We start from the raw sequence: 71,816 nt of genomic DNA, 5'->3' as shown, positions 1-71,816 counted from the left end.
CCGTTCAACTGCTCTTCCAAGTCCTTTGCTGTCTCTGACAGAATTACAATGTCATCGGCGAACCTCAAAGTTTTTACTTCTTCTCCATGAATTTTAATACCTACTCCGAATTTTTCTTTTGTTTCCTTTACTGCTTGCTCAATATACAGATTGAATAACATCGGGGAGAGGCTACAACCCTGTCTCACTCCTTTCCCAACCACTGCTTCCCTTTCATGCCCCTCGACTCTTATAACTGCCATCTGGTTCCTGTACAAATTGTAAATAGCCTTTCGCTCCCTGTATTTTACCCCTGCCACCTTCAGAATTTGAAAGAGAGTATTCCAGTTAACATTGTCAAAAGCTTTCTCTAAGTCTACAAATGCTAGAAACGTAGGTTTGCCTTTTCTTAATCTTTCTTCTAAGATAAGTCGTAAGGTTAGTATTGCCTCACGTGTTCCAACATTTCTACGGAATCCAAACTGATCTTCCCCGAGGTCCGCTTCTACCAGTTTTTCCATTCGTCTGTAAGGAATTCGCGTTGGTATTTTGCAGCTGTGACTTATTAAACTGATAGTTTGGTAATTTTCACATCTGTCAACACCTGCTTTCTTTGGGATTGGAATTATTATATTCTTCTTGAAGTCTGAGGGTATTTCGCCTGTCTCATACATCGTGCTCACCAGATGGTAGAGTTTTGTCATGACTGGCTCTCCCAAGGCCATCAGTAGTTCTAATGGAATGTTGTCCACTCCCAGGGCCTTGTTTCGACTCAGGTCTTTCAGTGCTCTGTCAAACTCTTCACGCAGTATCTTATCTCTCATTTCGTCTTCATCTACATCCTCTTCCATTTCCATAATATTGCCCTCAAGTACATTGCCCTTGTATAAACCCTCTATATACTCCTTCCACCTTTCTGCTTTCCCTTCTTTGCTTAGAACTGGGTTGCCATCTGAGCTCTTGATATTCATACAAGTGGTCGAACATTAAAATTTTAATAAAGATTACTACTGCTTCTGCAATACGTGAAATAAATACGGTTTACGTCCAATTAGCTCTTATGCCTTCTTCCACAGTTACCTACCCAGTTATGGGTTTCACGGCTACCACAACAAGCCACATCCCAGCATTATGGAAATTAACATCCTCTTTGTACATAATACTGTACATGCATAAATTCTCAAAATAATAGAAAATTTGCGATAATACTATTCCAGTTATATCTCCCCCCCCAATAACTGCGAGATCATACATAAGATAGGAAAGGTATAAAGGTTGCAGATTAAGAAAAAGAACTATATCCACAGCCTACGCAAGTATCCCATGTACATGACAAAGAATGGCAGATTCTCTAGGAATCCAAACTAACCCTCTGTATGTAGCGCTTCATGTGTATTATGTTTATGAGTGCAAGCTCTTTCTCCGATTCGGCATAGGTCAACTTATAGTCAATGCCACGCTCAGTGTTTATTTGCAAGCAGTTATCTTTGGTCTTTATCGAAGCAAGGTCTACTGCTTCAAGGCTGACAGGCTTACTTCTTCGTGATCCTCACTTCTTTCCTCACCGTCTATCTTCTTCGCCCTTTCCTTAGCTAACATCATCTTTTTTTGCAAGAACATTCCTCTAATCACTTGAAAGTCTACTTTCTCCATTTATTGTGTAACATAATTTCACAGTGGGGAAATCCTGTGGTTCGTGGCAAAAGTTATTGATAATTTCTTCAAAAGACAGGAATGCAACTGACCCATTCTCAATGCTTCGTGTAATAGCACGTCCTATTCATTATTACCTCCAACACATTTTCCCGCAGAAAGTACCTATGTCTTAAATAATGTCTCTCCGACTATTCTGTAAATGCACTGCCTGACAAAAGAGGTGAAGCATCCAAATGGAGAGGAGGAAACGAAATGATTCACGGAGTGAGAGTATATATGATGTTAAAATCGAGTCAAATTTACCACCAACTTGGGGCATGAGGGGTGCCAAAAGTCGTTGTATCCTCTCCTGAGGGAAGTTGGCTCGCAATTGCTGTTAACTGTTCCTTGACATCCTGGCTCGTTGCACTGGCACAGAACCAACATGTGAGCTAGCCCCACACTCGTTCTGTCAGGGATAGATATGGGAACCTTGTTGGCCACGGCAGTACCTCATGACGCAGACAATTCACACAGTCAAGTCCCATGTGTGGACAAACATTGTCCTGTTGATAAACGCCACCACAATATTGTCGATGGGAGATAATACATGAGAACACAGGATCGCTGATGTATCGTTGTGCCGTCAGAGTTCCCTCAGTCACCACCAGCCATGACCTGAAGTCATGGCAGATGGCTCTCCACACTTTGGCGCCAAGTGTAACATCGCTCTCCAAAGCACTGGAAGAATAAGACCTCTCCCCATGTAAGAGCCATACTCACTGACAATAGTCATCCGGGGTAGTTCAGAGCCGCGATTCATCGCTAGACACGATGCATCGCCACCCTTCGGCAGTCCGTGCTTCCGATCATGGCACGCTTCCAAATGCGGCCGTGTGTGCTGTACTGCTGACAGCAGCCTACGCGTGGGAAGGTAATTCCCTAGTCTGGCTGCTGCTGTTCTCTGACCACTGGTTTGGAATGACACAGAGTGTTGCTGGTTGTCCTTTACTATCCGTGACAACCAAACTGACCCTTGGCGCGGTGGCTGATGGGAGCGACTGTAAATGGAAAATACCCTACTGTACATTAAAATTGCTACACCAAGAAGAAGTGCAGATGATAAACGGATATTCATTGGACAAATATATTATGCTAGAAGTGACATGTGATTACATTTTCACGCAATTTGGGTGCATAGATCCTGAGAAATCGGTACCCAGAACAACCATCTCTGGCTGTAATAACGGCCTTGATACGCCTGGGCATTAGTCAAACAGAGCTTGGATGGCGTGTATATGAACAGCTGCCCATGCAGCTTCAACACGCTACCACAGCTCATCAAGAGTAGTGACTGGCGTATTGTGACGAGCCAGTTGCTCGGCCACCATTAACCAGACGTTTTCAATTGGTGAGAGATGTGGAGAATGTGCTGGTCAGGGCAGCAGTCGAGCAGTTTCTGTATCCAGAAAGACCAGTACAGGACCTGCAACACGCGGTCGTGCTTTATCCTGCTGAAATGTAGGGTTTCGCAGGGATCGAATGAAGGGTAGAGCCACTAATCGTAACACATCTGAAATGTTACGTCCAGTGTTGAAAGTGCCGTCAATGCGAACGAGAGATGTCCGAGACGTTGTAACCAATGCCACCCCATACCATCACGCCGGGTGATACGCCAGTATGGCGATGACGAATACACGCTCCCAATGTGCGTTCACCGCGTTGTCGCCAAACACGGATGCGACCACCACGATGCTGTAAACAGAACCTGGATTCATCCGAAAAAATGACGTTTTGCCATTCGTGCACCCAGGTTCGTCGTTGAGTACACCATCGCAAGCGCTTCTGTCTGTGATGCAGCGTCAAGGGTAACCGCAGCCATGGTCTCCGAGCTGATAGTCCACGCCGCTTCAAACGGCGCCGAGCTGTTCGTGCAGATGGTCGTTGTATTTCAAACGTCCCCATCTGTTGACTCAGGGATCGAGACGTGGCTGCACGATCCTTTACAGCCGTGCGGATAAGATGCCTGTCATCTCGACTGCTAGTGATACGAGGCCGTTGGGATCCAGCACGGCGTTCCGTATTACGCTCTTGAACCACCGATTCCATATTCTGCTAACAATCATTGGCAATGTCGCGTCGCGATACGATAAACCGCAATCGCAATAGGCTACAATTCGACCTCTATCAAAGTCGTAAACGTGGTGGTACGCATTTCTCCTCCTTACACCTGGCATCACAACAACGTTTCACCAGGCAACGCCGGTCAACTGGTGTTTGTGTATGAGAAATCGGTTGGAAACTTTCCTCATGTCACCACGTTATAGGTGTCGACACCGGCGCCAACCTTGTGTGAATGTTCTGAAAAGCTAATCATTTGCATATCACAGCATCTTCTTATTGTCGGTTAAATTTCGCGTCTGTAGCACGTCATCTTCGTGGTGTAGCAATTTTTATGGCCAGTAGTGTACCTTTACAGTCGCTCCCATCAGCCACCACGCCAAGGGTCAACTTGGTTTGTTTGGGCTGCACTCGTTCTCGGATAGCAGGCGCAGATGTAAAGGAGATACAGTACAACGATCCTTCTTTGCAGTGATCACAGGTGGTCGACCAGAACCTCGAAGACGAGTATACCATCCGTCACTTTACCATGTAGTCTAGCATCAGGCCACTACCAAATCCAAATGCGCCACAAATCTGGATATTGTACTATTCGACGAGTGCGTCACGTGAAGACCCCACAATAAGGCCACTTTCAAACTCTGCCAGGCGCTGATAACGCTGTCTCATACGATACGCGCCATCTCCGCGTCCTTCGCAGAGACCATTCAAAATATGACGCTGTTTACGTACCTTATATACCTTACCAGCCTGGTGACAATACGAGACACGAACAACACTAAAACACTCTGGTGGCAGTTCTATCTGTCACAGAGAATTTCATCTTGACATTGCCGCGCGGAATAGCCGCGCGGTTTGTGGCGCCATGACACGGATTGCGCTGCCCCTCCCGCCGGAGGTTCGAGTCCTCCCTCCGGCATGTGTGTGTGTTGTTCTTAGCCTAAGTTGGTTTAAGTAGTGTGTAAGTCTAGGGACCGATGGCCTCAGCAGTTTGGTCCCTTAGGAATTCACACACATTTGAACATCTCAATAGTCTGCGACTTGTCACGAATTCCTTTCCTGCGCCAACCTCTTCATCTCAGAGTTGCTCTTGCACCCTACGTTCTCAATTATTTGCTGGATGTATTCCAATCTCTGTCTTCTTCTACAGTTTTTACCCTCTAACAGCTCTCTCTAGTACCATGGAAGTTATTCACTGGTGTATTAACAGATGTCCTATCATCCTGTCCCTTCTTCTTGTCAGTGTTTTCCATACATCCCTTTCACTGCCGATTCTGTGGGGAATCCTCTTATTCCTTATCTCACCACCCCACCTAATTTCTAACCAACATTCGTCTGTAGCACAATGTCTCAAATGCTTGGATTCTCTTCTTTTCCAGTTTTCCCACAATCCATGTTTCACTATCATGCAATGCTGAGCCCCAGAAGTACGCCCATAGAAATTTCTTCCTCAAATTTATCCTAGCTGACTTTTCTTGGCGAGGTATGCCTTTTCTGCCAATAGTAGTCTGGTTCGTGATCCGAAATTCTGATGTTAAGTTTTTCGCTGTTCTCGACTCTGCTATTTCTCATAAATTTGAGTCTTGACTCTTGTAAGTATTGTATATTATCTGAAAGATAACGTCTACTGAAATTTTTCTTCAGTCTTCAGCTTCCATTATCAACCGCAACCTCAGAATTTTGTCTCTAGGCCTTTACCTTTCCTAAGTCCATAATGATCATTCTCTAACAGATCATCAAAGAAGCAATGATGGAAAATAAAAGAAAGGTTCAAGAGTGGGATCAAAATTCAAGATGAAAGGATATCAATGATAAGATTCGCCGAAGAAGCTGCTATCCTGAGTGAAACTGAAGAAGAATTACAGGATCTGCTCAATGGAATGCCTGTTGAGTACAGAATATGGACTGAGAGTAAATCGACCTGGAAAGAACGTTGGACAATGTAAAATGGTGCAAGATGTTCGAAATTATGACAAAAATAAGGGCAAGCTATAGGGAGAGACTTGCGAAATATTTTTTACTCTATATCCAGAGATCATATTTATACGTAAAACAGTTTTGTTTCCACAGGAAGTTGATGTAACTAAATAAAATACATATAGTCTCCACCACGCAAAATATTTAAGAAGTAATGTACTAGTACTTTTTTAAATTTTATTAAGTCATAGAGCACGATAAACTCATAGTGGTGTTCTTCGAACGAGCTGTGTGACACATTGAATTGTGCTGCTGATAGATGTCCTCGTGCTGAGGAAAAGCAAAGTGCTTGAGGCGGTGGGCACGATAGATGCATTCCTGTGTTGACCAATTGTACCTTCCAGAATTACGAGATCAGTCAGAGAGTGCCACGAGGACATTCCCCAGACCGTAACGCTCCCTTCTCCGGCCTGGACCATCCCAACGATTGTTGCAGGGTCATATACGGCAACAGCCATCTGCTAAATGGAACATAAAACGTTGCATGGGGGCTTAATTATTTATTATGAATGCAAATTCTTTTTAAATTTTTGATTTAGTAGCTGTATGTCCGATTACGAAGTCTCATAAACGGTTGGCCCTGACTAGTATTTGCACGCAATCTGACTGCATAGAATAACAACAAAGAATGACAGAAAATTTTCGTTAACACAATTAATTAATTAAGTCCCCAGCAACTATAAAACCTACGAAACCAAAACACAAGTGTATTTGTTCTGTGTGTGGGAGTGTGATTCAGTGTACACATCTGGCACGGTTCTTCTTCAATAAGACAAGAAATTTTAAATACCATTTATACTGAAGTAATTAAAAAAATAGAAATACTATAATTGCGTAAGGAAACCAGAATTACACTCTAATACAAGAACACAAGCCAGATGCTTTGTTGATTGAACCTGTAATGACGCATTATTTAAGACACTGAAATAATAAAAAAAAACAGGGAATATTTTACCTTCATATATATTGACGAAAAGCACCCTGATCATTACAATATCTCCATTAGAGCAACATCTGCTGTCTATCCCATCAAACAACTGCATAAAACATGGAGCAACCACTCTCCACTACGACTTCTCGACAAGAACTTTTCTCTACGACATCTCAGCAAGCACTGACTACTACGAGTTCTCGACAAGCACTGCCAGTGGAGGCGGCTGAATAATACTCTCTGGCGCAATCTCTGGCGTTAAGGCTCAGTGTAGCCACCTTTCATATGCCCCCCCTCCAAGGGCCAGAATTTGATGGTATTTTTGCCAGCATTGGTGGTGAAAATACCACCAAATTCGTCCACAAAAATACAGACAAAATTAAAAGATAATATTAATACGTAAATATCACATAATTAGATAAAATTTTGGCTTTGCACTGACCTTTCAATATCCTAATATAAAAAATACAGTAAGCAATACAAATTCTTTCTTACATGTGACTTTACATAATACATAGTTTACACAATACACAAAAAAATCAGTTTATACAAATGTTCACATAAAATGCTTTCAATGATTAAAAACAAACAAAAACAAGTAGTTGATAGTTCCAGCAGTAGCACCCAGCAATGGTCAACAGGTGCAAATACCAACAAGTGACATCATTTTAGTAGAAGCAGTTCCATCAGTGGCACCCAGTAATGTTGAACAGGTGCAGACACCAACAAGTGACATTATTTCAGTAGAAACAGTTCCATCAGTGGCACCCAGCAATGTTGAACAGGTGCAGACACCAAAAAGTGACATCTTTCAGCAGAAGCAGTTCCATTAGTGGCACCCAGCATTGTTGAACAGGTGCAGACACCAACAAGTGACATTATCTCAGTAGAAGCAGTCCATCAGTGGCACCCAGCAATGTTGAACAGGTGCAGAAACCAACAAGCGACATCATTCAGCGGAAACAGTTCCATTAGTGGCACCCACCAATGTTGAGTAGGTGCAGACACCAACAAGTGATATCATTTCAGTAGAAGCAGTTCCATTAGTGGCACCCAGCAATGTTGAACAGGTGCAGACAGCAACAAGTGACATTATCTCAGTAGAAGCAGTTCCAACAGTGGCACCCAGCAATGTTGAACAGGTGCAGACAGCAACAAGTGACATTATTTCAGTAGAATCAGTCCATCAGTGGCACCCAGCAATGTTGAGCAGGTGCAGACAGCAACAAGTGACATCATTTCAGTAGGAGCAGTTCCAATAGTGGCACCCAGCAATGTTGAGCAGGTGCAGACAGCAACAAGTGACATTATGTCAGTAGAAAAAGTTTCATCAGTGGCACCCAGCAATGTTGAGCAGGTGCAGACAGCAAGAAGTAACATCATTTCAGTAGAAGCAGTTCCATTAGTGGCACCCAGCAATGTTGAACAGGTGCAGACACCAACAAGTGACATCATTTCAATAGAAACAGTTCAATCAGTTGCACCCAGCAATGTTGAACAGGTGCAGACACCAACGAGTGACATCATTTCAATAGAAGCAGTTCCATCAGTTGCACCCAGCAATGTTGAACAGGTGCAGACACCAACAAGTGACATCATTTCAATAGAAACAGTTCCATCTGTGGCACCCAGTAATGTTGAACAGGTGCAGACAGCAACAAGTGACATTATTTCAGTAGAAGCAGTTCATCAGTGGCACCTAGCAATGAAGAGCAGGTCCAGACAGCAGTCCATAATATTCACTATCACTAATCACACTGTTCATCAGAGTTTATAAGCAGAAATTAAACATGTCCTAGTGGCACCAATCATGTAGAAAAAGTGCAAGTAACAGTCCATAATATTCACTATCCTAATCACACAGTTCAGCAGCAAAAATTAATCATTTCTAAGTTGCACCCATTATGTTGAAAAAGTGCAGGTAACAGTCCATAATATTCACTATTACTAATCACACAGTTCATCAGCAGAAATTAAACATTTCTAAGTGTCACACATCAATGTTGAACAGGTGCAGGTGTGAACAACAGTTTGAATGCACACACAATTGCTTTTAATCAGTTTATACAAATGTTCACATAAAATGCTTTCAATGATTAAACAAAAAAAAAAAACAAGTAGTTGATAGTTCCAGCAGTAGCACCCAGCAATGGTCAACAGGTGCAAATACCAACAAGTGACATCATTTTAGTAGACGCAGTTCCATCAGTGGCACCCTGTAATGTTGAACAGATCCAGACACCAACAAGTGACATTATTTCAGTAGAAACAGTTCCATCAGTGGCACCCAGCAATGTTGAACAGGTCCAGAAACCAACAAGTGACATCATTCAGCGGAAACAGTTCCATTAGTGGCACCCACCAATGTTGTGTAGGTGCAGACACCAACAAGTGATATCATTACAGTAGAAGCAGTTCCATTAGTGGCACCCAGCAATGTTGAACAGGTGCAGACAGCAACAAGTGACATTATCTCAGTAGAAGCAGTTCCAACAGTGGCACCCAGCAATGTTGAACAGGTGCAGACAGCAAAAAGTGACATTATTTCTGTAGAATCAGTCCATCAGTGGCACCCAGCAATGTTGAGCAGGTGCAGACAGCAACAAGTGACATCATTTCAGTAGAAGCAGTTCCAATAGTGACACCCAGCAATGTTGAGCAGGTGCAGACAGCAACAAGTGACATTATGTCAGTAGAAACAGTTTCATCAGTGGCACCCAGCAATGTTGAGCAGGTGCAGATAGCAAGAAGTAACATCATTTCAGTAGAAGCAGTTCCATTAGTGGCACCCAGCAATGTTGAACAGGTGCAGACACCAACAAGTGACATCATTTCAATAGAAGCAGTTCCATCAGTTGCACCCAGCAATGTTGAACAGGTGCAGACACCAACAAGTGACATTATTTCAGTAGAAACAGTTCCATCAGTGGCACCCAGCAATGTTGAACAGGTGCAGACACCAACAAGTGACATCTTTCAGCAGAAGCAGTTCCATTAGTGGCACCCAGCATTGTTGAACAGGTGCAGACACCAACAAGTGACATTATTTCAGTAGAAGCAGTCCATCAGTGGCACCCAACAATGTTGAGCAGGTGCAGACAGCAACAAGTGACATTATTTCAGTAGAAGCAGTTCATCAGTGGCACCTAGCAATGAAGAGCAGGTCCAGACAGCAGTCCATAATATTCACTATCACTAATCACACTGTTCATCAGAGTTTATAAGCAGAAATTAAACATGTCCTAGTGGCACCAATCATGTAGAAAAAGTGCAAGTAACAGTCCATAATATTCACTATCCTAATCACACAGTTCTTCAGCAAAAATTAATCATTTCTAAGTGGCACCCATTATGTTGAAAAAGTGCAGGTAACAGTCCATAATATTCACTATCACTAATCACACAGTTCATCAGCAGAAATTAAACATTTCTAAGTGTCACACATCAATGTTGAACAGGTGCAGGTGTGATCAACAGTTTGAATGCACACACAATTGCTTTTACAGAATTATTATCATTACTCTTACACTAAACATTCAAATTATAAGAAACACACAAATGATATCAGATAATTGTCATATTAACTATTACAAATGTACAAATATCAGTAAACCTATAATATTTATGTGTGTCAGTGCAAGCCACTACAAACAAGTAAGATAATATTTAGGAGATAGGTCGGTACCAATTTGGGATTGGGAAAGGAAAACACACAAAACACACTCACTCATTTTTCGTCCACATTAAGTACTACTGTGTAATTGAATAGTGTTAACTGTGTAAATGCAATTCTGTCAAAATTTGATGTTCATCATGTGTATCAAGTAGTAGTGGCAGCAATGTATAACAGTCAATAATAGTTAGTCAACGTCATAGTCAACATGTCAAGACCAATGTTTGCCAAGCCAGATCAAAATGTACGGTTGCTGAACAACTGTCAGTGAGCCAAGATATGCAATTACTTCCTCTCTCAAAAAAAAACATTATGTACTGCTTATTGATTTAACAAAGTGTGTGTAGACATTCTTCCTTCCACTTTAGTGTTCTAGTCTGCTATCTTCATCCTCCTTGTTCCATAAAACCAACAAAAAAAATATGCTCCTCACTTACTTTACCTCTTATCCACCAAAACTCCAATAATCATTAGCATCACATAATCTTAATACTTCAATAATACCTCTTACGTCGATACATATAAACCTTATCATCAATATCATTTACCTTGCCTCTTGTCCACCAAAACTCCAATAATCATCAACTTCACATAATCTCAATACCTCAATAATACCTCTTCAGTACGTCGATACATATAAACCTTATCGCCAATATCATTTCACTTCCATAACAACTCTTTCCTCTAGTCAGTCTCCTCGAACAAGTACAGATAAAATCCTAGTGCAAACTTCAGTTCATCATCCCATACAATCCGAAGACACAATGTCCACACACAACCTCTGTGTAGTCCACCTGAGCCAAATCTTCTACTCATTATGAATTATAAAATACATTTTGGTTACCTTGTCCATCATTAAACAAAAGAAATGCATACATGACCTCTAACAGCCTTTAGTTCAAATAACTCTCAGTAATTAAGTACGATTACGGAGTGTGAATGATCATAATATTTCACAGTGTGTACACCACTTCAAGAATCATGGCAGAAGCAAACATGTGGAGTATTTTTGTGTCAAGTGTCACTTGCTATTTCAATTGCTCACGAAGAATGCAGTGTAATAACTGTCAATGGTCTAACCCTAGTGTTGGTGTGTCATGTCGTTAGCTTCCTTCCTATTAGCATAAATTTATACAGCTTTCATCAAACCTCAGCTCATGTGACTTCTATGAAGTTTCTTGTACTAATGTCGTTCGTCGAATTATAGCAGTTCATTTTCTTATCTTAAAATATAAAGCACTGAGCGTAAGCAAAACATGCAATAGCGAGTAAATATACCAGTGGAGAACAGAATGTCAACAAGTGGATGCAGCACAATTCCTATAATGAGGCTCTGCCAAGCAAACAATCTATAATTAATACCATAGTGTGACCTAAGCTCCATGTTCGTACAATGTATATCAGCATTTCTATATACAGCAAATTAAAGAATAGTTATGACAACAAACAGAAATGTATAAATATGCAATCCATACGCACAGCAGCAAACATATATCTTAAATAATAAACAGATCATTAGCATCATATCAGCATAAGCAAATAAATGTTCATATGTAATCTTAATAAGTAAACATAAAGGCGCAAGCAGATAAATCACAAAGTGTAACCTACATACATAATCACAGTCAGCACAATTAATCAGGTGACAATTATAATTTAAATAAATAAGCACACCAGGCAAATAATAAAAAAATATGACATCAGTGAAAAAGCAGTGTAGCCAAGCGATGCATAATATATACAAATAACAACCCTGTTCATTAATCAATCATTGTCAAAATCAGTTAATGTACGCAAGCACGTCGCTTCACAAGTAAATTCATAGAACATGAAATTTAGCACAAAGTATGAATCACGTAATCGCGAGCAGCAAATTACGTCTAAAGTACGTACCTAAGTGGAAATATGTTACCTGAAAAATAAACTCAATGAACAGTTACCTTTTTAGTTTATTACTTTTTTCTTCGAAATAACATTCTTCCTGAAATTTTCTCGATAGCAAGTCCTCTTAACGTCGGACAGACACAGAATTTAACTGAAGTTCTTAAATATTTTATATAACCGTATCCTGAAAAATACTGAACGTTAATAACATAATTCATCAAGTCACTATAGCTTTATACTGAATTTAATCGGAGAAATTAGACTGTGTATTTGTTTACGGCTGTCAGTGCATTCGCACTGAGCGCTCGATCAGCTGTAGGCGCGTGACGTAGGAAGTAATTGTTTGCGGTCAACGACTGCCTTGTGCGGCGCGCAGACTTGACTGTTGCTTTGAGAATGTGCCGCCGCCAAAACACAGCGCGGTATCCTTGTATTCTCTGCATGTTTACATGTAGCTGTTAGTTTCTCAAAAGTATGCCATTCCACAAAAATTTTAACGTTAGATATATGATGTATTCCCTTAGAGCGTCGAGATTTAAGAGTTTCTACTTTGAAGTGTTATCATGAATAATTTTGCGAACTCTATATGGACCGTTATAAAGCAGAAAAAATTTGCGACACAAGCCTTTTCCTTTGTGAGACAAACGATGAGACCTAATTAACACCTCTTGACCAACTGACAAGATTTTTAAACGACCAGGACGCTTAGCTGATTTCACTCTTCTAGCAGCCGCAGATGCAATATTTTGCAGAGCCAGGTTCAAAACTTCAGAATGCCGCAGTTTCCGTGTAGGCGGAAAAGGAACGATTTCAGAAATGCGATTTGTCGGTGCTTTGTTTTTTAATATCAGTATTGGCAGTAAAGAAGTTGAATCATTAGGGAGTTCATTCAGAATGTTTTGAAAAATATGAAGATACTGATCCCAAGTTCTGTGATTCTGATGACAATAAAGACGACACAATTTATTGATTTCCTTCATCCATCTCTCTGAAGCGTTAGATTGAGGGTGAAAAAGTGAAATGAAAATTGGTTTAATCTTACGAAACCGTAGAGTGCGAAGCCATATTTTAGAGCGAAACTGTGATCCATTATCTGATATAACCTTATCAACATGACCCAATTCTTTAAGAAAATGTTTGATGAAAGCATTAGATACTGAACGAGCTGTTGCTTTGCGTAAAGGTGTAAGACACACATATTTTGATGTCAGTTCCACTGCTACGAAAATGTACGCAAAACCATTAGTAAACGAACCACTGGACTGAGCAAATCGACTGCAGCCATCTCCTTTAATTTCGCTGGATTGATAGGAAACAACGGTGCTCTGTGAGAAATAGTTGGCGGCTTAGCCTTTTGACATAATTTGCATTTGGCAAGAACAGATCGGCAATAGTTTTCTGTACTACAACGTCGTTATCTTCTATCTCTCGAAATAAGTGTGCACCTAGGCCTTTGTATGATGAGTCCGTCGCCAAACAGAAATCTTTAGATAAATCCGGATGTGAAAGAAGTGGAGCAGCAACTAAAGCATTACGAAGTTGTTCAAATTCTGATTGAGCTTCCTCATTCCAACACCAATTAGAATTCTTTCCAGATAGTTCACATAAACGAGGTGTGGCCAAATCGTCCAATCTAACAAAGCGTCTAAGAAAATTACAGACACCAAGGAAACTACGAACATCACGTTTTGTGGAAGGAACAGCATAATTACGAATAGCGTCTAGTTTTTCTGGATCAGGAAGAATACCTTCTGTAGAAATAATGTGACCGAGAAATTTCACCTGAGAACGACCAAATTCAGATTTTTCCAAGTTCACTGTAATGCCAACTCTCGCAAAGATACGTAATAATGAATCCAAAATTTTGTTGTGCTCACTCCAAGAATGTTTAGCAATAAGAATATCGTCAACATATGAAGTAATATTGTCACGAAGATAAACAGGTAAAATTTAGTTTAAACTACGAATGAATGCTGCTGAAGATACAGTAAGTCCAAACGGTAATTTCCGAAATCACTTTTGTGTAAAATAGTCATACCCTTAAGAAACTCAGCTACTCTCTTCGGCCACGAGACCTAGAACGCCAGTGCCCATGTTGATGTAGTATTCTTTGGCTTTAGAAAGGAGTCTTATAGAGTTCCACACTCATTTACCGAAAAAAATACGAGCTCACCGAATATGGGACAGATTTGCGATTAGGTTCAGTACTTCCTTGCAGACAGAACTCAACACTCTATCTTATCATAAAAAAATTTGATGGATGTAAAGGCAATTTCAGGAATACTCCAAAGAATGTGTGGTAGGATCATTCCTGTTGACAGTTTACATAAAAGATCTTCTGAGCAACGATCTGCAGAGGATGGATGACTGGTGCATGGACTGCCAGTTGAACCAGGACATAGACAAATGTAAGGTATTATGAATGAAATCCACTGTAAAAACTTCCTGACACATTAATACTGTGTGCCGGACCGAGACTCGAACTCGGAACCTTTGTCTGGCAAATGCTCTACCATCTGAACTACTGAAGCACGACTCACGCCATGTCCTCACTGCTTTACTTCTGCCAGTACTCGTCTCCTACCTTCCAAACTTTACGGGAGCTCTCCTGCGAACCTTGCAGAACATGGCTAAGCCATGTTCCGCAACATCCTTTCTTTCAGGAGCGCTAGTTCTGCAAGATTCGCAGGAGAGCTTCTGTAAAGTTTGGGAGGTAGGAGACGAGTACTGGCAGAAGTAAAGCTGTGAGGACCGGGCGTGAGTCGTGCTTGGGTAGCTCAGATAGTAGAGCACTTGCCCGCAAAGGCACAGGTCCCGAATTCGAGTCTCGGTCCGGCTCACAGTTTTAATCTGCCAGGAAGTTTAATATCAGCGCTCACTCCGCTGCAGAATGAAAATCTCATTCTGGAAAAATCCACTATAGTTCGATTATACAGGGCTATCACAAATGATTGTAGCGATTTCATAAATTCACTGTAGCTCCATTCATTGACATATGGTCACGACACACTACAGATACGTAGAAAAACTCATAAAGTTTTGTTCGGCTGAAGCCGCACTTCAGGTTTCTGCCGCCAGAGCGCTCGAGAGCGCAGTGAGACAAAATGGCGACAGGAGCCGAGAAAGCGTATGTCGTGCTTGAAATGCACTCACATCAGTCAGTCATAACAGTGCAACAACACTTCAGGACGAAGTTCAACAAAGATCCACCAACTGCTAACTCCATTCGGCGATGGTATGCGCAGTTTAAAGCTTCGGGATGCCTCACGGTTTAAAGTTTACGGCCCCTTTTTCTTCTGCGAAAAAAACGTTACAGGACACGTGTATCTGGACATGCTGGAAAATTGGCGCATGCCACAACTGGAGACCGACAGCGCCGACTTCATCTTTCAACAGGATGGTGCTCCACTGCACTTCCATCGTGATGTTCGGCATTTCTTAAACAGAAGATTGGAAAACCGATGGATCGGTCGTGGTGGAGATCATGATCAGCAATTCATGTCATGGCCTCCACGCTGTCCCGACTTAACCCCGTGCGATTTCTTTCTGTGGGGTTATGTGAAAGATTCAGTGTTTAAACCTCCTCTACCAAGAGACGTGCCAGAACTGCGAGCTCGCATCAACGATGCTTTCGAACTCATTGATGGGGACATGCTGCGCCGAGTGTGGGAGGAACTTGATTATCGGCTTGATGTCTGCCGAATCACTAAAGGGGCACATATCGAACATTTGTGAATGCCTAAAAAAACTTTTTGAGTTTTTGTATGTGCGTGCAAAGCATTGTGAAAATATCTCAAATAATAAAGTTATTGTAGAGCTGTGAAATAGCTTCAATCATTTGTAATAACCCTGTACTATTGAAAATATGTCACAGGGATTGCTGTAAAACATCTAGCAGCAAGCAGCTAGCGAGATCTAATGCGTAATCAGCACACAAAACAAATTATGGGAAAGGAAGACGTGAGCCTGTGATTTATTGGAAGAATCTAAAGGAAATGTAACTCATCCATAAAAGTAGTGGCATATTCTACCGATTATTGAATGTTGTTCATCAGCCTGGGATCATTTCCAGGTTGGATTAATCGAAGAAATAGAGAAGATCCAATGAAGAGCGACACCTTTCACCACACGATTATTTAGTCATAACAAGAACGTTATGGATATGCTCAACAAATTCCAGTGGCAGGTGCTAAAATAGAAGCTTTGTACATCGAGGTGAGGTTTTCTATTGAAATTCTTAGAGAGTAAGTTGCAGGAAGAGTGAGGTGACATACTATTTCCTTCTACATACATCTTATGAAATTATCGCAACGAGAAAAGCAATGAAATTAGAGCTGATGTAGTCGGTTACTGTCAATAATCCGGAATGAGATTTTTCACTCTGCAGCGGAGTGTGCGCTGATATGAAATTTCCTGGCAGATTAAAACTGTGTGCTGGACCGAGACTCGAACTCTGGACCCGAGTTCGAGTCTCGGTCCGGCACACAGTTTTAATCTGCCTGGAAGTTTCATACTGTCAACAATATTTCCCAAGCGCTAATCGCAAATAGAGCACGTGCTGTGTCCAGGCCTTGTGCCTACTGAGCCAGCAACTAACAGGTTATGCTGGCACAGACGTCACAGGGGATGCTTTTAAGACGAGAGCCAATGTATGGCTGTGCTCTGTCTGGCCACCAGGCAGCAACCCAAATGCAGCCAGAGGTCACTGGCCCCACAGACCTTCTTTCCTCTGCCAGCCACATGACCAAAAGTAGGACTTGCAGTATCCTGGTGCCCGGGTAGTATTTAGGACAGCACCTGGGCTGTGCTCCACCAGTTCACTCTGAGTGAGTTTCCTGGGCCAGACTGCAATTGAGAAAGCATTCCCACAAACAGAATCTGCTCTGTAGCCGCTGCCACGATGGCGCCATCGTCCACACCGACCTCGCCTCTAGGAACTGCCAGGTATGGACCTACACATTCATGGTCTCCACATCGAAGAAACATGCTCTCTGACGTGACATACAATTGGACTTAGTACTATTTATCACTGCTTTTCATCAACAATGCACCAGATTTAAACTTTCATGCAACCCTTTGGGACTTTCGCTCATCCTCTTGGGACTTCAACTTTTTCTTGTCGTCTTACGACTATAACTTTTGCAGATCCCTTCTGGACTTTGGCACGCTTAGTCCATGGACAGTGAATTTTGAAGCTTTCAATTTACCCTGACATTTTCAAGTCTTCAGATTTTATTAATGTTCTTTCAATGTTGAATAAGTGACTTGTTTTCAATTATTAGTTCAAAACTACACTACCGGCCATAAAATTGCTACACCAAGAAGAACTGGAGATGATAAATGGGTATTCATTGGACAAATATATTATACTAGAACTGACATGTGATTACATTTTCACGCAATTTGGGTGCATAGATCCTGAAAAATCAGTACCCAGAACAACCACCTCTGGCCGTAATAACGGCCTTGATACGCCTGGGCATTGAGTCAGACAGAGCTTGGATGGCGTGTACAGGTACAGCTGCCCATGCAGCTTCAACACGATACCACAGTTCCTCGAGAGTAGTGACTAGCGTATTGTGACGAGCCAATTGCTCTGCCACCATTGACCAGACGTTTCAAATTGGTGAGAGATCTGGAGAATGTGCTGGCCAGGGCAGCAGTCGAACATTTTCTGTATCCAGAAAGGCCCGTACAGGACCTGCAACATGCTGTGATGCATTATCCTGCTGAAATGTAGGGTTTCGCAGGGATCGAATGAAGGGTAGAGTCACGGGTCGTAACACATCTGAAATGTAACGTCCACTGTTCAAAGTGCCGTCATTGCGAACAAGAGGTGACAGAGACGTGTAACCAATGGCACCCAATACCATTACGCCAGGTGATACGCCAGTATGGCGATGACGAATACACGCTTTCAATGTGCGTTCACCGCCATGTCACCAAACACGGATGCGACCATCATGACGCTGTAAACAGAACATGGATTCACCCAAAAAAATGTCGTTTCGCCATTCGTGCACCCAGGTTCGTCTTAGAGTACACCATTGCAGGCGCTCCTGTCTGTGATGCAGCGTCAAGGGTAACCGCAGCCATGGTCTCCGAGATGATAGTCCATACTTCTGCAAACAACGTCGAACTGTTGGTGCAGATGGTTGTTGTCTTGCAAACGTCCCCATCTGTTGACTCAGGGATCGAGACGTGGCTGCACGATCCGTTACAGCCACGCGGATAAGATGCCTGTCATCTCGACTGCTAGTGATACGAGGCCGTTGGGATCCAGCACGGCGTGCCGTATTATCCTCTTGAACCCACCGATTCCATATTCTGCTAACAGTCATTGGATGTCGACCAACGCGAGCAGCAATGTCGCGATACGATAAACCGCAATCGCGATAGGCTACAATCTGACCTTTATCGAAGTCAGAAACGTGATGATATGCATTTCTCCACCGTTCACGAGGCATCAAAACAACGTTTCACCGGGCAACGCCGGTTGAGCTGCTGTTTGTGTATGAGAAATCGGTTGGAAACCTTCCTCATGACAGCACGTTGTAGGTGCCGCCACCGGCGCCAACTTTGTGAGAATGCTCTGAAAAGCAAAACATTTGCATATCACAGCATCTTCTTCCTGTCGGTTAAATTTCGCGTCTGTAGCACGTCATCTTCGTGGTTTAGCAATTTTAATGGCCAGTAATGTAACTCCCCTCAGAGAATATTGTTTCTATGTGTTACAACAAACTTAATATTCATTTTGTATCTGGGTATATTTCCGGCACCGCCTTCGACGGACACTTCAACAGGGAAAAGAGGTGTGAGAGTATAGTGGCATCAGAAGTAACATCCACTTAACAGTGAAAAGTTGTTCATCGAGTATAAATGTAGATCTAAATGAACATAAACGATGACTAGTTCTTTTCATTCCAATAACTGAGTAAAACATCTCTAAAGTCTTTAAAAACAATCTATTGGGCGAACTGTTCCTGATGAATCAAACTTGTAAAAATTCTTACACTTAATTAGAGAACTTTCCACAGGTACACACTTACCTGTACATGAACCAGACTCCAAAAGACTGCCACACTATATTCCGATAAATTTCTTTCAGCCCTTCGGCATGTTTGGCTTCTAGACCTTCATGCTCAGCAATACATCGCACCTGCACCTGAAATAATCCGTCTTCTAGGGATGATTTAACTTTCGCGCACTGCTCCTCTAGCTTTTATTGTCTGCTACTACAGTCGTCGCTAGCCTTTTGTTACAGTGAATCGCCATCACTTGAATCCAAACATACAGTCTTCTTACAGTTTCTCTACCTTTTGTTCTAGCTTACAACCTCAAGAAATAACACTTCTATTATATTCCTTAGTGAGTGAGAATTTGTTTTAGTTAAGATCATTTTTAAGATCAGTAAACATGGGGTACACACTTCGAAACAATTGGTTCATACTTCAGAATAACTGCTCTGAGTCTTATTGTAATGCTAGAAAACATTCGGTGCAAAGTTTCCAAGACTGACTGCAACATAATGTTATTACGTACTCGCACTGCCTACTCTAAGTACCTAGACATCTGACAATGTTTGTGCATCAGTTTTCAATTACAGCTGAACACTAATCTCAAATACAGACCCACACTTCCCTTTAAAATTATCGATTATTGTACAGTCCGCCAGAAAAATGAATACACCCTTTGTCAGGTTCTGTCGAGAGATCGATATTGTTGTTCGATTTGAGTCATGAGTGTGTCGTAGTACGGTCTTTGGCTCAACAGATGTTAGTAGTACTTTCATCTCGGTATTCAGAAAACACAATGGTTCGGGCACACTTGACATTCGAGTAACGAAAATGTATTGTGAAGTGGTTTTCCAAGTTTGATAATGCCGTTGAAGTGCAACGTCAATGGAGACAGGAGTTTGAAACAGAACTACCAACCTGCTTAACAATTAAACGTATCACTGTCAAGTTTTAATTGCATAGGACGATTTGCGATATCCACAAAGGAAGATCAGCAAGACAGCATTCAGCTACAAGTCCTGCTTCGTTGGCTCTCGTGTTGGAAACGTTTGTTAATTTTCCACAGAAGTCTGCTACGCAATGTGCATATGAAGTGGAGGTTAGCAGTACTAGTCCAGAAAGAGATTTTCACTCTGCAGCGGAGTGTGCGGTGATATGAAACTTCCTGGCAGTTTAAAACTGTGTGCCGGACCGAGACTCGAACTCGGGAACTTTGCTTTTCACGGGCAAGTGCTCTACCAACTGAGCTAACCAAGCACGACTCACGCCCCGTCCTCACAGCTTCATTTCTGCCAGTACCTCGTCTCCTACCTTCCAAACTTTACAGAAGCTCTCCTGCGAACCTTGCAGAACTAATACTCCTGAAAGAAAGAATATTGCGGAGACATGGTTTAGCCAGAGCCTGGCAAAAGTGAAGCTGTGAGGATGGGGCGTGAGTCGTGCCTGGGTAGCTCAGTTGGTAGAGCACTTGCCTGAGAAAGGCAAAGGTCCCGAGTTCGAGTCTTGGTGCGGCACACAGTTTTAATCTGCCAGGAAGTTTCATAGCAGTACCAATGTACAAAGAATTCTGAAATCTGCAAAGTGGAAAGTTTACATTCCACGATTACTGCACGCGATTAATGATGACGATCCTGATCGCCGAATGCAATATTGCGAAGGGCATCAGCAAATGGTGATTAGTGAGGAACAATTTGTGACGAAGAAGAGCGGAGTGACAAGGCACAATTTAAACTTAATGGAACCGTGAAACGGCATAACAGTTTGTACTGGGCACCGGAAAATCCGCATGTTCATGTGGATAAAACAGTCTATCTACCAGGGGTTCACGTGTGGTGTGGACTATCATCTAGAGGCTTAGCAGGACCCTTTTTCTTTTATGCTACTGACACTGGAAAAGGGTACCTGGAAATGTTATGCACCTCAATTTTGCCGGGTATAAGTGCGCTTTATGGAGCTGATGAAGTGGTCTTCTACCAACAGGTCGGGGCGCCACCACACTGCCACCTAGCTGTACGAGCTTTCCTAGATGACAATTTTCCGGGGCATTGGATTGGACAAAGAGGGTCCATTGAGTTCCCTTCACGGCCGCCAGATCTAACACCTATGGACTTGTGGAAAACTGTGAAAGATAACGTCTATTGACACAAGCAACGCATGCAGGAGGAACTTCGTCAGGGGATTACAGCGACATGTGCAGCGGTTTCCACAGTAAAATTGACTGACGTAGTTGCGGCGACCGCTCATCGTTCTGTTATTGCGTATAGCCGCCAGCGTTGAACATTTTGAACATTTAAAGTAGCCATGTGCTAAACTAAAGGTTATACAACATGTGCGATCAATTATTATATGTAAAATAAACACATAAGTAATACTTTTCCTTTCTTACAGTGGGTATACATTTTTCTGGCGGACTCGATATTTTGGGATTTTCCGCAAAGCTCGATAGCAACTCGTTTTTCGAATCATCGTTATATCACAATTCGGCAGATTTTTTTTTGATCGGAGTAAACCATTTGATTAACAATTACATAAAAAGTCTTAGTTTTTACCTTAGACCTTATTTCGGGCGCGATTTTACATCATCCTTACCCGTATCTTCCACGCCATACTCTGACAGCTTACATACGACTGCAGTGCTATGTACTCTGGCCAGAGAGTTTCGCTTTCTGTTCTGAAGTTGCTAGACTTCTGCGATGCCGCTACTCTTCTCTAAAAATCTTGCGTACAAGTACATTAATACCGTGCTTCCAAAAATTAGGTCACTACTCTGAAACTCCAAACAAACAAAAGCCATTATTACTTTATTTTGCAGGGCGCATGTACTAAAATTATGACATTGCAGGATTTGTCTTTGTTCTTGATGGCAGAAGTATTTGTTCATTAACACACGGACATATAAGAATTTCAAATTCTTAGCAGAAATATTGGCAACTGTCATCGGTTGATGGCTAAACGTTCGTCCGCTTATGACACTTCCATTTTACCCTTAAAAAATACTTTCTCAAATGCGACTGTGTTTCACGTACAGAATACGGTTTCAGACTCTTGCTACAATTCATAATAAAGAAACTAACATTCCAGTCATTCTGCATTTTCACTTTTCTCCCCCACTCGAGATACAACGTGAATTCTATTGTAGTTGCTTCCAACGTTACGAATTTCCAGAACATAGGAAAAAAACACGAACCTCATTCTACCAAAATCACGAAGTTAACAATATATAATTATCACAGATAATTCTGTACAAGGAGTAAACAGCTAATTTACGCAACGGAGAGCTCATCTGAATAAAATTACTTCTATGGTACGTAGACTACAATAAATTGTTGTTCCTTCTCCATTGTTAATGAAATCTAAAAAGGCGCTTACATTAAATATTTATGAATAATTAAAATTTTCCCATACCAAGCGTTATGGTCTTCGAACTTTACCTTGAAGAGATGTAATCAGCTTGAAATTATCCTTTCCATTTGTCGTTGGATCTGATCAAATTTCGGGGAATTTTAGATTCGTGATCAAAATCATTTCAACCTGGATTACAGAACATTGTGATTTTAGTGTGACCGAACGATCTTGCACAATGATTTATCAAAATAGGTGTAATCTCGTGCATCTGTACGACCACTCCAATTTAAGTAGATCGCAGTTTTTCCACATATCATCAAATTAATGACCACAGTTCCGTCATCTATTTCTGAGTTTACAGCTACGTCTACATAACTACTCTGCAGTTCACAGTTAGGTGTCTAGCAGAGGATTCATCGAATCACCTTCAAACTATCTCTCTGCCGTTCCACTCTCGAACAGTGTCCGGGAAAAACGAATACTTAAAACTTTCCAAGCGAGCTCTGATTTCTCTTACTTCATTACAATGATCATTTCTCCCTATGTAGGCGAGCACCAACTTACCTGGGGACTGAAATTTCATGAGAAGATCATGCCGCAACGAAAAACGCCTTTGTTTTAATGATTTCCAGATCAACTCGCCTGTTATATCCGTGACACTGTCTCTCCTATTTCGCGATAACGCAAAACGAGCTACCATTCTTTGAACACTTTCAGCGTACACCGCCAATTTAATCTGTTGCGGATTCCACACCGTGTAGCAGAAGGGGATTGACAAGTGTGATGTAGGTAGTCTCTTTAGCAGACCTGTTGCATCTTCTAAATGTTGTGCCAATAAAGCGCAGTCATTAGTTCACTTAACCCACAACATTATCTATGTCATCATTCTAGTTCAAGTTAGTAGTATGTGTAATCCCTTAGATCTCATAACTAATGAGGAGGTTGTTGTTGTTGTGGTCTTCAGTCCTGAGACTGGCTTGATGCAGCTCTCCATGCTGCTCTATCCTGTGCAAGCTTCTTCATCTCCCAGTACCTACTGCAGCCTACATCCTTCTGAATCTGCTTAGTGTATTCATCTCTTGGTCTTCCTCTACGATTTTTACCCTCCACTCTGCCCTCCAATACTAAATTGGTGATCCCTCGATGTCTCAGAACATGTCCTACCAAACGATCCCTTCTTCTAGTCAAATTGTGCCACAAACTCCTCTTCTCCCCAATTCTATTCAATACCTCCTCATTAGTTATGTGATCTACCCATCTAATCTTCAGCATTCTTCTGTAGCACCACATTTCGAAAGCTTCTACTCTCTTCTTGTCTAAACTATTTATCGTCCATGTTTCACTTCCATACATGGCTACACTCCATACAAATACTTTCAGAAATGACTTCCTGACACTTAAATCTATACTCGATGCTAATAAATTTTTCTTCTTCATTCCTTGACATTGCCAGTCTACATTTTATATCCTCTCTACTCCGACCATCATCAGTTATTTTGCTCCTCAAATAGCAAAACTCCTTTAATACTTCAAGTGTCTCATTTCCTAATCTAATTCCCTCAGCATCACCCGACTTAATTCGAGGTATTAAATAGAATTGGGGAGAAGAGGAGTTTGTGGCACAACTTAACTCAAAGAAGGGATCGGTTGGTAGGACATGTTCTGAGGCATCAAGAGATCACAAATTTAGCATTGGAGGGCAGCGTGGAGGGTAAAAATCGTAGAGGGAGACCAAGAGATGAATACACTAAGCAGATTCAGAAGGATGTAGACTGCAGCACGTACTGGGAAACAAAGCAGCTTGCACAGGATAGAGTAGCATGGAGAGCTGCATCAAACCAGTCTCAGGACTGAAGAACACAACAACAACAATATTTGATTCTCGATAAAGGACGAATGTATTCTCATATCTGAAAGAGTTTTGATTATTATCTACGACTTTGATTGCGCCAAAAGAGGAAAATCCCAGCCTGTTTTGTTTCAGTGGCGTTATCTGTTGTGTCAGCACATATGCGGCACACAGCTGGGGAACGAATTAGCGCGGCTAACAGATGGCACAGGTGCTTCGTCATCGTTCTCTCCACCTGCACGACTTGCAGTAATGGACGCGGTGTACAACTAGAGTACCGTCTGCAAAACCTACTTTTCGATTGCGCAAGACCATGTAACATAGTTTCCAATAAGCTAGTATCTTGTCAGTTCGACATAATATAGAGGTGCAGAGGAATTTTAACACCCTCGAAACAAATATTACATATACCGAGTTCATTTGTTTGAGTTGTTTCTAAAATAATGTTACTTTGCACTTGTAACATTAAACCTGTGGAAGTGTTTCGATGCACTACTATGTCTGAAATTGCTGTGCTGTTCGGCTGATGTTTCGTAATGTCCGCTAAAGCTTCCTAACCGTTTATCGCAAATTCGTGGTTGGATCCTTTGTAAACGGCCGACCTCCTTTCCTACTCTCCACCAATATGCGCACTAAAGTGCTCTTGTCACCTAACGACCTCGCCGTCTGCCGGACGTTAAAATATAATCACGTTTCTTCTTTAAGTCATGTTCTGATTGCAGATGTTCATCGGGAAATGAGAATGGGTACTATCTTAGCGAGATCTTGACTACCCGACACCAACAAGCTACGTGTATCAACAGCTGGACCTAGTGTCAAAGGCACAAGGAGAGTTCTGCCGCCTCCTACCCATAATAGGGCAAGAGAAACCAAACTACATCTACATGATTACTCTGCAGTTCACTGTTAAGTTCCTGTCAGAGGGTTCACCGAACCACGTTCAAGCTATTTTTCTACCGTTCCACTCTTGAACGGCGTGTGGGAAAAACGAACATTTAAATCTTTCCGTATGAGCTCTGATTTTTCTTATTTGATTATGATAATCATTTCTGCCTATTTAGATGGGTACCAACAAAACATTTTCAAACTCTGAGGAGAGAGTTGGAAACTGAAATTTCGTGGGAGGATCCTGCCACAACGAAAAACGCCTTTGTTTTAATGATTGCTATTTCGATTCGCGTATCATACCCGTGGCACTCTCTCCCCTGTTTCGCGACAGTACGAAACGAGCTGCCATTCTTTGAACTTTTTCGATGTGCTCCGTCCCTGCTACCCGATGCGGATCCCACGCTGCTCGGCAATACTCCAGAAGACAAGCGTCGTGTTAAGCAGTCTCTTTGGTAGACCTGCTGCATTTCGTAAGTGTTCTGCCAATAATTTGCAGTCTTTGGTTTGCTTTCCCCATAACGTTATCTACGTGATCGTTTCAATTTAAGTTATTTGTAACTGTACTCGCTAAGTATTTAGTTCAATTTACAGCCTTTAGATTTAAGTGATTTATAGTGTAACCGGAATTTAACAGATTTCTTTAGCACTCACGTGGATGATTTCATGTTTTCATTATTTGGAGTCAGTAGCCAGTTTCCGCGCTAGCATACATCTTGTTTAAATCATTTTGCAATTAGTTTGGACCATTTGATGGGTTGACAAGACTGCAAATGACAGCATCATCTGCAAACAATCTAAGAGGGCTGCTCAGACTGTCTCCTAAATAGTGTATGTAGATCAGGAACAGCAGACAGCCTATAACACTTCTTTGGAAAACGACAGGTATCACTTCTGTTTTACTGGATGATTTTTCGTCATATACCACGAATTGTAACCTTTCTGACTGCAAATCACAAATCCTGTCGCGTAACTGAGACGATACTCCATAGGTATGCGGTCTGACAAGAAGTTTTTTCTGAGAAACGGTGTTAAAAGCCCTCTGGAAATCTAAAAATACGAAGTCAATTTGACACCCCATGTCGATAGCACTCATTACATCGTGAGAATAAAGAGCTAGTTGTGTTTCACGTGAACGATGTTTACTGAATCCGTTCTGACTAGCCGGCCGCGGTGGTCGAGCGGTTCTAGGCGCTTCAGTCCGGAACCGCGCGACTGCTACGGTCGCAGGTTCGAATCCTGCCTCGGGCATGGATTTGTGTGCTGTCCTTAGGTTAGTTCGGTTTAAGTAGTTCTAAGTTCTAGGGGACAGATGACCTCAGATGTTAAGTCCCATAGTGCTCGGAGCCATTTGAACCATTCGTTCCATTTGTCAATAAACCTCGTTCTTCGAGGTAAGTAATAATGTTCGAACACGGCATATGTTCCAAAATCCTACTGCAAATCAACGTTGGTGATATGGATCTGCAATTCAATGGATTACTTCCTTTTTTGGGTATTGGTGGGACTTGTGCAACTTACCAGTCTGTGGATACGGAACTTCCAACGAGCGAGCGGTCGTGAGTGATTGCTAAGTATGGAGCTCTTGTGTCAGCGTACTCTGAAAGGAACCTGATTCGTGTACAATTTGGTTAGCATGCTTTGCGTTCATTAAGTGACTTGAGCAACTTCGCTACACCGACGACATCTACTAAGTTACTCATGTTGGCAGTTGTAGGATGTTTGACATTAGAGCGGATTATTACAACCATGGATACTCGCGGTCAGCAACACCCGCTGATCACCGTTATCCAGAAATTATGGTTCGTAGCAGCAGACTGCAGTACAACTGCGCACTGCCTGTTTTAGGAAACGGGATGGGCTGTGCGATGTGTCCATGGTTGATACTATAGCAATGTGTAGTAGCCTAATAACCTGTTATCAGTGTTATTCTACGTGTAACTAATGTTCATAGTGCGTTTTAGCGGCAGAACGCATGCCTTGTACCTTAATTCATATACAGGTTTAGAGTGCAGTATTACGGTAATTCGCCTCCATCTCTTCTGTGGCATCCGCCGAGAGGTCGGATATAGACTTGTCTTCTGTGGGCTCGTGTCTATTTATAGTTTATGTTTTGGGTATTACCAGGATAATACGCCAAATACGTGTGCTAAACCCTCAGTAGCAAACGTATTGCAACCCTGGGCAAGCCACTGTGGGGGCTGTCGTATGAATTCCATATTATCATACATACACTGGTTAAATGCTCAGCATTCAGGAAGAGTAAGCACATTGCAGAAAATACCGTTCTTGTGCAACACAACTAGTTCTTTATTCTCATGAATTAATGGGTGCTATCGACAGGGGATCTCAAATTGATAGCATATTTTTAGATAGGTTTTTGACACCGTGCCTCAGAAGAGAATTCTAATCCAATTGCGTACCTATGGAGTACCGTCTCATTTGTGCGAGTGGCTTCGTGATTTTCTGTGAGAATGGTCACGTTTCGCAGTAATCGGTGGTAAGTGATACAGTAAAACATAAGCAATATCTGGCATTCCCCAAGCTAGTGTTATAGGTCCTTTGTTGTTCCTTATCTACATAAACGATTTAAGAGACAATGTGAGTAGCGCTCTTAGATTGTGTGCACATGAAGTACTCATTTACCGTCCAGTAAAGTCATCAGAAGATCAAAACCAATTGTAAAGTGCTTTAGAGAAGGAATTTGTATGGTGTGAAAAGTGGCAATTGACACTAAATAATGAAAAGTGTGAGGTCACCCTCACGAGTACCTGCTAAAAGGAATTCGTTACTTTTCGGTTACACGATAAACGACACAAATCTGAAGGCCGTGAATTCAAGTAAATACTTAGGGAGTACAATTACGAATAACTTAAGCTACAACGATCACATAGACCATGTTGTGGGGAAGGCGAACCAAAGACTGTGATTTACTGATACATCATTTAGAAGGTGCAATAGAAGCCTGCATCACACTTGTCCGTTCTGTGCTAGAGTACTGCTGTGCGGTGTGGACATCGAAAAAATTCGAAGGGCAGCTCGTTTTTTACTGTCGCGAAATAGGGGAGAGTGTGTTATGGGTAAGATACACGAACCAGTGGTGGCAATCATTAAAACGAAGGCATTACTTGTTCCGGCGAGATTTTTTTCACGAAATTTAAATTACCAACTTTCTCCTCCGAATGCAAAAACATCTTGTTGACGCCCACCTACATAAGGAGATTATCGCAATGAAACAAGAGGAATCAGAGCTCTCACGGCAAGATTTTCGTTTTCTTTTTGCCCACGCGCTGTTCGAGACTGGAACGGCAGAGAAATAGTGTGAAAGTGGTTCGATGTACCCTCTGCCAGGTGCTTAGTTGCCAGTTACATGGTAGTCACGTGAATATAGACGTATATTACTATGAGAACCATTTCCAATGAAATCGGTTTTAATCTGTAGATCAACTTACTAGGAGCTGCGAGAAAGCCTCGTTTCTTCTTGTTCGCCTACGGTAGCCGTTAAAAACTGGTTTTAGGATTGAAAAACCCGTCAAATACTAAATCCGTTATAATAATAAATGAGAAGCACCAGTTTGCTTTTGTTCTACAATATTTCTTTTATTGCTAACCGGTTCTCGGCTTACAAGGCCATCTTCAGACATTTACTTGCAAGCCGAAAACCGGTTAGCAATAAAAGTAATATTGTAGAACAAAAGCAAACTGGTGCTTTTCATTTATTATTATAATGTTGTTATACCAAGAACCGACGGAAGATTCTGTTAATATGACTAAATCCGTTCTATAATCGTGTTCTTAGTGGCAAAGAATCTCAAAGCTAAAGATACCAATTGCGAAATTTGTACTGTATACTTACGGAATCTCGTCGTCAACGTCTTCCTTAACAAGGCACAGCCTACTGCCTTTACCCAACTGTTTTTCTATTCCGCTTGTAGTTCAGGATCTAGGTGAATTCCACGACTTGTCATTCTCATGAGGTGTTGTCTCCAATTTTCATGATACTTTTGAATCTTTTTAGTGCTGAAAATATATAATTCTATTCAGATGTCTTCATTTATACATAACTATGTCTCTTCACGTGCAGCCCTTCGTCCTCCCGAGGCGGAATTCTATTGTATTTTTTCTTAATTTTTTGGTAACGCCGTTTTCGCTTCCGTAGGATAAGACAGGAGCCGCCATCACTTCATAAATTTCTTGGTGATCTCTTATTGTAGTTTATGGCTCATACTCTGCTAATTGTACCACTGGGAACTTGAAATCTGTTATTTTCAATATTGGAGTCAAAATCAAAACGTAAGTTGCAGCCCATGTAAGAGAGTCGAGAGACTTGTTCTGAAACTGAATTATCTAAAACAGTTTTTGATCTGACTGTATATTTCCCTTGCATTGCCAATACCTTGGTTTTATTACCATAAATTTTAAATTGCTTGCATATTTCTTTCAGCTGGTATACTGATCATTGTACGTGTTTCTCATTGTTGTGAATGATAACGAAAACATCAGCAAACAGAAGAACATTTGTGATCTTAATTCCCTTGTTTGTATTACATTTTCATTTACAAAGAGTGAAGTCACTGTAAATATCAGAATGAATAGCAGATGTCACGTCCTTTTCTTACACCTTCGTTAATGTCTATTTCTTCTAATACATACCTACCTATGTTTGTTACAAAGCGTGTATTTTTAAAGACTTTTCACTACCTCTGTTAGGTGATAAAGGTTATCCACATTCAGGGGCAATCTTCCTTTGGATATCATGACTGACGTGGTCGAAAGTCTGCTCAAGTCCAAAATGGCCATATGTGTTTCTCAATTAACATCACTGTGTTTTTCTAAAATCTTCTTAATTACAAAATGAATGTACGATACGATATAAATCAATTTCGTTTCCCAGAAATAACAGCTTCTGTAATATTTTTCTTGTGGTCATTAACTATCGTTGAGTATAGCTAGTAGCCAGAGTTCAGAAGAATGACGCCACGATAGTTTCAGTAGATATGTTGTGCATCATTGCTGTCCTTTGTGTAGGAGTGATAACACGGATGTTCACGGCGCTGACAGAAGATGAAGGTGGGCTGTGCTATTTGCCATGACGATTTTCTGGAAGTTTTGGCCCTAAATGTGAATGAAGCATGGTCTCAGTATTTCTGCAGGGCAAAAGGAGGTCCAACAAGGCACTGAAACGTATCCTGTGGCTTTTGTCACCTCACTGCAAATCCCGCTGACTTTAGTGTAATTATTGTCTGTGAATAAAAGTATAATTTCTGATCGTCTCATTGCGTATTTCTTTCATTTACCTTCCGTACTGTACTGTAGCAACACTTTGTGAAGAGTTGCCCCAGAATTTGGCGAGAGTACATTTGTAGAGAGAACTAGCTATTAATTTACACAACAAACGGATGTTAAATTGCAAGACAGTGGTGGAATTTGCATCTCATCGCCTCTCAGACCCACAGTGATTCAGCACCGTGAGTCTGACGACCTTCCATCTGGGACCCAATACAGATAGCGATGACAACGCGCCACGGCCTCGCGGCGCGGCCGCGTTATATAAGCGGCGTGCAGCGACCGCGCTTGCAGTAGGACACCGGCAGCCATGGTGAAGGCGCGCAAGATCGTGATCGCCCGCGTGTTCCAGGGAGAGCCGCGGCTCCAAGACTTCCGCATCGAGGAGGAGGACCTGCCGGCCCTCCGCGATGGCCAGATACTCGCCGAGGCAGTCTACATCAGCGTCGATCCCTACCAGAGGGCGTACAAGAACATGCACCAAGTCGGCGCCACCATGATCGGTTCACAGGTGAAGTTGCTGTCATATGCCTCCGTTGCTAACCAATTCTAATTAACTCGCACTAATTACTGTCCTGACAGAAGAACACCATTGCGAATGACAAAATTATTACAGGTACGCCATACTGAAGAACACAAGTCCACACATACACGCTCACAAATAACATCACTGACTTTCCATTGGCACCCCCTGTTTCTGTTCACCACCGATGCAAAAATAAAATAAAAACAATTTGCTGTGCTGAAGTCAATGAATCAATTTTCTTTTGGGTCATGACAGATGATAAAACTTTGCAAAAAATGTCGTACATGAACGAGTTCAATTTTTTGAAAGATAAAAGCCTTTTCAGGCATTTTGACAGATACTCGTATTTCACTTTTATCTTTTTTTTTTATTACTTGATTTAAGTTTGGAAATTTGTGGTAAGTTCCTATGCGACCAAATTACTGAGGCCATCGGTCCCTAGGCTTACAAACTACTTAATCTAACTTAAACTAACCTACGCTAAGGACAAACACAAACACCCATGCCCGAGGAAGAACTCGAACCTCCGACGGGGGCAGCGGCGCGAACCGTGGCAAGACGCTCCTGACCACGCGGCAGATTTAAGTTGCTAACAGGCGATGATGGACGAGAATAATATTATCACATGCTTATTTCTAATATGTAACAAAGGTGGTTCATGGTGTGGGTTCCTGTAGTCATGTTCTAGTTCATGAACCACGGGCAACGTATGAGTGGCCAAGTAAGTGGTCCCGACAGTCGGGATACCAGTTACTTTGGAATAAGGCTGGGCATCTCGGACATATTCTGAGTCGTGGTCACCTTTGTGCTCATACGGCAAAGACTACGAAATCCCTGGTTAGTCCCTCAGCCGTTAGGGGTAAAACTCAATGGGACTCGGGGCAAGTAAGGCTAGCAACCTGCTTCCATGGTACTTTAAATATGATGCTGGCAACAATCAGAGCAAAATGCCTCGGACCTTTGGAGGTGACGGAGTCCCACCTCTAACTGACAAACCAGGGACTCCTAAGATACGACTTGGCAAACAAATAGTAATGAGATGGGGAGCTATTAATATCAATGGGGGCTACTCTGGGAAGAAGGTAGAGCTGGCAGAGGCTACCCATCTAATCTTCAGCATTCTTCTGTAGCACCACATTTCGAAATCTTCTATTCTCTTCTTGTCTAAACTATTTATCGTCCATGTTTCACTTCCATTGTGGAGGGATACAGGTTGTGAATTCGCAAAACCGTAACAAAACACTACTAAATATACCAGTTATTGCAATTAACAGAAATCACTGTTGCCAGGAAGTCACAGTTTACGCTGTCTCTAAAGGTATGTGTGCTAATCTCTGGCCACAGGTGGCCCGCATCGTGGAGAGCCGTGCTGCGGACTTCCCAGTGGGGCGGTACGTGGTCGGCTACTGGGGGTGGCGCGACCGCACCGTGGCCGACGTGGGGCCGGATGCGCCCTACTTCATGTCGCCGGTCATGCTGGTGCCAGACCTGGGGGAGCTGCCCCTCTCCCTCTCTCTGGGTGTGCTGGGCATGCCTGGAATCACGGCCTACTTTGGACTGCTGGAGATCTGCAAGCCTAAGGAGGGAGAGGTCGCCGTAGTCAGTGGGGCAGCAGGTGCTGTGGGGTCCATAGTCGGGCAGATAGCGCGCCTCAAGGGGTGCAAAGTAATTGGTTTCGCGGGATCAGACGCTAAGGTAAGACACCGCTTCCATTTGCGATTCCTGCACCTATGACGCTGTGGTGTGCGTACTGTAAGACCTTCAGTACACACACCATCAGATTATTTGAGATGTCGCTCTAACGAAGTAGTTGAGTGTCAGCAATATGTCTCGTGGTCTTATCGTGGCGTGTTTATCTTCTGACGTTAGGTCGGACGATAGAAATGCCACTTGCACGCTTAGAGTAGCAGATTCACGGTGACCAACCTAAAACAGAACTTGATTAATTTTCACACACATTTATTAAAACAGTAACAAACATAAAAATTACTTAACTTGGTTCTGGATGCCATTTACAATTGACAATCTGAAGTTCCTTTGGTATTGGTACGTTAGTCTTATTCTCACATATATCTCTGATACTTGACAAAAGTGTGTATACATTTATCTTCATGGCTATGTACAGGAATATGGTAATCTTATTAGGCGCAGACTGAAACTTGACTATAGACTGGTACAGACAAATGTAGACTGGTACAGACTAATGCAGACTGGTACAGATTAGTGCAGACAAATGCAGACTGACTAATTGGAGGTCTGTAGACTCGTTATAATACCACGCGCATTCATGTATCACTGCGGGAGTGTGATCCGCGAGTAGCAAAAGTTCTACTTTAGCAGCAATCTCATTGGCTGCGTTACATATTAATACACGGATCTGCGGAAGCAGAATTTGGTCCGTCTCTATGGCAGCGCCATCTCGTAGTGCGGAGATGGACGAGCGCTGCGCCTGCGCTGTTGTGCTTAGCAGGGCGCGCTCTAGTGGGAAAGTTGTGTATGCGCTGACTACGTGGAACTATGTACACAACAGACGCAGGTGAGGTCAGTGCAGCATAATCTCATCACATCAGTGACACTTGTTCGTAAGTACTGCTGAGTTTTCCTCAAAATCCTTACATTCTTCAGACATAGGAACGCTGCCCAGAAAGTAATGCATCCCATTTTTATCTCAGCTGAAAACAATGCTACGAATGGGAAACTTTACGTATGTATTATTTGAAGTCTCCTGAGTGAGCGCGCCAAGTATCTGTCACTTCCGACAGATAGCGTAGCAGCAGGACAGTTTCAAAGTGGCGTCTGAGGGTGACACACGTTACAAGCAACGTGCCGCCATTGAATTTCTCACTGTAGAGGAGAAACAGTGGGGAATACTCACAAACATTTGTGCAAAGTCTATGCAGCATCTGCTGTCGACAGGAGTACAGTTAGTAGCTGGGCACGGAGGGTGAGGTCATCAGAAGGTGGTTCGGTGGAGCTCGACGATTTGCAGCGGTCGGGGAGACCATCCACGGCTGTCACACCTGACATGTTGCAGCGAGCTGATGTTGTCATTCACGAGGACAAATGGACAAATGGTTCAAATGGCTCTGACCACTATGGGACTCAACATCTGAGGTCATCAGTCCCCTAGAACCTAGAACTACTTAAACCTAACTAACCTAAGGACACCACACACATCCATGCCCGAGGCAGGATTCGAACCTGCGACCGTAGCAGTCGCGTGGTTCCAGACTGAAGCGCCTAGAACCGCTCGGCGACACCGGCCGGCTTCACGAGGACAGACGCATTACGACTCGGTAGTTGGCGCTGCATCTGTCAATCAGCAAAGGGAGTGTGGATGCAATTATCCGCATTTTTGGATATTTAAAAGCGTGTGCAAGATAGGTCATGCGGTGTCTAACGGTGGATCACAAATCGCACGGAAAAAAACATTTTGTCTTGATTTGCTGCAACGTTTTGAAGCTGAGGGGGAGGCCTTCTTGTCCCAGATTGTGACAGGTGATGAAACCTGGGTTCACCATCTTGAGCCCAAAACAAAACGACAGTCGATGGAATGGCGCCGTTCTCTTTCCCCGCAGAAGAAAAAATTCGAAGCACCTGCTTCCGCCAGTAAGATCATGATCATCGTGTTCTGGGGCTGTTAAGGTGTGATTCTCATTGATATGATACCAAGAGGCGGTACCATTAATTCAGGAGCATATGTCAACACATTAACAAAACTGAAGACGCGCTTCCGGCGACTTAGGCGCCACAACAATCCAGCAAATGTTTTGCTGCAACACGATAACGCTCGGCCCCACACAAGTATGAGGACTACTGAACGCATCGCAGAACAGGGTTGGACAGTGATACTCCATCAACCCTACAGCCCTGACCTACCCCCTCGGGCTTAACACTTGTTTGGGCCAATAAAAGATGCCATTCGTGGAAGACACTTTGAGGACAATGAGGAGGTGATTCACACAGGGAAGCACTGGCTCCGTCACCAGGACAAGGACTGGAACCGACAGGACGTTTTGCGCTGGAGGAAGACCATAGTACGGGATGGAGATTACGTGAAAAAATAGGGTATGTAGATAAAACACCATTCTTTCGTGAGTGTAATTCTCATTATGTCCAATAAAAAATTGATGAAGAAAAGAAATGCGGTGCATTAATGTCTGGCAACCCTCGTACAAAGTGTAGATAGAGACATGTGCATTACCTGGTCAAACGTATTCGGACACCTCTATGTAATGGGAAATTGACGACTAAATGTCGCTAGAGGCAGACGTGCCAGTATAAAAGGAAGTGGGGAGAGAAGCAGCGACAGCAGGATTTATCAGTCGGGAGAGCTCTGTTACTTCGAATTTGAAGTCGAAAAGCGATGGAACAGCCACAGTAAACCGAGACCAGGCAGGGCTCACACACTGAGAGACAGGTACCATCGAATATTGCGGAATGTGGTTATAAAAATCGCGTGAAATCAGCGATAGATTTCACTCGTCAGTTCCAAAGTGCTACCAGCAGTACGGCCAGCACATTGGTTGTGCACAGGGAGTTAACAAACATGGGGTACAGTGATCGAGCAGCTGCTTATAGGCCACACGTTTCTGCAGTCAGTACAAAGTGACGCTTGGAGAGCTGTAAACAACAACATCACTGGATAGTGGATGAAACTGATGATTTGGAGTAATGAATCACACTATACCTTGTGACAATTCCGTGGGAAGTTTCCGGTTTGCTGGATGCCTGGAGAACGTTTCTGTGAGCAGTAAAATGCGGAGGAAGTGATTTTATGCTACTGGGGTGTTTGTCATGGTTATGGAGTGGTCCCCTTATTGGGTTTAAGAAAACACTAAATGAGGAAGGATACGAACACATTCTGCAATATTGCATACTGTGTACAGTAAAGGTACAGTTTGGAGACGATGAATGTTGTATCAGCGTGACACTACACTCTGCCACAAAGCAGCGTCCGTGAGCCCATGGTTTGTGTACAATAACGTTCTTAAAATTGACTAGCCTACCCAGAGCCCCTATCTGAGCTTAGTGAATCACCGTTAGGACGTCGACTTCGCACCAGATCCCACTGTCCAACTTCACTATCTTCTTTCGTTACTAGGAGGACTTCTCGCAAAAACTGGGGCCTAAGCCCCAGGGGTATGCACTGGAAATACACCACAGTGGTTAGACCTAGGATTTCATATGGGGTCATAGTGGGGTGAAAGAAGGTAGAACAGCGGGTTGCTGCTAAAGAGCTTGCTAAGGTGCAGAGATTGACCTGCTTAGCCATGTTGTTTTTGTGGTCTATGTTATTTGTTAAGAAGAAAATACTGATGTATATGAACCATGTTGTTGTTGTTGTGGTCTTCAGTCCTGAGACTGGTTCTATGCAGCTCTCCATGCTACTCTATCCTGTGCAAGCTTCTTCATCTCCCAGTACCTACTGCAACCTACATCCTTCTGAATCTGCTTAGTATATTCATCTCTTGGTCTCCCTCTACGATTTTTACCCTCCACGCTACCCTCCAATACTAAATTGGTGATCCCTCGATGCCTCAGAACATGTCCTACCAACCGATCCCGTCTTCTAGTCAAGTTGTGCCACAAACTCCTCTTCTCCCCAATTCTGTTCAATACCTCCTCATTAGTTATGTGATCTACCCATCTAATCTTCATCATTCTTCTATTCTCATCTTGTCCAACCTATTTATCGTCCATGTTTCACTTCCATACATGGCTACACTCCATACAATTACTTTCAGAAACAACTTCCTGACATTTAAATCTATACTCGATGTTAACAAATTTCTCTTCTTCAGAAACGCTTTCCTTGCCATTGCCAGTCTACATTTTATATCATCTCTACTTCGACCATCATCAGTTGCTTTGCTCCCCAAATAGAAAAACTCCTTCACTACCTTAAGTGTCTCATTTCCTAATCTACTTCCCTCAGCATCGCCCGACTTAATTCGACTACATTCCATTATCCTCGTTTTGCTTTTGTTGATGTTCATCTTATATTATCCCTTCAAGACACTGTCCATTCCGTTCAACTGCTCTTCCAAGTCCTTTGCTGTCTCTGACAGAATTACAATGTCATCGGCGAACCTTAAAGTTTTTATTTCTTCTCCATGGATTTTAATACCTACTCCGATTTTTTCTTTTGTTTCCTTTACTGCTTGCTCAATATATAAATTGAATAACATCTGGGAGAGGCCATAACGGGCGGAATTAGCAGCACACCAACCGCTGGAATGGAAGCCATGCTGGATATGCCTCCACTTCACCTTTGGGTTAAGATGGAGGCAGCAGCTGGGGCATACAGACTTAAAAATGGCCAAAACTGGGTCTCATTCAGATATCCAGAATCACACACTAACGTAGTGAGTGAGGTAAAAATAGGTATGGCCAGGGAAATGCCCGCCGACTATATAATAACTCCGAACTGCTTCGACAAGCCTTACAACATAATAATTGGAAGTAGGGAGCAGTGGAAGAAAACAGTTCGACACCGTACGAGGAACATTGTTTGGTTCACCGATGGGTCGAAAACAGATCAAGGCGTCGGGGCAGGGTTGTACGGGGTTCAACCAAGACTGGAGAGCAGCATGTCTCTAGGGAAGCTGGCCTCTGTATTCCAAGCCGAAATTACTGCAATTAGGGCATGTGAGGAGGAGAATATGAGTAGGTGCTACAATGACCGTAGCATCTACATCTATTCAGACAGCCAGGCAGCCCTGAAATCATTGGCAGCTCCTGCAACAAGATCTAAGATTGTTGCAGATTGCCACAGGGCTCTGGTGGAGCTAGGGGGAAGCAATAGGGTGAACCTAGTGTGGGTCCCTGGCCACTCAGGGACCTGTGGCAATGAACAAGCCGATAGATTGGGTAGGATGGGGGCAACAACTCCATTTATTGGACCGGAACCTGTCTTGAAAACCATCAAGGCTATGATCAAATTAGAACTACTGAACTGGCTTAGGAAACAGCATGTAGGATATTGGACCATGGTCCATAAACAAAAACATGGTAAGGTAATGATGCCCAAGCCATGTTTTAAAAGAAGCTCTGTAATCCTGGGATTGAACAGGAAAGAGATCAAACTCATGACTGGACTGATGATCGGCCATGGGAACTTCAAAAAACACCTACACACAATGGGTACAATGGAAGAGGACCCTAAATGAAGGATCTGTGATGAGGGTGAAGAAACTGCATCACACCTAATCTTTGAATGCATGGCATTGGAGAGTAAAAGATACAGAATCTTCGGGACAACTAGACTTGAAGAAATTGTGTCTAACAAAAAACTGGTAGAGGGACTCTTTGCACTATTTAAGGGCACTGGTTGGCTTTACTAGATAGACAGGGAGCGATACCGCACGATAAACCTAGTTTCGGTGCGGGCAGTGGCGGGTTAGACCTAAGCTGTTTTAGCTCTCCTGTTAAAATCAATCAATCAATCTTCTTTCGTTTCGGTTCTTGAGGAAGAATGGGATGGCGTTTCTTCACAAATACACACCTCACTAAAAGTGTCCCTAGGAGGTTTCAAGCTGTCATAAAGGCGAAGGGTGGACACCTCCCATATTAATGTCCATTAATAGGTATCTGGATGCTTTTGATCAGATGTTTAAGGTCGCACCTCCATTCAACGAGATTATGTTGGCTATTTTCAAAAAATTGTATGATGTGTCACTCGTACAAAAGCATATTGTTTGGTTGGCCGGTATAAAGAGAGCTTGAGAGATGAAGTGTCGTATTTGTATTACTATCGGTGAATATACATATGAAAAATAAGAAAAAGAGAATGAAACTGGGCGTGCGTTCACAGCCTCCACTCTTCTCTGGAGACGTCTCAAGGATAGATGTTGATGAGCAGTACTCACGTGTCTTCACTCCGTACTGTACTGATGAACCATAAACCGTTTGCACTCAGTCTCTCAAGCACAACAGCTAATTTTAAAGCTCGAAATCTCATTCTTCACGAATATTCTAACCTCGTACTATCTGGTCGAGTCTTGGCGCATTATCATTGTTTCAAGGCCACAGTGTAACACTGACCCGCTAAGGACAGTAGAAAAAAATGACTAGTTATGTTTCATTAACGATAATTGCGTAATTAAATTCAGAAAAATTACACTCTGTGGTTGTTTCAAAACCCCGACAGACAGTTCATTGTACGTACTCATCGCAGGCTTGACTTATGTCACAGTACTCGTACTTCTGCTGTGTCTGTGTGTTCTTGCACTGCAAACGTCTACTGTAAACGGGAGATCTTATGTTTATTACTGTCTTTCTTTGAAATTAAAATATCGACAAAAATATACAAAATAGAAATGTAATACAGAACGGGGAAGCATGCAGCGACGCAACATTTTTTCCACATTAATGATCTGATCTCATCGCCACCTATACGAAATTTTTGGTGGTAATATAAACAAAAGTGGTTAGTTACAAGGATGTACCGGAATCTGTTGTTAGCTATTGAATAGAGCGTCGAGTAACAGATCCAGAAGTTGTCATCTTGAGGTTGAAGCTCTTCTGTCTGTGTTCGTTTACAAACAAATAATAGATGTATACAGAGGTCTCTATAATGGAAGTGTGTTCCCCGCCCTCAAAGAACTATCGGACAACACCGACCTATAAGCTCCCCCTCCCCCCCCCCCTTCCCTTACACACACATCTTTTTAAAGAAAATACATAGAAATAAATGAAAATAAAATAAATGATTAGATAAAAAAGTAAGTAAATAGATAAAACCCACACCCATTCACACACACAAAAACACACACACACACACACACACACACACACACACACACACACACATACATGCATGCATGCATGCACACAAATCTTCCAAATAGAATTAGTTAATGTTAGGTCGACCATAACATCCCAGGCGTAAAATTTCGAAGTAAATAACTTTTCCACATTAAGATCTATCTGGTGGCAAAAGACAAGCCGCGAAAGAAAATAAGTGCAATAAAAAAAACATAAAAACCCAGGAAAACCACTGCATATAAATAGTAAATACTGTATTCAAAACCCAAATTTATATGTTTACAAGTACATAGTAAAGAGCAATTTTTCTTGTTTAATAGAAATAAAATAAAGGCCCACTGATGATTCTCAATATTCAGCGAAACATATGTGGTAAACAGGAGAAAAGGTAAAACTGGGTGTTTGTGAAGGTGAACCCCCTCCAAAAACTAATCTATTCAGAAGTTAATGAAGGAAGAATGTAGTTGAAATAATAAGACACTAAACAACGCAGTTTTACCATTCCAATAAAAATGAAAGGCAAGGCAAGAATTATTGTATGATAAACATATGCCACCATAATCAGATATCTATTAAAGCTGCAGAGGAGAAGTGCTAATTATGACCTATTTGTAGCAAAAATTGTGTCGTTCATCTGGAATGATTTGGGAAAACGAGTGAAAATCCGAATCAGGAGCCGGCCGAAGTGGCCGTGCGGTTAAAGGCACTGCAGTCTGGAACCGCAAGACCGCTACGGTCGCAGGTTCAAATCCTGCCTCGGGCATGGATGTTTGTGATGTCCTTAGGTTAGTTAGGTTTAACTAGTTCTAAGTTCTAGGGGACTAATGACCTCAGCAGTTGAGTCCCATAGTGCTCAGAGCCAGCCAGCCGAATCAGGAGTGGATGTCATTATAGTAATTAGCTGTAACTTATTTACACAATGTGAAAACGTCCTCTTGTAGCGATATAACTGGCCTCTCTTCCGCAGGTGAAGTGGCTGAAAGAGGAGTTGGGATTCCATCACGCATTTAACTACAAGACGAATGACGTCACAGAGGCGCTGAAGCAGGCGGCACCTGACGGCGTCGACGTGTACTTCGACAACGTGGGCGGCGAGATGAGCAGCGCAATCATCAACAGCATGCGAGAGTACGGTCGCATCTCCGTGTGCGGCGCGATATCTGGATACAACGAGTCTAATCTCCCGAAGGCTACCATCATCCAGCACGCAGCCATATTCAAGCAGCTCCGCATGGAGGGATTCATGTACATCCGATGGCACGACCGCTGGGGAGAGGGCATCGGACAGCTGATGCAGTGGATCAGGGAGGGGAAGATCAAGTACCACGAGACTGTCACCGACGGCTTCCAGAACACTCCCAAAGCCTTTGTTGGCATGCTGCAAGGAGAGAACCTAGGGAAAGCTGTTGTTAAAGTCTGAAGCGTGAAGCATACTTCCGTACTAGATTTGGGTGCATGAGCAGGGCCAAAGACAATTTGTTACAGTATTTTGTGCAGTGAATTACAAAAGGTAGCTGGATGACTGGGACAGAATATTCTTTCAGAATTTGTTTGTGCTTTCATTTTTGTAAACTAAAAAGAAATAAATTTTATAGAAAACCTTTTGTGTGTTGTGTCCATTATTTAATTCCACAGTCAGATTATATGTCCCAGCACGTAATTGTCGCAAAAACAACATAACTTAAGTGCTACACACCAACAACTATAAGAGCATGATACGATAGAAAATATTCATGTAGCTGGTTAATGTTTGTGTTCTTAAGTAATAGAACCCAAATATGAAGTCCTCGACAGAGAGTGTTCATCAGAGACAAGGGTACCGTCAGGAGTGCCCCAGGGTAGTGTGATAGGACCGTTATTATTTTCTATACACATAAGTGATGTGGCGGACAGGGTGGGGAGCAATTTACAGTTGTTTGCTGATGATACAGTGTGTAAGGTAAGTTGTCGTGGTCGAAACACTATAGAATGAAACAAGATGACTTACAAAAAATTTCTACTTGGTGTGATGAATGGCAGCTAGCTCTGAATGTAGATAAATGTAAGTTAATACGAAGGAGTAGGAAGAACAAACCTGTAATGTTCGGATGCAACGTTAGCAGTGTCCATCTTGACACTGTGACATCTTTTAAATACCTGGGCGTAACTTGCAAAGCGATATGAAATGGAACGCACATATGAGGATTGTGGTAGGAAAGGATAATGGTCGACTTCAGTTTACTGGGAGAATTATGGTACAGTGTTAATGCGACCTATTCTATAGAAATGCTAGCGTGTTTGGGATCCCCACCAGGCCGGATAAAAGTCAGGCCGCTAGATGTGTTACTGGTGGGCTCGAACAACAGGTAAGTTCTATGGATGTGCTTTGGGAACTCAAGTCGAAATCCCTGGAGGGAAGGCGACGTTCTTTTCGGGGAACACTATTGAAAAAATTTAGAGAACCGGTATTTGAAGCTGTATGAATGCAGAGTCTCGCGGTGATAACATTGAATAAAATGTTCTCGGGTTTCCAACCGTGTCAATTGCTTAAAATTGCACGAGCTTTCGGCCAAGCACTTCTTGGCCATTGTCAAGTGTTATGACTGCCAGTGGGCTGTTGGTGTGCCCTTATATACGCTAGCTGCCGGCTGTGACGTCACTGGTGCCCGTGAAATTGCCATATATGGGCATGTTTTGAGTCAGCGTTCGATGTGCCCTCTTCAAGAACGCGATCGCTGGATCAAACGCAGTGCTGAGCTGCAAGCCACAGTCTCTATACAGGGTGTTTGTGGTAATTTTTATTTCAGTAGCTTCCTTTATTAAACTGTCCCAGAAGCCGTTAGTGCGAGCCACGACAGAGGTATCGCCAAATTTTATGTGGTGACCGTTTTTTAACGCATGCTCAGCTAACGCAGATTTCTCTGGATAGCGTAGGCGATAATACCTCTCATGTTCTTTCCTGCGTTGTTCCACAGTGCGCACTGTTTGTCCGATGTACTTCTGGCCACACTCACAAGGTATTCCGTAGACTCCAGGTGTTCTGAGACCTACAGCGCCTTTAACTGGTCTCAGTAATTGGCTGATTTTCGTTGGAGGCCTGAAGATTGATTTGATCTTGTGTCTTTTCGTCATGCCAGCTTTGCATTATTACTAGAAAGGATTCAAAACACAAGGCAACAGCTGGATGCAAATGGACGTCCTATTATGGCCTTGCACCTGCAGTTATCAAAAACACTCACAGCTTTGGACTGGGAATGGGTCGACGCTGCTACGTTATCTCAACAGACGTCAGCACAGAAAAGAACTACAGAGAAGCAGAAAGGAAAGTTCGGCCGCCTTTCGCAACAACAAAATGGTGCGGACCACAGATCTTCAGAACGTACCGTCATCAACTTGACGGCGAGAGATATAGACGCGGGTGCAATGTCGGCACTTAAGAAAGGACTTAATTTCGCACCTTCCCCGAGGGACATTCCTGTCTGTGAAGTAATAAGCGGTGTTGAACAGGTTCAAATGGCTCTGAGCACTATGGGACTCAACTGCTGAGGTCATTAGTCCCCTAGAACTTAGAACTAGTTAAACCTAACTAACCTAAGGACATCACAAACATCCATGCCCGAGGCAGGATTCGAACCTGCGACCGTAGAGGTCTTGCGGTTCCAGACTGCAGCGCCTTTAACCGCACGGCCACTTCGGCCGGCTGTTGAACAGGCAGTCCACAATCTCCCACATGAAATAGCGGACGAAATACGGCGAGAACCCAGCTTTATACTGACAAAGGCGAAGTTACGAGCATCCAACATAACCAGGGCTGAGCGCAACGGCCTTCGAGCACTACGTAATGATGAAAGCATTGTGGTACTTCCCCCTGAGAAGGGCAATGCCGCCGTAATTATGGAGTTCGAGGACTATGATACGAAAATCTGTGCGCTGCTGAACGACGATACTTATCGGAAGCTCCCTACAGAGAACTACAGATATAAATGAAATATTGAAATTGTTCAGCCAATTTAGTAGAAAAGTCTTAAAACTACAGCGAAACCTGTATAATTGGGGCCAGTCCTAGCCCGAATTATAGAAAGTCGGGATCACATAAATGTTTTCTAAAATAGTTATCTGCAGCTGTAATAATGAACCTAACAAACCGTGGACGTAGTAGTTAAGTTGAAATGTAACATTATGCGTCTTTCTCATTCTTCTGAATGTTAACGATATCATCAGCAAACAGAAGAACATTTGTAATCTTAATTCCTTTGTTTATATTACATTTTCATTTACAAAGAGTGAAGTCACTGTAAATAACAGAATGAATAGCAGAGTGCCACGTCCTTTTCTTTCTCCTTCGTTAATAACTATTTCTTCTAATAAATTCCTACCTATGTTTGTTACAAAGCGTGTATTTTTAGTCTGTAATATTTGTCTTGTGATCACTAACTATCGTTGAGTATAGCTAGTAGCCAGAGTTCAGAAGATATGTAATGATATCACAAAAATGTGCGACTGGATTAAATGCGTTGAAGTTTGCAATGCAAATTCAAACATTTAACAAACTTGATGAATACACTACCGCATTTTAATACCCTTTTAAGCGATCAAAGAGATAGAATTTAGCGTAACTCATTATGTAAGCTTGAGAAAGCAAACTGAGCAGGTTTCTAAATTGTTGTGTCCCTGTACGCAACACAGATATGTATGTTATTCGTTGTCGGCCTGTGAAGATACAGAATTTTTTGCGAAGTGTAATTCTGGATTAGTCGCGTAATCATTAGGCGTATGAAGTTTCTGTAGCCTGTGGCCCCTCTTTTCTTAAGTTTAAGACTTTTTACGTAGTAAATTATGGAATATTACAGTGTTTTATGTCATTAGCATTTCATACGAAAGAAAGTATTCTTGATAACCATTTGTGAACAAAAGGTGCAGTACGACCGCATTTCAGCTTCGTGTAGGATTTCATTGTTATAGCTATATAAAAGTAATCATAATCTCCCACCACGTACAATATTTAAGCGTGAATAGTAAAATTAAAAAGAATTAATTTTTTTATTAGTTAGAACCCTCGTCGCCGTATATAAATGATAAAAAAAAGTTTCTACAGCGAATATTATAATAATGTTAATGATGTTTAAAAAATACATGAAAGAGTCATTTTAATGCAAAGGACATTTTTACATGGTCAAACATTTGTTTTGTGTTGCATTGTTGTTTGTTTGAGGCACTTCTTGAGCGGGGCACGGTGCTTGGATTTAAGGGGAGCCTCGGAGTAGATGAAGTCACGAGTCATCGGATGTTTAAACATGTTTGGGAAAAAATTGAGTGTGAATTAAATCTCCGCTCAGAAGGCACATCTGTAGACAGTTACGTAATAAATCTTCATGCTCATACGAATTAGTTAGCTATTTCAAGAGTGTAAATGGAAGAACGATTATTAAGTGACACATCAACATTTAAACCTATACCAATGTTTTTATGGTTTTACCATCTGGAACCTTTCCGGCCTACAGGTGAATAGGAGGGGAAGGGAAACAGCGCGGAGTGGCCGCGCGGTTTGAGGCGCCATGTCACGGATTGCGCGGCCCCTACCGCGGACGTTCGGGTCCTCCCGCATGGGTGTGTGTGGTGTAAGATAGTTTAAGCAATGTGTAAGTCTAGGGACCGATGACCTCAGCAGTTTGGTCCCTTAGGAATTCACATACGTTTCAATTTTTTATTTATTTATTTTTTTGTCGGGAAGGGAAGGAATTAGTGGGGATTTACAATAGATGTTTGCATTACTTCTCTACATAATCACCAGTCAGAATTAAGCATTTATCATATCTCTTCATGAGTTACTTAACTCCCTCTGAATATAATTCTACCACATGACTGTTAACCCAACGAGCACAGAACTATTGGCAACAAACTACTTACAATTCGAGAAACATGCAAATAGTTGTCCAACAAATGATACATCCTGAAAAGACGGTTACCACGAATTGTTTGGATAGTTTTCCTCATCATTTCGTTGGTCACGGAAAACGGACGATCACTTTTGGAAGCAACTTATTTTTTGAACCTCGTGTTTGTCAATGTGAAGTTTGTAACTATGGGAAAATTTATTTTTAAAGGGAGATTTGAGAATCTCGCTACACGATGCAAGATACACACTAGCCCGTACATCAAACAATTGGTCTGTGAGAGGGCAATCCGTTTTCAATGAAATTTACATACGCCATCTCAGTGCAAAACAAAAATACTCATTTAAAAATGTTGACCCTGAATATTACTAATCTTTATCGTTAGTCTTACAAAAAATCACTGTACCGGAACTGTTATTGTAATTAAACAGCAAATGAACATAAAAATTAACGCATCTGACTTTCTGATAAAACTGCATGAAAATTCACAAGATCTTTTATTGGTGCAAAACTTCTGAAGTGATACTGATATTATTTTCACAAATACACTCTGCCAAACACCGTGCCTTACATTGGAACATGAACTTTGGTGGTACTTAAATTTATTGGCCTACCTGTGGGCACTGAACGCTCATCTGCTCCGCAACTTATTGCTACCAGGAATAATGATGTGACTGTTAAAAATCAAATTTAATTAATCGTACTTGCTATGTGCAGTGCAAGATAGTATATTACCATTTTTCATAACCGCTTGTCAGTGCACAGTTCGCGATGTGCAATGCGATTGAGGAAGTAAATGAAAATGGTTCAAATGGCTCTGAGCACTATGGGACTTAACATCTGTGGTCATCAGACCCTAGGACTTGGAAGTACTTAAACCTAACTAACCTAAGGACATCACACACATCCATGCCCGAGGCAGGATTCGAACCTGCGACCGTAGCGGTCGCTTGGTTCCAGACTTTAGCGCCTAGAACCGCACAGCCACTCAGGCCGGCTGAGGATGACACGGCGGCCGGTCGGTACTGTTGGGCCTTCTTGGACTGTTCAGGCGGAGTTTCTTTTGTATATGATCGAAAATTCATTTTAGAGGATCGTTAATGTAGCTTGCAATAAATTGTGTATATTACGTTCTCCCCAGTGGTTTTCAGGATTTCGTATTACTATAATACTTCGTGCAAACGATGTAAGGACAATGTGTTACTTGTACTTTTCCCAGCGGATAGAATAGTTCATCATCTTGCAGGGGAGCGTCTGGGATATTATTATTTCTTCTTATGGTACTGCGGATGATAAACTTTCAACCCTGCTGAAGGGCATATGTAATGTGCGACGCTGACAGCCTATAGGATGAACTGGTACCCTTCGAAAACGTACTCAGTGAAAATGGAGGCACTAACCGTCAAATTTATAGGATTCTACAAGCGAGAACGTCAACCCAACCAAAGAAAAAGCAAGAAGAAAGAGATGGAAAAATCTACGGCTTTTCTGCCGTTTGTGGGAAATGTTTTTACCCAAACTGCCAGAATAATGATAAAGTACATAAAGTACGTGTGATCTTCTTGCCACGGGCCAAGACAGCATCTCTTCTGAGATCTGTGAAAAATGGTCTACTTTCAATAAAAGCGGGCAAAAATAAAATTCGTTGTCGTTGTGGTAAGAGGTACGCAGGACAAACAATACGCATAACGGGAGGGCGGTGCACAGGTCAACAGCGACACACCAGCGTTCTGCAGCGGCTCAACGTTGTACTCGCACTGACCATTCAGTGGACTACGGGGACGCAGAGGTACAGGCCACAGCCTCATCCTATCGGTACTCAGTAGTTCAGGAAGCTGCGCAAACACGATTAGCAGACAGCCTACTCAACCGAGAGGAGAGTACCCAGTTCGACAAATCATGGAAACCCTTTATTTCACGTCTGCGCCGCTGGAGGAATATAGTTCTGAGTCTCTACTGCCAGGCATTCCAACAAATGCAGTCCATTTTAATAATCATGCTCATCATTAGTGAGCTCTATGAATTTGCTGACTCTACTTTATTTCACTCTTACTAGGGTACCGCGCCAATTCGTCACCACCGATTTCTACCGAATTCGGTGCACATTCAGGGCTAGGCTAGGAATGAAAGTGACAAAAGTGGACGTTCCAGATTGTCAAGCGTTTGGAAAAAATATAATTTTTACGCGGGTCGGGCGAGACATGAGCCCTTTGTGTTGGCGGAGTTTTCAGGGGGCAGTTAGAGCAGCGGGAAGAGTACAGAACGGCAATCTGAGGATCCTGGCATCGATTCCCTGTCCGGTAACTACTTTTTATTTTCAATTTCTACGTTACTTACACCGGAAGCAAATCGAGATAACGCTCAGTATAGTGTATTTGATGTGATGAAACCCTACGCGCAGGAGAACCAATTTCTTCTATTGAATGACTCGTGGGGAGGGCATCAAACTCACAATTATACGACGAGGATTTGCGAAAAGTAATTCCCCACCCCCCTTCTCCTCCAAATGGACTCTGCTAGAGCCACCCTGCGATGTCCAATTTTATCGTCTGCTAAAACATTTGACCAAAGAGCATCAAAACTCCTCTTATCTCCTCCAGAGAAAAAAAAATCACGTTCTGAGCAGACTGCTTCAAAATACATTCCGCTGTACGTCACTAGCTATTCTCAAGAATATTTGGCGAAATGATGCGCTACGTGTGGTTTGCCGCCAAACTACGCGATGAGAGACAACCTTCTAGGAATGTAAGCCGAGTGTCTTTTTATAGCAACTGTAAAAGAACAATGTAACGGCTTTATAAGGAGTGCAAGACGCCGAGAAAATTGCTGATTTCCCTGTTTTTACGATGAACGTTAGTCCAGAATGTGTAAATCATCAACTGCAAAAAAAATAAGTGTCTAATTTTATATACGAAGTTTTCGTGCACGCCTTACAACCCCTTTTGGAAATTTAATTGCAATCCCACACTTTCCTTTGCCCTTTGTTCTATGAAAATGTCAACAAATACAATACAGTGAGCATTATTTAGGTTGATGAGTTCTCCTCGTACGACACAAAATTAATCATAGGTCATTTTAATTCGAAGTCAGTGAAGGAGGGAGCATTCCGGCCTACAATTGGGTAAGAAAGTTTGCATCACATTTCGAATGATAATAGCACAAGGGTGGTTAATTTTGCTGTTTCAAAAGACATGATTGCTGAGAGCACATCTTTCAAAAGGAAGAACATTCATAAAGCAATTTGGGTCTCTCTGGATGGACACACCCGAAACCAAATTGATCATGTTCTTGTAGATCGGAGTTGGCACACTAGTAAAGAAAATGTTAGGACTTTCAGGGCAGCAGACTGCGATTCTGATCATTTTCTTGTAGGTGCCAAAGTTCACCAACGGCTATCTACAGCAACATCAAGGTGTCACAATGCAGAACTTGTTAGGTTCGACACTGACAAGCTAAATGATGAAAACTTTAGAAGAAGGTACATGATAGAAATTTCAAATAGGTTTGATGCTCTCAGGACACACGAAGATCAAGACGAGGATGTAAATAAACAGTGGATCTCTGTGAGGAATAATATCAAAGAGGCACCGAAGGTCACAATAGGTACAATTAAGAACAGGGGGAAATCGTGGTTTGGTGAGGAATGCAAGAAATTGGTAGAGGAAAGGAGAAAAGCGCGATTAGATTGGAATAGAATGGGAGACAAAAAACGAGAGGACTTCTTGAACATGAGAAGGGAAGTTGGTCGTAGGCCACGGGCAAATAAGAGGGATTATTTGAACAATCAAGTTAAAAAAATGGAAACAAACAGTGAAACAAAAAACATTAGGGAACTTTACCTAGACATAAATGGTTATAGAAAGGGGTTCAAGGCTAAGACAACTGCACTTCAAGAGGATGCCGGGGGAATACTGACAGACCCCAGTGCTATATTAAGTAAATGGAACGCGTATTTTGAGCATGTATTAAATGTACACCAGGAAGCAGGAAATGAGCAGGCGTACGAAATACATACAGCAGAGATGCAATCAACAAATTGAAAAACCGTAAAACACCAGGATCAGATTGCATAACTGCAGAACTAGTACAAATGGGGGACAGAAATTGGTGGAAGTAGTTCACAAAGTGATAACTAAAGTATGGAACTCAGAGATGATACCTGAAGAGTGGCAGGAGTTGATTCTGATCCCAATTTTTAAGAAGGGCGACAAAACGGATTGTAGTAATTATAGAGGGATTTCGCTTTTACTATTATGTTCCAAAATTTTCTCGAATATTCTGCTAAGCAGGCTTACACCACATGCAGATGAAATTGTGGGGGATTACCAAGCTGGCTTTGGGAGGAACAGATCAACTATAGACCAAATATTCACCATGCGTCAAATTTTTGGAAAAGAAGTGGGAACACAATTAACCATTTCATAATCTTTTCATAGATTTTACAAAAGCATATGATTCAGCATTGCAATCAAAATTGTACAGAATTCTTTTGGAACTTGGAATACCAAAGAAATATGTTAGACTTATAGAAGCGAGTTTGAAAAACACAAAAGGTAGAGTACGCGTGGGGAAATTGGAGTCAGAAGAATTTGTAATAAAGAACGGACTTAAGCAAGGAGATGCCCTGTCTTCGCTACTTTTTAATTTAGTCCTAGAATATATTGTACGAATGGCAGCAGATAATTCAGAGGGTGTGTAGTTAAATGGAAATATTAAGATATTAGGCTATGCAGATGATCTAAACATCATTAGCGATAGGAAAGAATTTGTTACAGCAAATGCGAATGCGTTAATCAAGGCTAGTGAAGGTGTAGATCTAAGGATAAGTGAAGACAAAACTAAATACCTGGCTACTACTAGAATGCCAACAGCAGTAGACCAGGAAATGTTAAGAGTTGGAGACATGCAGTTTGAAAAAGTGAACACATTTAAGTATCTAGGCGTGGCTTAGAGAAATGAGATTGAATCCGAACTGAAGAAGAGATTACGGACGGGAAATGCGTGCTACTTCTCACTGAATAGATTACTTTCATCACGGATACTGTCTAGGAATTTAAAGATTAGAATATTGAAAACTATTATTCTACCAGTTATGTTGTATGGGTGTGAGACTTGGTCTCTCACTGTGCAAAATGAAAAGCCGTTTCGGGTATTTGAAAACAAAATTTTGAGGAAAATTTTCGGAGCAAAAAGGGATGACATTAACGGAGCGTGGTGAAAACTGCGTAACTAAGAGGTTTACGAACTCTATTCAAGCCCTGACATATTCAGCATTATTAAATCACGTAGGCTCCGATGGGCGGGTCACGTAGCTCGAATGGATGAAGGTAGGGCAGCGCGCAGAGTACTGGTAGGGCACTTAGAGGGAAAACGTCCAGTGGGGAGACCGAGGCGTAGATGGGAGGACAATGTGAAGGATGATTTCATGAGCCTAGGTATTGAAGGTGAATGGAAGGAAATAGCCCAAGACAGAGACAGATGGCGAAAATACGTTGCTGCGGTAATGGACTCTCGAGTCCGGTATGATCAGTGAGTGAGTGTGTGAGTGATTGATTATTTAGGTTTATTTGCAGTGTAAGGAACATAAAAACTTAAAACAAAAATAAGTTCCTACACAGAGAAACGATCCCACGGCCCTCGGCTGACTGTTCAGTACTCTTTCCCGCTGCGCCAACTGCTGCGGAGAAAGTACGATAGCATAACCGGCTCGTGTCTCACCCGATTCGCGCCAAAAATGCTACTCTTTTCTAAACGTTTGGCCATCTGTAGCACCCACATCTGTCACTTCCATTTTTGGCCGAGCCGTGCATGTACCATAAATTTAAGCGAAAACGGTGATGACGAAGAGGCGCGGTCCCTTTGTGAGACTCATGAAGTTTTATCTATGACTTGACACTCTTGTTGTTAGCATAGTCATCTCAGTCGTACTCGTGATCCTACTCCACGTGTTAAGTCAAGTGGTTTATATTCTGCCAGCGACTCACCTTGAAGATGGCTATCAGTCATGGCTATCAGATACGGTTATCAGCCACGATATCAGACGGTGAATTAACACTATTCCGAATACGCCCGAAAGATGGTGGAATAAGATGTACGGAACACTTTACAAACTAGCAAAAAATGTAGTAATTACTATTTCTATCAGTTTTGCCTATTGATTGTTGTTTTCGAGGCAATTTATACACTGCCAGTCTTCGATATAAAAGCTTGATAAAGCTGGAAAATACCCGGAAGAATATTGTAAACAGACTGTTTTGCAAGCTAAACTTACGATATGCTAAAAAACACGTTTTAATAACATACACATTTATTTAGCTTTTGAGCTATTGGAACACAGTCTCAATGACACTAGGTAACAGATACATCAAAATACATCCAGATATAGTGAAAAGATAAAAGTTATAAACATAAAGCTGTGGGACACTAATACTACTTTCACATTCCAGTGTGAAAATAATAAAAAAGAAGTTTAGCTTTTGGGTCATCGGAACACCGTGTCAATAACAATAGATACCAGATACCTCAGAGTGCATCCAGACGTTATTAAAATCAATAGTTATAAATATAAAACTATGGATCACACTAATTCTACTTTCATATTCCAGCATGAAAATCATAAAGAAAACTTTAGTAGCATATTCTGGTAGATGTAAAGCTATGGACGTGGGTCGTGAGTCGTGCCTGGATGTCTCAGTGTGAAGCGCATTCCCCGGCAAGACACTTAGGTTCGCCGCGCGGAGTGGCCGCGCGGTTTGAGGCGCCATGTCACGGACTGCGCGGCCCCTCCCGCAGGAGGTTCGAGTCCTCCCTCGGGCATGGGTGTGTGTGTTGTTCTTGGCATAAGTTAGTTTAAGTAGTCTGTAAGTCTAGGGACCGATGACCTCAGTAGTTTCGTCTCTTAGGAATACACACACACATTTGAACATCTGAGCGCTTAGGTTAACCCAATCTGGCACACAGTTTTAATCTGCCGGGATGTTTCAGTAGTAATAACAATAATAATAATAATAATACACTACTGGGCAGTAGAACTGCTACACCACGAAGATGACGTGCTAAGACGCGAAATTTAACCGACAGGAAGAAGATGCTGTGATATGCAAATGATTAGCTTTTCAGAGCATTCACACAAGGTTGGCGCCGGTGGCGGCACCTACAACGTGCTGACATGAGGAAAGTTTCCAACCGATTTCTCATACACAAACAGCAGTTGTCCGGCGTTGCCTCGTGAAACGTTGTAGTGATGCCTCGTGTAAGGAGGAGAAATGCGTACCATCACGTTTCCGGCTTTGATAAAGGTGGGATTGTAGCCTATCGCGATTGCGGTTTACTGTATCGCGACATTGCTGCTCGCGTTGGTCGAGATGCAATGACTGTTAGCAGAATATGGAATCGGTGGGTTCTGGAGGGTAATACGGAACGCCTTGCTGGATCCCAACGGCCTCGTATCACTAACAGTCGAGATGACAGGCATCTTATCCGCACGGCTGTAACGGATCGTGCAGCCACGTCTCCATCCCTGAGTCAACAGATGGGGACGTTTGCAAGACAACAACCATCTACACGAACAGTTCGACAACGTTTGCAGCAGCATGGCCTATCAGCTCGCAGACCATGCCTGCGGTTACCCTTGACGCTGCATGACAGACAGAAGCTATGGTGTACTCAGCGACGAACCTGGGTGCACGAATGGCAAAACGTCATTTTTTCGACCGAAACCAGGTTCTTTTTACAGCATCATGATGGTCGCATCCGTGTCTGGCGACATCGCGGTGAACGCACATTGGTAGTGTGTATTTGTCATCGCCATAGTGGCGTATCACCCGGCGTGATGGTATGGGGTGCCATTGGTTCCACGTCTCGGTCACCTCTTGTTCGCATTGACGGCACTTTGAACAGTGGACGTTACATTTCAGATGTGTTACGACCCGTGGCTCTACCCTTCATTCGATCCCTGGGAAACCCTACATTTCAGCAGGATAAAGCACGACCGTATGTTGCAGGTCCTGTACGGGCGTTTCTGGCTACAGAAAATGTTCGACTGCTCCCCTGGCCAGCACATTCTCCAGATCTCTCACCAATTGAAAACGTCTGGTCAATGGTGGCCGAGCAACTGGCTCGTCACAATACGCCAGTCACTACTCTCGATGAACTGTGGTATCGTGTTGAAGCTGCATGGGCAGCTGTACCTGTATACGCCATCCAAGCTCTGTTTGACTCAATGCCCAGGCGTATCAAGGGTGTTATTACGGCCAGAGGTGGTTGTTCTGGGTACTGATTTCTCAGGATTTATGCATCCAAATTGCGTGAAAGTGTAATCACACGTCAGGTCTAGTATAATATATTTGTCCAATGAATACCCGTTAAATCCTGCATTTTTTATTGGTGTAGCAATTTTAATGACCAGTAGTGTATGAGGAATGTCGACGTCCCGAAAATGTGTGCGCAAGCAGACTCCGTCCAAAGACGCCTCGGAATGGCCAATGGTACCGAGCGACTTCCGTGTCATCCTCAGCCAATAGGTATTAGTGGATGCGGATACGGAGAGGCATGTGGTCGGCACACCATCCCTCCGGCCGTTGTCAGTTTTCGTGACCAGAGCCACTACTTCCCTCTCACGTAGCTTCTTAATTTGTTGGCCTCGCCAGGGCTGAGTGCAGCCTGACTGCGACGAGGGCCCGGCAGCCACGGCCAGTCACTCATCCAGGAGCTAGCCGAGCCCGACACCAGCGAACTTCGGTGATATGACGGGAATCGGTGTGAGCACTGTGGCAAGGCCGTTGGCAGTACGTAAATAGCTACGAAGAAATTTGTTTTAGCAGTTTCTGCAGGTAAATCATGGGAAAGGTGTGGCTGGGGTAGAATATTCGTCCAGTTCCTGTGTTTTCGATTTTAAATTGTCAGTACCATTTACCATTTTAGGCAATTGTTTAAAGTTACACAAACAAATGAAAATAAAACTTCCTGGCAGATTAAAACTGTGTGCCGGACCGAGTCTCGAACTCGAGACCTTTGCCTTTCGCGGGCAAGTGCTCTACCAAATCTCATTCTGGAAACATCCCCTAGGTTGTGGCTAAGCCATTTCTCCGCAATATCCTTTCTTTCAGGAGTGCTAGTTCTGCAAGGTCCGCAGGAGAGCTTCTGTAAAGTTTAGAAGGTAGGAGACGAGGTACTGGCAGAAGTAAAGCTGTGATGACGGGGCGTGAGTCGTGCTTGGGTAGCTCAGTTGGTAGAGCACTTGCCCGCGAAAGGCAAAGGTCCCGAGTTCGTGTCTCGGTGCGGCACACAGTTTTAATCTGCCAGGAAGTTTCATATAAGCGCACACTCCGCTACAGAGTGAAAATCTCATTCTGGAAAAAAAAAAAAAAAATTATAGACCCAATGTTGCCTATTGCATGGATTACTTGGCTGAACTACCGCCTTAGCGTGTTGTTTGTGCAAACGCAGTCTCTTAGCTCCTACTCTATAACAACGATGTAAGAAAGAGATGCTACAGATTAACGCCTGTACAGTATGTACCTACTTTGAAGTACGAGGGTCACTCCAAAAGAAATGCACACTGTTTTTGTAAAAATACAGTTTTCATTCTGAATGTGTGAATGTTTTGCAGTGTGTAGATACATCCTTCCCGCTTGTTTTCAAACTTAGTTCAACCTGTTCCCGTGGGAGGCGCCGTCACAGCAGGTCTTTTGCTACACTTGACGTTCGTCAGAAGCAACGTGCTGTCATAGAATTCCTGTGCTGTGAAAACGAGACAGTGGTAAACATCCATAAGAAGTTGAAAAAGGTGTATGGAAATGCTGCTGTCGATCGCAGTACAGGTAGTCGGTGGCCAAGCAGGTTACGTGATGAACGTGTGCATGGCAATATTGAGGATTGTCCTCGCAGCGGCAGGCCTCGTACTGCACACACTCCTGACAATGTGCAGAGAGTTAACGAATTGGTGACTGCTGACAGATGCATCACTGTGAACGAACTGTCACGCTACGTTGGGATGGGGGAAGGAAGTGTTTGCAGAACACTGAAAGTGTTGGCGTTAAAAAAGGTTTGTGCCAGGTGAGTTCCCAGGATGTTGACAGTGGCTCACAAAGAAACAAGAAAAACGGTATGCAGCGAACTTTTGGAAGATCCCGAGAATGGTGGAGATGAAATTCTTGGAAGAATTGTGACAGGTGATGAAACATGGCTATATCATTTTTCACCAGAGACGAAGAGGCAATCAATGGCGTGGCATCATGCAAATTCACCCAAGAAAAATAATTCAAATCCACACCTCCTGTAAAAGGTATGGCTACGGTGTTTTTCGATTCCGAAGGACTCTTGCTTGTGGACATCATGCCAAGTGGAACCACCATAAATTCTGATGCATATGTGACGATACTGAAGAAACTTCAAGCTCGACTGAGTCGTGTTCGACCACATCGGCAAAAGCAAGATGTTTTGCTGTTGCACGACAATGCACGGCCACGCGTCAGTCACAAAACCATGGAAGCGATCACAAAACTCGGATGGACAACACTGAAACACCCACCTTACAGTCCTGACCTGGCTCCTTGTGACTATCATCTCTTTGGGAAACTGAAAGACTCTCTTCGTGGAACAAGGTTTGAAGATGATGACTCCCTTGTGCACGCTGCCAAACAGTGGCTCCAACAGCTTGGTCCAGAATTTTACCGTGTGGGTATACAGGCGCTGGTTGCAAGATGGCGTAAGGCAGTTGAGAGGGATGGAAATTATGTGGAGAAATGAAAATATTGTTCCTAAAGGCTGTATCTACACACTGTAAAACTTTCAAACATGTAGAATAAAAGATGGATTTTTAAAAAAATAGTGTGCATTTCTTTTGGAGTGACCCTCATATTATTTCAAGCTCCATCGATTACAACGATGCCGCAAAAGCAATCAAACACAACTTCTACGGTGAAAGTACAATAAGGATGAGCATTATTCAAATGAGAGTGCCGCGAGGGGTAGCCGCGTGGCCTGAGGCACTTTGTCACGGTTCGCGTGGCTACCCCTGTTGGAGGTTCGAGTCCTCCCTCGAGCATGGGTGTGTGTGTTGCCCTTAGCGTAATTTAGTTTAAGTTAGATTAAGTAGTGTATAAGCTGAGGAACGAATGATCTCAGTAGTTTGATCCCATAGCACTTACTAGAAATTTCCAAATTTCGGAATGAGAGTCCGAAGTGACAGTAACAACATTTCGTTTTGTTATGAACGTTGTCCAACCTGCTCGATTTATGGGAAGATACCAAATTGTTTTATGTAATTTTCGCAGACAGTGCTCGTATTAAAAACTAAACGGTGACAGTTATGTAAAAACAAGGAGCTATGGACAATGTGCAGAACTGTCAGACAAGTGTGTGACTAGTGTTTTATTCCACAATCTTCCGATATCAATGATATTTCACATCGAGCATCTGTTCCTATCGTAATTCACGTAAAGAGTATAGTCTTGGTTCAAATGGCTCTGAGCACTATGAGACTTAACTTCTCAGGTCATCAGTCCCCTAGAGCTTAGAACTACTTAAACCTAACTAACCTAAGGACATCACACACACCCATGCCCGAGGCAGGATTCGAACTTGGTACCGTACGGTCACGCGGTTCCAGACTTTAGCGCCTAGAACCGCTCGGTCACTCCGGCCGGCTGAGTATAGTCTGTTGTGCAAATTCCGTAACAGTCTTCTAACTTGGAAAACGTCGCACTAACTGCTCGAATAGTCATCATTCTTTAAAGAAAATTAGTGCGAATTAAGAAAAGCAAAATTTACTTCCCAACACATGCACAACCAAATTATTTAATTTGAAGTCACTGCACGACAGTAAACTTTTTTCGTAGATCTTGCTGAGTTTACAAATGTTTATGTTTAGCAGTGAAACTGGGCATAAATCGCTATGCAGAAACTACTATAACATAAATAGTTGTAGTCTTCAGTCCGAAGACTGGCTTCATGCAGCTCTCGTCTCTAGTCTATCCTGTGCAAAGCTCTCCACCTTCGAATAACAATTGCAGCTTACATCAATTTGATCCTGTTTACTGTATTCATCAGTTCATCAAACTCTACAATGTTTACTCCCCCATCCCACGCACACACACTTCCCTCCAACAACAAGTTGACAATTCCTTGATGCCTGAGAAAGTGTCCTATCAGCCGATCCCTTCTTTTAGTGGTGTTGTGCCATTAATTTCTTTTCTTCCCAGTTCGATTAAGTATTTCTCATTAATTACACGATGAAGCTATCTCTTTTCGAGCATTCTTCTTTAGCACTACATTTCAAAGACATCTATTCTCCTCTTTTCTGAACTGCTTATTGTCCACGTTCCGCTTCTCTCCAAGGCTACACTCAAGACAAATACCTTACGAAAGGACTTCCGAAAACTAACGTTTATGTTTGATGTTAACAAATTCCTCTTTTTTAGAAATGCTTTTCTTGCTGTAGCCAGTCGCCATTTCATATTCCCTCTACTTCGACCATCGGCAGTTCCTTTACTGCCCAAATATCAACAATCATGTACCACTTTCAGTGTCTCATTTCCCAACCTAATTCCCTCACGTCCTCCTGATTTAGTCCGAATGGATTCCATTAATCTTGTTTCACTTACGTTGTTGCTCGTTTTGTAATCACTTTTCAAGCCACTATCAACTCCTTTCAACTGCTCTTCGAAGTCCTTTGCTCTCTGCCGGCCCCGGTGGTCTAGCGGTTCTAGGCGCTCAGTCAGGAACTGCGTGACTGCTACGGTCGCAGGTTCGAATCCTGCCTCGGGCATGGATGTGTGTGCTGTCCTTAGGTTAGTTAGGTTTAAGTAGTTCTAAGTTCTAGGGGACTGATGACCACAGATGTTAAGTCCCATAGTGCTCAGAGCCAGCCTTTGCTCTCTCTGACAGAATTACAATGTCTTCGCCAAAGCTCAAAGTTTAGATTAATTCTTCCTGAATTTTAATTCCCTTTGCAAAGTTCTCCTAGGCTTCCTGTGCTTCTTACGGAATGAACAGATTGAATAACACCGAGATAGGCTACAATCCTGCCCCACTCCCTTTTCAACCGTTCATTCCCTTTCATGTCCTTAGGCTCAAATAACCACAATCTGGTTTCTGTAAAAGCTGTATATGATCTTTAGTTCCCTGTATTTCATTCCTGCTACCATTAGAACTTTGAAGAATGTATTCAAGCCAACACTGTCGGAAGACTTCTGTAAAACTGCAGATAATATAAACGTAGGTTTGCGTTTCTTTAAGCTATCTTCTAAGATAAATCTTAAGCCGTCCTCCCACGGGATGTGAAAATGCACACGGCTGAGGAGCTGGTGACGTCACAGCATTGGAATTCCTCGTTCCACTACACTGCGAAGCGTGAAGTAACGTATGTGGCATGTCGGATTTTTGCCCAGTGGAGGAGAATGTGGCCAGTGAGATGCGACCTCGTCTCATGTTACAAGCACAACATTGGAGCTGCCATACTGTACGGCGGTAAACATGGTATTTGGTCGGTTTTCTCTCTCGTGGACTACGTAGTATGAATATAAGCTGTCTCAAAGCCTCAGAGAATTGAGGAGTCCTCGAAAATGCATCGTTAGCTACGATTTGTTGTAATAAAAAGATAGGAAACTATGGATCGGTAGGTAAAGCCTGTCTGTAGTAGACGCTTTTATTGTTATAACTTGCGTGCTACGAACGTATACCATTTCAATGCTGCGGCAGAATGATGATTTATCAAAATCACGTCTTTTTGGTATGAATTGCATATTAAGTTTCAAATAATGACATTTATAGATACAGTGTTTAGATAGTGTGTATGGTATACGCTTGCTAAGTTGGGGCTGTAGCATAGTTGATAGTATGTTGATAGTATCGCCCGCTCAGAGTGGTGATGGCTGATGGTGCAGGTTCTAGTTGTCCACCACCTCCTACCAAAATATTTTTTCGCCTTATGTTTCCTTAAAGGTCCTACGTCTTTAGGTCTTTTTCTTTCGTTTGATAGATGAATTATCTCAAAAGTCGATGTTATTTGGTATAATTGATCTATTTTCTGCAGCTATTATTGGAAAGGCCAACAACTGGAATGATTCCCTGGTGAACAGAAATCTGAACGTGACTGCCAGTCTCTGTCTGAAAGTAAACACAAGATCCACTCTGAAGTTTATATATATCAATACCTGGGCTTATGACAGGCTCATTTTTGTATTTCACCAATAAATATCGTTTTACGATGGTGAGCAGGTTCTCAAAGAATCTTTTCTCCCATTTTGATGAAATTACGCAACGAATCATGATCTTGGAACCAATGGACGAAATTCGTTACTTCAGTGTGTTAGTGGTCAGTGCAGCATCAAAAATATGGAAATTATATATGCGCAAACTGATTTTTCTTTTTTCTGTATTGTGGTTTCATTCCCTTGCCCCATATGGACATAATCCGCCGCTCTTCAGCCGAGTGACGTTACAATGAAATAAAAATAGGAAACTATACAAAAAAGGTGGCAAAATGGGGACATAAAAACGTAATAAGTGGAGACAATTGGAGGTAAAGGATACACTGACACCGGGATGTTCATTGGGGAGGGGGGGGGGGGGGGCAGCTAAAAAAGAATTCGACCTAAAATTAAAAGAACACAGTTAGCGAGTCGGGGAGCACTTAAAATACATGGGAGACACATGCACAAGTTAAAAGTCAGCCATAGTATAAAACCACACAGAACGAGACACACTTAAAAAATCACTGTAAGCGATGGAGCACACATGAAGAATAAAAACTGCCGGGAGGGACCTTCCGAGGAAGAGGACCCCAGAGAGGAGGGAAAATGAGGGGAGAGGGAGATGCAGTGGGGGAGGGGGGCTGGAGGGGTGAGAGGAAAAGAAAAAAGAGGGGATTGGGGAGTGCACCAAGAGGCAGGAGACAGGTGGGGTGGGAGATGGAGAGGGAAGGTAAATCAGGAGGGAGTGAAGAGACACAGAAGGGGGCATGGGAAAGGGAGGGGGGTGGAGGAAGGAGGAAAACCGCTCAAGGGGAGGGAAGAGGAGGGGGGAGGGAGCACTGAGGAGTAGGAGGGGGGAAGGTGGGGTTTTGGTAGGAGGGGTAGAGATCAGTGTGGAGCTCATCATGCAGTAGGAGCAGGCGCTGGGAAAGGAGGTGGAGGGTGTGGAGATGGAGAGAGGTCGGCACACAACGGTAAAGGCGCGGTAACAGGCTGGGGGTAGAGAGGATAGGAGACACCATGGGGTGGGGGATCAAGTCAGCAAACGATGTACAGGGTGCGAATACGTTCGAGGAAAAGGAGAAGATGTGGGAAGGGGATGAGGTCATAAAGGATCCGCATGGGGATTGGAAGGTGTATACGGAAGGCCAGTTTGAGTGTGTGGTGTTCTAGGGGTTGAGGGCTTTATGGAATCTGGGAGGAGCGAAAATCCAAATGACACTGGCATATAAACTGACATTAGACACTGTGCCTTCACTGTATTCAACATAAAAACGAAAATGGGCTGAAAATTCAATTGAATTAACGAGTAACTTCTACTAGTGTGTATCTCAGATCGATGTACAGCGTTATGTAGTAATCCTCTTCCAGAAATTTGATGCTCAAGCCACCGACGAAACCAGAATTGTCTTTGTGATTTTCTCCACTCTTCGTTTCCGGTCGCTAACAGAGTTTATGCAGTTATTTTAATCGCATCCATTTTCGCACAGAAAGTGTGTGGTCTGCGAGCCAGATAAAGCCGACAGACAGTGCTCAGGGCGCAAAACACGTCTACCACCTTGCTCCCGTGTGCCGATGTCGCCGTCTTTCGTGAGGTCGGATGTCCTGTCCGCATCCACATCAATGTTAGTTACTTCGCCCCTTGCGAGGGCAGTTTTAAGGGCAGTGTTGCCTCGCATGGTCCAGAATTTCCCAGGAACAGTCCGCCTGCTTAGCTGGGTGGTTATCTGCTTGCCTCCCATGCAGTGGGCCCAGGTTCAGTTCCTGGCCTGGTTGGGGATTTTCTCCACTCGTGGCCTGGGTGTTGTGTTATCCTCATCATCATTTCATCCTCATTACTGGTGCGCAAGTCGCCCAGTGTGGTGACGACTGAAATAAGACTTGAACTTGGCGGCCGAACTTCTCCGGATGGGGTCTCCCAGCCACAATGTCATATGCTCATTTCCATTTTTCCATAGAACAAGAACTACTAACCTTTCCCGAGATTGGCTTCTACAACGTATCCCAATCTTCTGTAAATACACTGAGGTGACAAGAGTTATGGGATACCTCTTAATCGACCGGGTGCAGTGTCATCTACAAAAATTTCGTCGTTGTTTGGGAACATGAAGTCCACAGATGGCTACAAATGCTCTCCAAGTAGCTGAACATAACCATTTCCAGTCTGTGATTCACGTAAACACACCGCACACCATTACGGTCATGAGCCCAGGAGAGATGCCACAGGCGATGTCGCACCGTTAGAGAAGGCGCTCGTGTCGGTTGTCTGCTGCCATAGCCCATTAACGCCAAATTACGCCACACTGTCCTTACGGATATGTTTTTCGGTTATTTCGCGCAGTGTTGCTTGTCTATTAGCACTGACGACTCTACGCAAAAGTCGCTGTTCTCGGTCGTTAAGTGAAGGCAGTGGGCCAACGCGTTGTCTTTGTTGAGATATAATGCCTGAAATTTGGTATTCTCAACAAGCTCTTGACGCTGCAAGTCTCGGAATACTGAACTCCTGAACGGTTTCCGAAATGGCATGTCCCAAGCGTCTAGCTCCAACTGCCATTTCGCGTTTAAAATCTGTTAATTCCCGTCATCCTGCCATAATCAGGTCGCAAATCTTCTCACAGGGATCACCTGACTACAAATGACAGCTCTGTCAACGCACTGTCCTTTTATACCTGGAGTACACACATTGCCATCTTATATGTGCGTATTGCTATGAGTTTCACCATGAGAGACTGATTCCATGTGTATGGCGTTCTCTTCTGTCGTTTGTTGTTGCCTAAAAGTTGGGATGATGTTCATTTCACCACTTGACCTTTTCATAGGAAAGTTTAAACATTATCGAGTTTGGGTAGTATGGCAGTGGATGCAAACGGAACATCATGACGCAAAATATGTAGGCATTTACGGCTTCCTGTGTCTCAGAAAGCTATTCCATTACAGCAGGCAGTTGTGGAAAAATGTTATCTTGCAGCTATTTTATGTTATCTAAGAACTCACAAGCAGCAAACTTTACGTCAAGCATGACGAATATCTATGATGATGACCATGCAAAAAGAGTAAAACAGTCGTGTGTTGGCCTTCAGCGGCGTTATGTGACATTTCACCGGATCTGCAGTACGCGAACAGGTGCGTACAACAGCGCCGCTATCGGACGCAAAAGTGCTCTGTCACTGGGAGCCCCGTGTGGACGACTTGCAGAAATGAAATCGGCTTGTAGGAAACGGACCGTCTGAAAAACCCACATGTCGGTTACGTTAGAACAAGCAGCTGTGGTTGCAACAGCATGACGTCACAGTTCGACATAACACTGAGAAACGAAGTTATACAAACATCCTTGGAAAATTAGCACACTGGATTCACATTCGGGAGGACGACGGTTCAATCCCGCGTCCGGCCATCCTCATGTAGTTTTTCCGTGATTTCCCTAAATCGCTCCAGGCAAGTGCCGGGATGGTTCCTTTGAAAGGGCACGGCCGACTTCCTTCCCCGTCCTTCCCTAATCCGATGAGACCGATGACCTCGCTGTTTGGTCTCTTCCCCCAAACAACCCAACCATCCTTGGAAAAAAAAGTCAGTGGGATTTGTTTCTAAAGCACCGACAATATTGTTTGCATTTGTACAAAAACGCCTTTGGGAATCTTCTGACCTGCTACTATGCCTGTAATAGTTGGTGTATAAGGCTGTTTTACCGTCGTGTCGCAGTGAAGACATCCACCGAGGAGCGACAAGATGTTTCTGCACTATCAACTGGATCTTGACAACATACTTGTCTTTTGTTGGAAACATTGTGCTTAGTACCAAGACAGCATACAAAGCTCGTGAGCTGAAGGCACTGTCACCTTAACCTATTGGAGGAAGGGAAAATAACTTTACTGAACGAGGGAGGAGGCCATTACAGAGGAATATGTCCAACTGTAACTTACCGCGACGGAAGCGACGGTTAGAGGTTAGTACTTATTTAAAGAACGTAATTTGATGGAACGTAAAGAACCTAATAGAAATCTTGGAACCTTCCCGGCAGATTAAAACTGTGTACCGGGCAGCCCTTCGTGGGCAAGTGCTCTGTCGACTAAGCCACTCAAGCACGACCCTCCATCCCTCCTCACAGCCTTACTTCCGCCAGTAACTCATCTTCTACTTTCCAAACTCTCCTATGACACTTGCATGACTTTCTGGAAGAGAGGATATTGTGGAGACATGGCTTATTCACAGTCTGGCGGAAATAAAGCTGTTAGGAGGGCTCGTGAGTCATGCTTGCATGGCTCAATCGGTAGACACTTTCCTTCAGAAGGCAAACATACTGAGTTCGAGCCTCGGTCCGGCACACAGTTTAAATCTGCAAGAAAATTTCATGTCAGCACTCACTCCGCTTCAGAGTGAAAATCGCAATCTGAAAAAGAAAAAAAAACCTTGTTGCTATTTATGGTCACCAGACATCTTCCGTTTAACGAGCGTTTAATAAAAGTAAGCTTCCCTTTATTTGGTTGAAATAAGAGGATCAACTGATTATGGACACAATGGCCAATTTCAAGTGAGCAATACGTGGAGCTAACTCAGAAAGATGTATGCAATGTCCAAATTAATTCATCTGCACACAAATGTGCGAGCCGCCTGCGCTTGTTGTGATGTTGATTTAACGGTAAACAGTGCATTTCCCTTACCCACAGATCACGGTGAGCCTTCATTCAAATAACGGCTCTACAACCAGATCACGCCTGAATATTGTATATTGTCCAAACTATATTCTAATATAATGTCGAAATTACATTGCAAATAGCCGCGAGGAGTGGCCGCGTCGTTTGAGGCGCCATGTCACGGTTTGCGTGGCCCCTCCCGCCGGAGGTCCGAGTCCTCCCTCGGGCATGGGTGTGTGTGTTGTTCTTAGCATAAGATAGTTTAAGTTACTTTAAGCAGTGTGTAAGTCTAGGGACCGATGACCTCAGCAGTTTGGTCCATCAGGAATTCACAAACATCTGAACATCCTCAACAGCTTGCAAATAAACACACACACACACGAAATTCATATGCTTATGAAATATAGTGTTCAATTCTTTCAACAGTTTCCGACGTTGGACTTTCGTACTCAGAATTGACCACGTCCTCCCGTTTGGAGCCGACAGGGAGGTGTAACATACTGGCTCACACGAATCTACGATGAGTTCTGTCGTTGATGTCTTGACCTCCGAATAGTTTAGTGTCCCCTTTGTAATCCAATCAAATCATTAGCACAATAATAAAAGTGGATATCGATTTTTTCACTTTTATTAGAATAATTTCGATATAGTCACTTTCATAAAAATGAGTATTTGTTCAAATGGCTCTGAGCACTATGGGACTTAACATCTGCGGTCATCAGTTCCCTAGAACTTAGAACTACTTAAACCTAAGTAACCTAAGGACATCACACACATCCATGCCCGAGGCAGGATTCGTACCTGCGATCGTAGCGGTAGCGCGGTTCCGGACTGAAGCGCCTTGAACCGCTTGGCCACCGCGGCCGACAAAAATGAGTTATCCCATATTTAAATAGTCATATCCTGCACACTTAAGTTAATGTTGAAACATTTCATTTGAGTACTTGTAAATATATTTTATTAATTGTTTCGAAGTTGTGGCAACTATTATTATCGATTGTGTTATAAATTCTTTGACTTTTGCTTGAGAACGCTGTTCAAGTTAGTTGAGGGAGAGGTACAGAGATCTGGCCAGAATGTGTTCTCGAATGGACGTCCTTACTGGAAGAGTTATTGTAATGGGACTTGATATTGTTCTCTAGTAGTCCTGAAGGCACAAGTATTGTATGCTGTTATTGCTGAGTGTGGAAATACCGAAGAACATATCTATTTCTAAGTACAGATAACGCATTTACTGGAATAACAATTCCTTGACCATTTAACATTCCTTTATACAAGGACAAGGACTTGGGACCAACAACCTACTCCATGGAAGAAACGAGACCAACAACGTCCGAACAAGATGAGTACTAATTTAGAAGTATAGATGTGATGTGAGACTCAATGAAAACTAAACATATAATAATGGTCAACGTCTTGTTTGAAGGTAGATCATTGAATGGGTGATACTGAAGAACCTCTTACATCTTCAATTCACAGACGTGCACTAAACAGGTTTTCTTTAGTTGTCTTATTCGGAACGAGGAGTAAATCAATAACGTTAAATAATAAAACGTTGATATCTTGTTATTGGGCTGAACTATTGTCCATGGTCATGACAATGGATTAGTCTTGCTTAGTAAAGGTTCTAATACAGTGTAGCACTAGGTCTAGGAAGCTGAATGAAGGCATAAGTGAACGGCAACGAATATTAAATTCCGATTAATAGACGACCAATTTATTGACGTAAAGAACACAACAATTTTTCGCGAGGCTGTTAATAATTGAGAACGAGAAACAATTTTGGTGCTCGTGAAATCTGGAAATCGGTCGTTTTTAAACACCATATGACAGAGAAACTATTGTAGTCGAACGCTGCAGTGGTGACTAGCAGTATAGTAAAAGTAAATTTTGCAAGGCTACTGGGGGAGGAAGAGGGACACTGACGTTGTGTTCTAATGGCCTAAATTGTTGGTTCATTTGGTGGACGGGGCCAAACAGCGAGGTCATCGGTGACATCGGGTTAGGGAAGAATGGGAAAGGAAGTCGGCCGTGCCCTTTCAAAGGAACCATCCTGGCATTTGCCTGAAGCGATTTAGGGAAATCATGGGAAACCTAAATCAGGACCACATAGCACTTCATATGCCCATCTAGTGACGCCTGTGGGTTGAGGATGATGAAAAAAAAGGTACAAATGGCACTGAGCACTATGCGACTTAACTTCTGAGGTCAACAGTCGCCTAAAACTTAGAACTACTTAAACCCAACTAACCTAAGGACATCACACACATCCATGCCCGAGGGAGGATTCGAACCTGCGACCGTAGCGGTCGCTTGGTTCCAGACTGTAGCGCCTAGAACCGCATGGCTACTCCGTCCGGCTGTGGATGACACGGCGGCCCGTCGGTACTGTTGGGCCTTCATGGACTGTTCAGGCGGAGTTTCTTTTGTATATGATCGAAAATTCATTTTAGAGGATCGTTAATGTAGCTTGAAATAAATTGTGTATATTATGTTCTCCCCAGTGTTTTTCAGGAGTTCGTATTACTATAATACTTCGTGCAAACGATGTAATGACAATGTGTTACTTGCACTTTTTCCAGCGGATAGAATAGTTCATCATCTTGCATGGGAGCGTCTGGGATATTATTATTTCTTCTTATGGTATTGCGGGTGATAAACTTTCAACCCTGCTGTAGGGCATATGTAATGTGCGACGCTGACAGCCTATAGGATGAACTGGTACCCTTCGAAAACGTACTCAGTGAAAATGGAGGCACTAACCGTCAAATTTATAGGATTCTACAAGCGAGAACGTCAGACCAATCAAAGAAAAAGCAAGAAGAAAGAGATGGAAAAATCTACGGCTTTTCTGCCGTTTGTGGGAAATGTTTTTACCCAAACTGCCAGAATAATGATAAAGTACATAAAGTACGTGTGATCTTCTTGCCACGGGCCAAGACAGCATCTCTTCTGAGATCTGTGAAAAATGGTCTACTTTCAATAAAAGCGGGCAAAAATAAAATGCCTTGTCGTTGTGGTAAGAGGTACGTAGGACAAACAATACGCATAACGGGAGAGCGGTGCACAGGTCAACAGCGACAGACCAGCGTTCTGCAGCGGCTCAACGTTGTACTCGCACTGGCCATTCAGTGGACTACGGGGACGTAGAGGTACAGGCCACAGCCTCATCCTATCGGTACTCAGTAGTTCAGGAAGCTGCGCAAACACGATTAGCAGACAGCCTACTCAACCGAGAGGAGAATTCCCAGTTCGACAAATCATGGAAACCCTTTATTTCACGTCTGCGCCGCTGGAGGAATATTGTTCTGAGTCTTCACTGCCAGGCATTCCAACAAATGCAGTCCATTTTAATAATCATGCTCATCATTAGTGAGCTCTATGAATTTGCTGACTCTGCTTTATTTCACTCTTACTAGGGTACCGCGCCAATTCGTCACCACCGATATCTACCGAATTCGCTGCACATTCAGGGCTCGGCTAGGAATGAAAGAGACAGAAGTGGACGTTCCAGGTGGTCACGCGTATGAAAAAAATATAATTTTTACCCGGGCCGGGCGAGACATGAGCCCTTTGTGTTAGCGTAGTTTTCAGGGGGCAGTTAGAGCAGCGGGAAGAGTACAGAATTGCAATCTGAGGATCCTGGCATCGATTCCCTGTCCGGTAACTACTTTTTATTTTCAATTTCTACGTTACTTACACCGGAAGCAATCGAGATAACGCTCAGTATAGTGTATTTGATGTGATGAAACCCTACGCGCAGGAGAACAAATTTCTTCTATTGAATGACTCGTGGGGAGGGCATCAAACTCACAATTATACGACGAGGATTTTGGAAAAGTAATTCCCCACCCCCCTTCTCCTCCAAATGGACTCCGCTAGAGCCACTCTGCGATGTCCAATTTTATCGTCTGCTAAAACATTTGACCAAAGAGCATCAAAACTGCGCTTATCGCGTCCAGAGAAAAAAAAATCACGTTCTGAGCAGACTGCTTCAAAATACATTCCGCTGTACGTCACTAGCTATTCTCAAGAATATTTGGCGAAATGATGCGCTACGTGTGGTTTGCCGCCAAACTACGCGATGAGAGACAACCTTCTAGGAATGTAAGCCGAGTGTCTTTTTATAGCAACTGTAAAAGAACAATGCAACGGCTTTACAAGGAGTGCAAGACGCCGAGAAAATTTCTGATTTCCCTGTTTTTACGATGAACATTAATCCAGCATGTGTAAATCATCAACTGCAAAAAAAAGTGTCTAATTTTATACACGAAGTTTTCGTGCACGCCTTACAACCCCCTTCTGGAAATTTAATTGCAATCCCACATTTTCCTTTGCCCTTTGTTCTATGAAAATATCAACAAATACAATACAGTGAGCATTATTTAGGTTGATGAGTTCTTCTCGTACGACACAAAATTAATCATAGGTGATTTTAATGTGAAGATAGTGAAGGAGAAAGCATTCCGGCCTACAACTGGGAAAGAAAGTTTGCATAACTTTTCAAATGATAATGGCACAAGAGTGGTTAATTTTGCTGTTTCAAAAGACATGATTCTGAGAGCACATATTTCCGAAGGAAGGACATTCATAAAGCAATTTGGGTCTCTCTGGATGGACACACCCGAAACCATATTGATCATGTTCTTGTAGATCGGAGTTGGCACACTAGTTAAGAAAATGTTAGGACTTTCAGGGCAGCAGACTGCGATTCTGATCATTTTCTTGTAGGTGCCAAAGTTCACCAACGGCTATCTTCAGCAACATCAAGGTGTCACAATGCAGAATTTGTTAGGTTCGACACTGACAAGCTAAATGATGAAAACTTTAGAAGAGGTACATGGTAGAAATTTCAAATAGGTTTGATGCTCTCAGGACACACGAAGATCAAGACGAGGATGTAAATAAACAGTGGATCTCTGTGAGGAATAATATCAAAGAGGCACCGAAGGTCACAATAGGTACAATTAAGAACAGGGGGAAATCGTGGTTTGGTGAGGAATGCAAGAAATTGGTAGAGGAAAGGAGAAAAGCGCGATTAGATTGGAATAGAATGGGAGACAGAAAACGAGAGGAGTTCTTGAACATGGAAGGGAAGTTGGTCGTAGGCTACGGGCAAATAAGAGGGATTATTTGAACAATCAAGTTAAAAAAATGGAAACAAACAGTGAAACAAAAAACATTAGGGAACTTTACCTAGACATAAATGGTTATAGGAAGGGGTTCAAGGCACTTCAAGAGGATGGCGGGGGAATACTGACAGACCCCAGTGCTATATTAAGTAAATGGAAGGCGTATTTTGAGCATGTATTAAATGTACACCAGGAAGCAGGAAATGAGCAGGCGTACGAAATACATACAGCAGAGATGCAATCAACAAATTGAAAAACCGTAAAACACCAGGATCAGATTGCATAACTGCAGAATTAGTAAAAATGTGGGACAGAATTTGGTGGAAGTAGTTCACAAAGTGATAACTAAAGTATGGAACTCAGAGATGATACCTGAAGAGTGGCAGGAGTTGATTCTGATCCCAATTTTTAAGAAGGGCGACAAAACGGATTGTAGTAATTATAGAGGGATTTCGCTATTACTATTATGTTCCAAAATTTTCTGGAATACTCTGCTAAGCAGGCTTACACCACATGCAGATGAAATTGTGGGGGATTACCAAGCTGGCTTTGGGAGGAACGGATCAACTATAGACCAAATATTCACCCTGCGTCAAATTTTTGGAAAAGAAATGGGAATACAATTAACCATTTCATAATCTTTTCATAGCTTTTACAAAAGCTTATGATTCAGCATTGCAATCAAAATTGTACAGAATTCTTTTGGAACTAGGAATACCAAAGAAGTATGTTAGACTTATAGAAGGGAGTTTGAAAAACACAAAAGGTAGAGTACGCGTGGGGAAATTGGAGTCAGAAGAATTTTGTAATAAAGAACGGACTTAAGCAAGGAGATGCCCTGTCTTCGCTACTTTTTAATTTAGTCCTAGAATATATTGTACGAATGGTAGCAGATAATTCAGAGGGTGTGGAGTTAAATGGAAATATTAAGATATTAGGGTATGCAGATGTTATAAACATCATTAGCGATAGGAAAGAATTTGTTACAGCAAATGCGAATGCGTTAATCAAGGCTAGTGAAGATGTAGGTCTAAGGATAAGTGAAGACAAAACTAAATACCTGGTTACTACTAGAATGCCAACAGCAGTAGACCATGAAATGTTAAGAGTTGGAGACATGCAGTTTGAAAAAGTGAACACATTTAAGTATCTAGCCGTGGCTTCGAGAAATGAGATTGAATCCGAACTGAAGAAGAGATTACGGGCGGTAAATGCGTGCTACTTCTCACTGAATAGATTACTTTCATCACGGATACTGTCTAGGAATTTAAAGATTAGAATATACAAAACTATTATTCTACCAGTTATGTTGTATGGGTGTGAGACTTGGTCTCTCACTGTGCAAAATGAAAAGCCGTTTCGGGTATTTGAAAACAAAATTTTGAGGAAAATTTTCGGAGCAAAAAGGGATGACATTAACGGAGCGTGGCGAAAACTGCGTAACTAAGAGGTTTACGAACTCTATTCAAGCCCTGACATAATCAGTATTATTAAATCACATAGGCTGCGATGGGCGGGTCACGTAGCTCGAATGGATGAGGGCAGGGCAGCGCGCAGAGTACTGGTAGGGCACTTAGAGGGAAAACGTCCAGTGGGGAGACCGAGGCGTAGATGGGAGGACAATGCGAAGGATGATTTCATGAGCCTAGGTATTGAAGGTGAATGGAAGGAAATAGCCCAAGACAGGGACAGATGGCGAAAATACGTTGCTGCGGTAATGGACTCTCGAGTCCGGTATGATCAGTGAGTGAGTGTGTGAGTGATTGATTATTTAGGTTTATTTGCAGTGTAAGGAACATAAAAATTAAAAATAAAAATAAGTTCCTACACAGAGAAACGATCCCACGGACCTCGGCTGACTGTTCAGTACTCTTTCCCGCTGCGCCAACTGCTGCGGAGAAAGTACGATAACATAAACAGCTCGTGTTTCACCCGATCCGCGCCAAAAATGCTACTCTTTTCTAAGCGTTTGGGCATCTGTAGCACCCACATCTGTCACTTCCATTTTTGGCCAAGCCCTGCATGTACCATAAATTTAAGCGAAAACGGTGATGACGAAGAGGCGCGGTCCCTTTCTGAGACTCATGAAGTTTTATCTATGACTTGACA

General features: G+C 42.7%; 1 protein-coding gene across 1 annotated transcript; it reads left to right on the top strand.

Moving 5' to 3' along the window:
- The first annotated feature begins 30,878 nt into the window (after nucleotides 1-30,878).
- Nucleotides 30,879-41,480, top strand: LOC124805128 (prostaglandin reductase 1-like). The gene is made up of 3 exons (XM_047265584.1): nucleotides 30,879-31,092; nucleotides 32,452-32,802; nucleotides 40,844-41,480. Exons 1-3 carry the CDS (start codon nucleotides 30,892-30,894, stop codon nucleotides 41,294-41,296), a joined length of 1,005 nt encoding a protein of 334 aa, XP_047121540.1. The 5' UTR covers nucleotides 30,879-30,891; the 3' UTR covers nucleotides 41,297-41,480.
- Nucleotides 41,481-71,816: the final 30,336 nt, after the last annotated feature.

The sequence above is a fragment of the Schistocerca piceifrons genome, chromosome 7 (genome assembly GCF_021461385.2).
Source record: "Schistocerca piceifrons isolate TAMUIC-IGC-003096 chromosome 7, iqSchPice1.1, whole genome shotgun sequence".
NCBI lineage: Eukaryota > Metazoa > Arthropoda > Insecta > Orthoptera > Acrididae > Schistocerca > Schistocerca piceifrons.
Note: the sequence above shows the minus strand (reverse complement) of the source record. Positions and strands in the feature narration are given on the sequence as shown.

What these genes read in the sequence shown, in the direction of transcription:
- LOC124805128 (XM_047265584.1), top strand. Translation starts at nt 30,892, where the DNA reads ATGGTGAAGGCGCGCAAGATCGTGATCGCCCGCGTGTTCCAGGGAGAG. An exon ending in CCACCATGATCGGTTCACAG is followed by an intron (nt 31,093 to 32,451) that starts GTGAAGTTGCTG and finishes CTCTGGCCACAG; the next exon opens with GTGGCCCGCATCGTGGAGAG. An exon ending in TCGCGGGATCAGACGCTAAG is followed by an intron (nt 32,803 to 40,843) that starts GTAAGACACCGC and finishes TCTCTTCCGCAG; the next exon opens with GTGAAGTGGCTGAAAGAGGA.